The sequence below is a fragment of the Apium graveolens genome, chromosome 5 (genome assembly GCF_009905375.1).
Source record: "Apium graveolens cultivar Ventura chromosome 5, ASM990537v1, whole genome shotgun sequence".
Lineage (NCBI taxonomy): Eukaryota > Viridiplantae > Streptophyta > Magnoliopsida > Apiales > Apiaceae > Apium > Apium graveolens.
The window spans coordinates 50,077,053-50,149,141 of record NC_133651.1 but is presented as its reverse complement, the minus strand read 5'-3'; the positions used below and the strand labels follow the sequence as shown (position 1 = coordinate 50,149,141).

Below are 72,089 nucleotides of genomic sequence, written 5' to 3'. Positions count from 1 at the left end.
TTTGTATCATTAATTCTTTTATACTAGATATTCGATTTATTTTTGTGTATAAAATTTTAATATAAAACTCTTTAGTCAGAAAACAAATTCAAAAAATATTATAAAACTATACTTACCATGCATCTATATAATTGTCTAAAATAAAATGAACAACTATTAATATCTTGGTTGTCATCTCCCAATAAGGGGCCATCTTTCTTTCCGGAAATATTTATCCGAACAGGTCAATTATATTTTTATTTATTTTGATTAGAAAATTATGTAAAAAAATTTAAATACCGAAAAATTTCTAGTTTAAACATAGCTTATTCCATTGTCATAATATTGAATATAGTCCGAAAAAGTTGCCTAAAAGTAAAAAGTCTGTAGTAATGTTTCTTTTTTTTCAAAAATTTCGCTTTTAATTATTAGGTGAACAAAAGAAAGTCAAATCTATTTGGCCACTAAACAGTTTTCGTCAGTTTGAAGATGTTTGTGCTAAATTTTTGAGAATCTCTCCCACTTGGGAAACACACACCTTTCAAATTATTCATCATTTTAAAAGCATTTGGGCAACTTCGGATTCAAAATTTTAAAAATTACCCACATTTGATCACCACCTTTTAAAAGAATTTGAAGGTCTTTTCCTTTTCAAAATTCCAAACCCTCAGCTTCATTCTCTTTCTGAAGAGTTGACTCTTCAGCTTCTATTGTCACAGGTTCTGATGCAGGAACCTGGACTTGTTCATCCTCATCAGATTCATCTCTCAGAATCATACTTCTTCTTCTCCTTGGTGGAGATTTAGGCAAAAAGATAGTTGTTTTGGTTTTGGGACTAGAGGATGTGTCATATTTTACAACTGGCACCTTTTGAGAAGTACCAGAGGTTGGTTTGGTTTTGGATGTGAGAGGTGAGGTTCTAATAGTAGGTGCTGATGGTTGTGGTTGAGAGGATTGTGCTGGTTGATAGTAGATTATGATAGTAGGCTATAATTGAGTATTGGAAGGCTGGATTGATGGAGGTTGAGGAGTAGTAGCCTGTGTAGGTGCAACATCAGGATACATGGTTGTGAATGTTTGAGGATCATAATTTACTAAGAACTGTTTTACAAATTGAGGAATTTGAAGAGGTCTTAGTATGTCTTTCTTATTATCAGCAGATAACAAGTCTGTGAATGCCCTTTTATGAAGTTTAAAAGGTTGAATCAAGTCACTAAAGGCTTGGGGCTTATCAGAACAACAAAAACTATAAATAAGTTGACAGAACCTAACAAAGTAAACAGTATTTGGGTCCTCTTTCAACCTATCCCCAATAAAATCCAAAATAGTAGTAGCATAATCAAAATGAGTTTTATTAAGAAGTGCATACCCTATTTGCTGACTCAGAATTGGAATAATATCAAAATTGGAGCATTTATTGGCAAAGGCTCTAGTGATGCTAGATCCACTCCCTTCTGATGTATGGCCTCTCAGTTGTCCCAGCTTGGACATACTTTTCTCATAGCCAAGATTGGCTATCATACTCTGTAGAAGTGGATCCTCAATCTGAGCAATGAAAGTGCAAGTTTCTGGAAAATACAGAGCTTTTCGAACATTAGACAGGGTAACCAGGTGCTCATCTTCCCCAGTTATGAAAATGATGCTTGGAGACCCATCTTCAAAACTCCAGAATTTGTGTTCCTGAGAGTGCTTGTGGTTGGGTCAAAGCATACCCAATCTCACTGCGAGCCAGAAAATCTTGAATGAAGTGAAGATCTGAAGGAACATCGTCTTTGCTGAGAATAGCCATATAGTTGTTGGGGACGAACTTGGCTCCATTAAAGATAACATCCTTTGTTGCCATTTCTGTGAGAAATTAAGTGAAATAATGTGTGTTCGCAAGGTGTTTGATAAAATGCCTGTAAGAAAGTCCGTCAGAAAATAGAGAGAAAAAGATAGAGAGAGTAAAAGAAATTAGAGATTAAAGTAAGAGAGAAGGTAATAGATTTGTAGAATCTTTTATCTCTAATATATATACTCTTTCTACTCAACGGCTCTTTTTGAAAGTAAAACCGGCATAGTTACACCTGTCACGCAGTAAATAGTCAAGGCAATAATTAGTGGGCACGAGAAATGTGCAGTAATTATTGCACACATGCATATGCAAAAATCAACACGTAACCCATTAACAAAATGATTATCACTATTTTTATCTCACTTAATTATTTTCTGAAAATATGACCGTTACAGTAAATATCAAGAATAAGTCAAGTAAATAAATAATGCCACGCAAGCATCAGAGTTTGCATCAGAACTTGACTATTATCATAATTTAAAGGTCATCAGAACATGGCTTCTATACTTAAAAACTGAATGACTGTTTATGTGTTTCTTCACACAAATACTGTCTGTTTCTTCGGAGTTTAATCATCAGAATATAATCAGAACTTATCCTCAGAATTTATGCAAATAATACTAAACTTTTTATCAGAAACAACTTAATTACCACAGTAATTTTCATCATTCATATGGAGTGATAGTGTGTGTATGTGCAAATGATCAGATAAAGATTAAAGTCTGATAAACTTCAGTATATCTTAGAAATAACGCATAACTAAGAAAAATGCTTAAAATATGTCTTGAATTGTGAAGTCTACAATAGAATAAAGTTATGCAAGAATCCACCTCAACCGTTTGTGCTTATTTCATGCATCTTTTGAAATTCTTTTGACAATGGCTTCTCAGTGCAAATGAGTTACAACTGTCATCAGAATTTATGCTGTTATCAGAATATTTTTCCAATAATCAGAGAATGTGAATAGTCACCAAGAAAAATTAATTTGCTTTTATAATGCATATTGCTTAATACCAGCAATGCACTTGGATCTTCCCTTTCACATATTTACTCTAGATCTCAAATGAGTACCTGATTTCAATTTTTCTTTTCTTTTATTTTCTTCAGATAACTGAGGCTTATCAAGCATGTAGTTCATCCTTAAGATTTACTGAAATCAGAATTTGATAGATAAGAAGTAATAATCTAGTTTTTGACTTAGTAATAAGATACACAAAGTAAATTTGACTAAGATCAAAATCAGAATTTGCTTGTGTTATTTCCACATAAATAACTAATTCAAACATGGGATACATAGTTTGTTAAAGACTACTAAGTCAGTATCTACCAAGATAATCCTCATTGGATTGAATAGTCATAGAACATTTAAAACACTTTCAGAGTTTATAGAATCACATCAGATAATAAGCAGTGTTTAATATGTTACAAATTAAGCACAGATTACATTATGATAAGAAAATCTGTAAACACTGATCATAAAGTCTGATGTATGAGAACAAAAACTAAATAGATTTTGAGAAAGAACCTGAAACCATTCTAAGTTCATTTACCAGTCTTGTAAAAGTAGCTTCACATAATGGTTTTGTGAAGATATCTGCTAGTTGTTGATCTGTTGGAACAAAATGCAATTTCACTGTACCTTCCATCACATGTTCCCTTATAAAATGGTACCTAATGCTGATGTGCTTTGTCATTGATTGTTGAACTGAATTTCCTGTCATAGCAATAGCACTTTGATTATCACAGTAAATAGATATTTTAGAAAATTCTAACCAGTAGTCCAGTAACTGATTCTTCATCCAAAGAATATGTACACAACAGCTTCCTGCAACAATATATTCTACTTCTGCAGTTGATATGGAAATTGATTTATGTTTCTTGCTAAACCAAAAAACCAATCTGCCTCCAAGAAATTGGCAGCTTCCACTAGTTCATTTCCTGTCTATTTTGCATCCTGCAAAATTTTCATCTGAGTAACCTACTAGCTTAAAATCTGATTCCCTAGGATACCACAATCCTAGATCAGCTATACCCTTTAGATACTTGAAAATTCTTTTCACAGCTATTAGATGAGGTTCTCTTAGATCAGCCTAAAATCTTGCACAAAGACAGGTAGCATATATGATATCAGGTCTACTTGTAGTTAAATAGAGTAAAGAGCCAATCATACCTCTGTAGTTAGTAATATATACCTGATGCTCCAGTATCTTTATCAAACTTGGTGGCAGTGGCCATGGGAATTGATGCAGTAGAACTGTCTTGCATTCCAAATTTCTTGAGTAGATTTCTGGTGTACTTGGATTGACTGATAAAAGTACCTTCTTCATTTTATTTGACTTGAAGTCCCAGAGAATAACTCAACTCTCCCATCATACTCATTAAATATCTTGACTGCATGAACTTGGTAAATCTTTCACAAAGTTTTGAATTTGTAGAGCCAAAGATGATATCATCAACATATATCTGTACCAAAAGTAAGTCTTTTCCATGGTTGAGGTAGAATAAACTCTTGTCAATTGTGGCTCTCTGAAATCCACTTTCTAGAAGGAATTGAGTCAGAGTTTCATACCATGCTCTAGGAGCTTGTTTAAGGCCATAAAGTGCTTTATCAAGCCTGTAGACATGATTTGGAAATTTTGAATCTACAAATCCTGGAGGTTGTTCAACATATACCTCTTCTTCCAATTCTCCATTGAGAAAATCACTTTTCACATCCATTTGAAAGACTTTAAACTTCTTGTGAGCAACATAAGCCAAAAAGATTCTTTTGGCTTCCAATCTAGCAACTGGAGCAAATGTTTCATCATAGTCAATACCCTCCTGTTGAGAGTAACTTTTAGCAACCAGCCTTGCTTTGTTTCTTGTATTATACCATCACTGTCATTTTTTTTTTCTGAACACCCATTTTGTGCCAACAATGGATCTTTCCTTTGGTCTTGGCACTAGGGTCCAGACTTTATTTCTTTCAAATTTATTTAACTCTTCCTGCATTGCATGCACCCACTCAACATCTTGAAGAGCTTCTTCCACTTTCTTTGGTTTAGTCTGAGATAGAAAGAAATGATAGAGACATTCATTTGTTGTTGTTGTTCTAGTTCTAACACCTGCTTCAGGATCTCTAATTATTAAGTCAGGTGTGTGTGATTTAGTCCACTTCCTTGCAGATGGAAGTTGATCTCTAGAACTCGATCCTCCCACATGATCCATGCTATCTCCATCAGCATTTTCTGATGATCCCCCTAAAGTTATTCTCTCTGAGATTCCAGAATTTGAGTTGAATCCTTCAGGAATTGAAGAATTAGAGTTTCCAGAATTGTCAGAATTTGGCTCATCAAAACTTGATGAATCAGAACATGAAGAGCCAGTGACTGGTTCTGATGCTTCTTGAGAGCCTTGAGATGTGATATGATCATCAGCTTGCTCCCCCTGAACAAGTGTATTTTCCTTTAGAGCAGTTACCACAGTTTCAATGATAACAAAATTTAACCCGTCAAAACTTACCGGATCAGGATTTAGGTCATCAGAATTTACAGAATCAGAATTTACATCTTTATTTTCAAATCTCGGCTGATCATGCTCATTGAAATCTTCAAGTCCAGTAATCTTTTTATCATCAAAAGATACTTTGATAGATTCCATGACAACCCTTGTTCTTAAATTGGAGATTCTGAAGGCTTTTGTGGAAAGTGGATATCCAACAAAAATTCCTTCATCATATTTTAGATCAAATTTTAACAGCTGTTCAGGATGAGTCTTAAGAACAAAACACTTTCATCCAAATACATGAAAGTATTTTAGATTTGGCTTCTTTTTCTTCACCATTTTATATGGTATTTTTCCATTCTTGTTAATTAGTGTAGCATTCTGTGTAAAACAAGCAGTCTGCACAGCTTCAGCCGAAAAATAGGTTGGTATCTTTGCTTCATCAAGCATAGTTTGTGCAGCTTCAATAATAGTCCTGTTCTTTCTTTCTACAACTCCATTCTGCTGTAGAGTTTCAGGTGCAGAAAATTCCTGCTTAATTCCATGCTCTTTGCAGGACTTTTCCATAATTGAATTCTTGAACTCCGTGCCATTATCGGTTCTTATTATTGTAACAGAATCTTTGACTAACTTGCCCAGCTGTCTGACATGATCAGTTAGAGTAGATGCAGTTTCATTCTTCTTGTGCAAGAAATACACCTAAGTGTATCTTGTGAACTCATCCACTATAACCATAGCATATTTCTTATTTGCAATAGACATGACATTGACTGGACAAAATAGATCAATATGAAGCAAGTGATAAGGCTCAAGAATTGAGGATTCAGTTTTGCTCTTGGATGAAGATTTTCTTTATTTTGCCTTTTGACATGAGTCACAAAGACCATCAGGAGCAAATATTGAATTTGGCAGTCCTCTCACAAGATCTTTCTTTACTAGCTCATTTATGTTGTTGAAATTTAAATGAGAGAGTCTCTTGTGCTAATTCCAACTTTCTTCAATTGATGCTCTCCTTAACAGACAGATTGCAGAACCATCAGAATTTGTTGAAAGTCTGGCTTCATAAATGTTACCATGACTTTAACCTTTCAGAACCACTTTGCCTGTAGAATTACTTACAACTTCACATTGTTCTTCAAAGAAATCTACATCATAACCTATGTCACATATTTGACTCACACTTAGCAGATTGTGTTTAACTCCTGAGATAAGACTAACTGATTCAATTATGACATTCCTAAGATTGATATTCCCATATCCCAGAGTATTTCCCATGTTGCCATCTCCATAAGAAACTCATGGGCCAGCTTTCTCCACAAAGTCTGATAGCAGGGCTTTATTTCCAATCATATGTCCTAAACATCCACCGTCCAGAACTAGGATATTTTTCCTGTTGCCCTGCAATCATAAAAACCACTATTGATTAGTTTTAAGGACCCAGACTTGCTTGGATCCTTTGGCCTTGTTAAGTTTGTTAGCATTTGCAGCGGATTTAGTTTCAGAGTTTATGCTAACATGCTTTTTATCAGACTTTATATCAGACTTTGCATCAGAATTTACAGTAAAAGGAATTACACTAAATTTCTTTGAAGAATGTTTTATTTCATAATAATCATAGTACAAACTATGATAATCCTTACAAGTATAAATGGAATGCCATGAACTACCACAATTGAATACAAGGATTTTGTGGTTTAAAACTAACAGACTGACTCTTAACTCCTGACTTAGGAGGTAAGGAGTTAATGTTTTTATTTTTCCTGCAAAAAGAAGCAAGATGGTTAAAGTTTCCATAATTATAGCATTTCTTTCTAGGAGCATTAGAAACAAGCATATAATTATTACTTTTATTCACACCTTCCTTTCCATTCCCATTTTTCCTAGCTTCCTTTACCTTGTTCACATTTTTAATCTCTTTCAGCTTATACTTAAGTTGCTTCTTTGTCATTAGGCCTATATTTACTATAGCTGGTTTATCCTGTTTTAATTTGTCAGAAGTGGAGTTTTCTTTGAGTTATGTCTTAGAGTCTTTCACCTTTTCAGAATCAGACCCAACAGTTTTTCAAACAAATTTAACAGGATTTACCTTTGGCTTAATTGGCAAAGTCCCTTTCTCACTTTTGTCATCTTTATAACCTAACCCCTCTTTCCAGTTTCCACTAATTAGAATATTTTGAGTTGTTTTACCTGAGTTAGTCGAAGTCCTGATGATTTCTCTTTCTTTTTCAAATTCATATTTTAGATAATCATTCTATTTAAGCAATTCATTCTTAACATACACAAAATTATCTCTCTCTATCTGAATAGTGTTCTGGTGGACTAACTGTTCTTCAAGATAGCTATTTCTGTTTTTGTACTTTAGATTTTTAGATTTTAATCTTTCATTCCCTAAAGTCTGATCTCTATAGCTAATATAAATGTTTTTCAAAAATAATCTCAACTCAGTAATATCATCTGTATCAAAAGCAAGAGTTGATAGAGGTACCTCAAGTTTAGCAGCATCAGAACTGCTATTAGCATTTGCCATTAAGCCATAGTTTACCTCTTCTTCAGATTCTGAAGTGTCTGCCCAGTTTTTCTTCTTTGTGATAAGTGATTGTCCCTGAACACAAGAGAAAAAAACTAGGTCTGAAAACTGTTGATTGTATCTTTATGGGCTATATTGAAATAATTAAATCTATCAGATTTTTAGTATTAAAATCTAACATAGATGGTATTATGGTGAATACGATAGTTGAGTTTTGTGATGCAATTTATTTGAGGAAGTATTCCCTATGAAGACTGGTATACTTGTGGGTAATTCTGAGGATGATCCTACTCAAACATCAAATTCTATTCCTGATCATGTGGAAAAGATGATAAATGTGGGGGTGGATCCTGATAGTAGCTCTACTCCTAATGAAGTAGAGGAACCTAGAAGGAGTAAGCGAGCAAAGGTAGTAAAGGACTTTGGAAGTGACTTCATCACTTACAATATCGAGGATGAGCCTTTAACTTTCCGTCAAGCCATGGATTCTTCGGAGTCAAGGCATTGGAAAAGCATTATGAAGAGTGAAATTGACTCAATTATTTCTAACCAAACATGGGAGTTTGTTGATCTCCCTCCTAGGTGTTCTAATATTGGATAGAAACGGATCTTCAAGAGGAAGTTAAACCCTGATGGCTCAATAGATAAGTACAAGGCTAGGCTAGTTGCTATGTACTTTAAGCAAAGGGAAGACATTGACTATTTTGATACATACTCTCCTGTTGCTCGAATGATATCAATCAGAATGATTATTGCATTGGCTTCCATACATGGTCTTATCATCCATCAAATGGATGTAAAGATAATTTTTCTTCATGATGACCTTGGAGAAGAGATTTATATGGATCAGCCCGAGGGATTTGTTGCTTATGGTAATGAGAGGATTGGATGTAGACTAGTCAAGTCCATTTATGGCCTTAAATCACAGTTAGACTTCAAAAATTGAATTACAGCACTCTTTAATGTGTCCCAAACTCACAGGACCTCCCATATATAAGACAAAATTATGCATAAAAAAGTAAGTAGATTTACCATTTTTGCAAAGACTTTCTTGGTTTGAAAATTTGGGAAGTAATAACCTCCACCCTCCTTCTTCTTCACACGTGCTCTAAGCCAATCATAACTTCGTCCGCTACGATGACTCGATAAAATTGATTCATCGATGCATTTTGAATCATCCAAAGAACTGACGGGGTTATCCACACACCACTTAGCCCTATTGCATAATATCCACTAGGCCCCAGGAAATGAACATGCTCATCATGATTTTTACTGTCTTTTGCTTTCTCACTTATTTCCTGCTTACAAAAGAGGTAAAAAATAAAAATATAGACCAACATATAATACGTTGTTTACCCTACTGATTTTGAGGCTTTTGGTGATATGTTCTTCACAAGTAAATAAGTAATTAATCATAAATTACTGCTCATTTAAGATTATTATACTTCGACATAAGCATATATACAACGACTCATAAATTGTAGTAACTACCCGAACGCCACGCTTGATATCGAACCATTTATAGAAAGTGTACCCATTAATATCAAATCCTTGGTAAGATCTAACTGGCATGTCAGGCCTATACGCTAACCATTTTAGCGTACTAGAAACGGTGGTATGACTTTCTGAATATTAAGAAATTACTCGATCTTTAAACCAACAAAAGATTGATTGTGTTCATTTGTAACCCACTTGCCACTCTTAGAAGGATGCAGTTGTCGAATCTCAACTATGTGTTGTTGTAAGAAAGGGTGGACTTCTGTCATGTGTTGCAATACAAAAAGATGGGCTCTATTAAGCATTTCACCACTCGGACATATCATTTTATGTCCCAATGCACCCTGACCTTCAAGTCTTCCTTCATGCCGAGATCTTAGAATTCCGATTGGATCGGTAGATGCTAAATAATTGGTACAAAATTCAATAGTCTCTTCAACTGAATACCCCTCAACTATTCTACCTTCAGGCAGACGTCGATTTCTCACGTATGCTTTTAAGATACACAAGAATCTCTCGAAAGGATACATTTGCCGCAAATATAACGGACCACAAATTTTAATCTCTCTCACAAGATGAACCACTAAATGCACCATTATGTCAAAAAATTAGTGTAGATGTGGCGCCCTCAAAACCAGGGTCAAAAGTTTGGGGTCCACACACACACACACACCTTATTTATAACCGGTTTATAACAATAATAAAGATAATAATAATATATGCAGTGACCCTACGTACAAACGACCACGGACCGCACAAGTTAAAGTATGTACACAAGCCACACACACACACTTTATTTTACAAACGTCCAAATCCCAACTATTCAAACTCAAAACTGAGTATTAAACATTAATACAAACTTTTACAAACTTAAATTATCCCAAAAGATGCCTGCTAGCTTAACTCAATCAACCTGGACCCCTAGCTCTCGCACTGGATTGGGGATCCTCGCTACCAACTGGTTCCTTTTTAACTGGAAAAGAACATAAACAACATCGCACCAATGAGCTAACTAGCTCAGCAAGTCTGAATGACAAGACTGAGAATAATGATCATCATGTGAAAAGGGTTATGGTATCAAGTGAACAATGAATTATGATTTAGAATTGGATATTATATTTTTATTTTAAAAACCAAGGTTAGGCTGCTGATCAATCACGCACTAACCTTGAGCAAGGCACACATCACTGCTCTAACTACTGGATCCAAGGCACACATTGGCCTAACTTGACCATTAATCTGGTCTGACCATGAATCTGGTCCATAATTTTATAAAAACAATCCAATTCTAACATAATAACAGAATAAACAGTGTAAAGCAATAAACAGAATCATAAATAACATTGGATGTTCGATAATGAAATGGTTTCAATCTACATAAGGGATCAATATGGCAATTTCAAAGCTTAGCTCTTAGGTAATGAAAGAATTTGATAACAAAGGAATCAATGTTTTAAGGTTTCAAGGATTTGGTCTTTCAAAGCATAAGGTACAATGGTTTGAATAGGTAAGTAATTCAGTTCAGTATTTGGTATAGTTTGTATGTATTTGCGGAGTGGTATCGCATATTTATGGTTCATATTTGGGTATACAATAATCAATGATTTAGAAAGAATATGGTTTACAACTCAAGAGCAATAACTGGAATCAGTGTTTGGGGTTCAGTGCTTCAAAGCACTTGCAATATAAAACCAGGACTATCAATCAACTACAATATATCTCGAGAAAGTTTAGAACACTTGCCTGGTACTAGCTTGCTATATTGCACTAACTTCCAATCACAACCGTCTACTCCTCGACTATCTGTTTCCCTTTCTTATGCCTTGCCTCTTCTGCTCATATATCATAAGCATCTATCAATACTCAACTTATACGATTCTATTCGATACACACTTCTATCTACCCTTCATTTTACCCAAATCCGATAAACGGATTAAAAGTTACGCTATAAATAAGTAAACACCGAACATATAGACCGACAGTCAACCAACAAGTCACATATAGCACATAACACGTCAAACAATCAATGATATATCATTTATAAAGGAGTCTCGGGTTATAAACAGACTTTCGGGTATTTAAAAAGATTTTTAAAACATTTTTCAGAATTAAAACGGGTCGTTGGATCAATTTCAAAGTAATAAACAGGGTTCGGTTGGCCACATCTCGCTTTAAAACAATTTTATAATAATTATCGAGCCTTGAAAATAATTTGAAATAATATTTTAAAGCTCGAAACTATTTTTCAGAATTTTTAAATCATTTTTAAATAATTAATTCTATTTAAATAATTAATTAAAATGAATTTATAATTAATTAAATCAATTAATCAATTAATTTCCGAATTAATTGACCAATTAATCAATTAATTATTAACTAAAATTAATTAACTAATTAATTCAGATTTATTTTTGAATTAAAAATAATTTTTGGAATTAAAATATTGATTTTTGGAATTAAAATAATCATTTTCGGAATTTTTTGGAAATTAAAAACAATTTTGAAAATAATTTATAAAAAGAAATCCGAATTTTAAAAGAATTCAAAACAGGAATCCAGAATTTGTAAAGTTCTGGAAATTTCAGGTACTAACTTGTAAAAATGCCAAAAACAACCTGGGTTTAGGAGTAATTTGAATCAAAACCGGGTTTTTAATAAAAGAAACGGGTCAACAATCTGGTTGCCAAGAACAACCCAGACCCGCCGGAAATTTTGCAGAATCCGGCGAGGTCGGGAAGCTCCGGCGACCCCGATTAATGCATTCATTTAAAGCCTTCCCAGAAACACATGGTTCGATTGCAAATTTGATAAGGAACACATAGAACCCATCGAGATCGACTAAAAACCCCTAACAAAGATTTCCCCAAATCGAATTGAAAACATTCAAAGTAATATAAACCCTAATTCCTAAATTCCGAGAATCAAACTTAAAATTAAACATGTTATTGAACTCCAAATCAAGAGTATAATATACCAAAATGATCAACATCAAAAACTCTACAACATGCAAACATCAAAACATACAAACAATAGCTCGAACAAAAATTAATAATTTTAATTTCAAGAAATTCGAATATAGATAATTAAATCAGAAAATACCTTTGAAATCTGTAGTGAAACGGACGAAAGATTTGGATTCTAGATTTCAGTAACTTCGTTTTGAGTATATGTACGCCAAAATGAGATATCGATAACGCCTCCGAATTTGTGTTTGATTACGAAGAACAAAATATGATTATAGTATTTTCTCTGTAAAAACTCTGTAAATATTGTTTGCAAATGATTCCTGGGACAAAATAAAATACGGTAGAGACAATTTATAATTACGGAAAATTAGTATCCCGTTGGATCATTCCAGATACAAAATGGTACGTTTATTTATAAAAACTAATCCAAACGGTATCGGTTTTCAGGATAATTATCCAAATCAGTACAATTTGTACTGCGGTCTTGGTCTCAGCGCCTGGTTACACGTATTACGAGGTGATAATTATGATAGTTTAATAAAAAGATCACGTTTATCGAAAATACGAGTTCTATTGATTTACCGAAACGAATAATATATCGAAAATGTTGCGTCGGGACCCGCACAGGACAAACCGTACTCTGGATCGAAAAAGTCAAAACATGGAAAATGCTCGAAATATTGCAATTAGGTTAGGAAGGAGTCCTCGGAAAAGTTTCGGGTTATAAAGACGTAAAAACGGATGACATCGGTTGGTTCCCGATTGTATAAAATAGTTTTTAAATACTCGAAAAAAGATTTTATAAAATCCATATATTTCCTATAAAATCATAAATCAACATAAAATAAATAGGAAGATATGAGAATTACCTATATTTTTTTTGAACATATAAAAATTAAAATACTCAATTAATATTAGTTTTAAAAATCCAAACATATTTAACACTTAACAAATAATTCACAGAATAGATACTGAACATAAATAATAATTATTTATTAGCAAAATAATTACACGGTATATCCCAGATATTACATCCTTCCCCCCTTAAAAGGATTTTGTCCTCGGAATCTCCTAAGAAAACAAATGAGGGTACTTTTCTCTCATATCACTTTCTAACTCCCAGGTTGTCTCTTCAACCTTCGGGTTTCTCCATAATACTCTTACTAACTTTACCACTTTATTTCTACATATGACAAATCTGCCTGAAGCTCTATTGGGTCATATTCTATTACATGCCCGGAGTCTGGATTATACTTCTTAAGCATCGATACATGAAAAAAATTGTGAATGTGCTCCATGTGCGGAGGTAACGCCAATTCGTAAGCTACTTTGCCAACGCGATTTAAAATCTCAAAAGGTCCAACATATCTTGGGCTCAGTTTTCGTTTCTTTCCAAATCTCGTCAATCCCTTCCCCGGTGACACTTTCAATAATACCAAATTCCCTTATTCGAAATCCATATCTTTCCTTGATTGATCTGCATTCTTTCTTTGATGGTCTTGTGCTGCTATCAATCTCTTTTGGATAACTTCAACAACTTCTTTCGTCTGCTGCACTAATTCAGGTCCAAGTATTTTGCGTTCTCCTACTTCATCCCGATACACTAGAGATCTACATTTATGTCCATAAAGGGCTTCATAGGGTGGCATCCCAATACTGGCGTGATAACTATTGTTGTAAGCAAATTCTACCAAGGGTAAATGGTCATTCCAACTTCCTTTGAAATCAATAGCACAAACATGTAACATGTCTTCGATTGTCTGGATCGTTCTTTCACTCTGACCGTCCGTCTGTGGATGGTAAGCCGTACTCATATTCAGTCTCGTTCCCAAACATTCTTGAAAACTCTTCCAAAATCTTGAATTAAATCTTGGATCTTGATCCGATACGATAGACACAGGAACTCCATGACGAACTACAATTTCTTTCAGGTACATATGGACTAACTTGTCTAGTGAAAATCTTTCATTTATAGGTAAAAATTGAGCTGACTTGGTAAGTCTATCCACTATAACCCATATGGCATCATGATTAGCCTTTGTCCTTGGTAATCCAACTATGAAATCCATGGCAATATGCTCCCAATTCCACTCTAGAATCTCCAATGGCTGTAGCAATCCACTTGGTCTCTGATGCTCTACTTTAACTCTCTGACATGTATAACATCTGCTAACCCATTCCGCAATTTCCCTCTTCATATCTGGCCACCAATAATTTTCCTTTAAATTTATGTACATCTTGGTACTCCCTGGGTGGATGGAATACCTTGAACTATGATCTTCTTGTAAAATTTCATTCTTCAACTCCGTTACTGGTGGAATCCAAATTCTAGAAGAAAACCTAAGAATACCTTGATCGTCCTTTTGCGTGCACAATTCTTCTCCTACCAAATGATTTATGTCATGATCCATTACTTCTTTCTGACACTTCTTTATCTTCTCTAACAACTCCGGCTGGAAAGTCATACTATACACTTTTGTTTCATTAGGCTTGTAAATTCTAATTTCCAATTCCAATTTCTGAATTTTTTTAATATATTTTTCGGGTACTGATAACATATTTAACTTTTCTTTCTGACTTAACGCGTCCGCTACAACGTTTGCTTTACCGCGATGATAGTTAATCGTGCAGTCGTAATCCTTAATCAATTCTAACCATCTCCTCTGCCTCATATTAAGCTCCTTCTGTGTGAATATGTACTTCAAGCTTTTATGATTCGTGTAAATATCGTATTTTTCTCCATACAGATATTGTCTCCAAATCTTCAAAGCGAAAACTATGGCTACTAGCTCCAAATCATGAGTAGGATATTTCTGTTCGTGTGGTTTCAGTTGTCTTGACGCATACACAGTCACCTTATCGTGCTGCATCAGAACGCATCCGAGTCCTTTATGGGAAGCATCGCTATAGATTACCAAATTTCCTTGATCGTCTGGAAGTGACAAAACATGTGCCGTGATTAATTTCTGCTTCAATTCCTGAAAACTTTGAACGAATCGACGATAATATCCCGCTAATACCAAGAAACTTCTTACTTCTGTTTGTGTTCTTGGTCTTTCCCAATTTTTAATTGCCTCAATCTTTGCTGGGTCCACTTTGATCCTTTCAATACTGACTATGTGTTAAAGAACTAAACTTCCTGTAGCCAAAACTCACACTTCGAGAATTTAGCATATAACTTCTTTTTCCTTAAAATCTCCAAAGATGTTCTTAAATGTGCTGCATGATCCTCTTCTATCTTTGAATAAATCAAAATATCGTCTATAAAAACAATAACAAACTTGTCCAAGTATTCCTTGAAAATTTGGTTCATCAGGTCCATAAACGCTATCGGGGCATTGGTCAATCCAAAAGACATCACTAAAAATTCATAATGTCCATACCTTGTTCTGAAAGCTGTCTTCGATATATCTTCTGGCTTAATCTTTAGTTGATGATATCCTGATCTCAAATCGACCTTGGAGAAGTACTTGGCTCCTTTCAATTGGTCAAATAAATCATCAATTTTGGGTAACGGATACTTGTTCTTGATTTTAAGCTTGTTGAGCTCCCTCTAGTCGATGAACAGTCTCATGCTTCCATCCTTCTTCTTGACAAATAGTACCGGTGCACCCCACGGGGATACACTGGGTCTGATTACTCCTTTCTCTAACAACTCTTGCAATTGCTTTGCTAGTTCCTTCATCTCAACGAGCGCCATTATGTACGGGGCCTTGGATACTGGTTCCGTTCCAGGTGCTAAGTCGATTGCAAACTCAATTTCTCTATCTGGAGGAAGTCTTGGTAACTCATCGGGAAACATGTCTGGAAATTCATGAACTACAATATCTTCAAGTTTTGCTGGCTCTTCACTTCTATCAATCACATATGCAACGAAATGCTTGCATCCTTGTCGTAGTAACTTCTTCGCTTGAATCATCGTTCAGAATTTCTTTACCTGCTTCCAGCCCTTAAATGTTACTATCCTTTCATCTGGTGTCTTCACCATTACCTTTTTATTTTGACAATCTATATGGGCATCGTGCTTAGATAACCAATCCATTCTTAAGATAACGTCAAATTCTCCTAACTTAAATGGTATCAAATCTACACAAAACTTACTATTAGAAATCTCAATCTCATAATTTCCACAAACTTGATTAACAGATACACGTTATGGATTTGCTAATTCCATAGTCATTATTTCATTTAAATACTCAACTGGACAATTTAACTTACTAACAAAATCTTGTGAAACAAACGATCGAGTTGCACCCAAATCTATTAACACTTTGGCACATAAAGAATTCACAGTAAGCGTGCCTGCCACAACATCAGTATCCTGGATAGTGTCCTTCATAGACATATCAAAAACTCTAGCCCTTGGAGTCTCATTCACTGCTGGGGTAGATCCCATAATTCTCAATGCATTACTAACTAGGGCTGATGTCTTGCAATCCCTGGCTATATGTCCTGGCTTCCCACATTTAAAGCACATAAATCCAATAGCTGGAACCTTCACTGCTGGATTCCAAATAGGCTGATCCTTGTTTGCTAGCTCTCTCACTGGCTAATTTCGGCACTCCCTCGAATAGTGCCCTTTCTGATTACACTTGGAACAAACCACATTTACCTTATTACAAACTCCTCCATGTTTCTTCCCACATACCTGACAATCTGGAAAAGTTAACCTTAACTGATTCAGCTGATTCACATTGGTTGGACGGTTGCCTTGGCCTCCGTCGCCTGCATTTTGTCTCTTGAAATTAAAATTTCTCCCTGGCTGAAACTTGCCTTTCTTAAAATTTGGAAACTTCCCTGGTTGTGACTGACCTTCATTCCCTTCAAATTTCCTTTTCTTACTTTCCTTTTCCTTCTGTGATATCTCACTCTCTGTCTCTGCAATCATGGCCTTCTGTACAACTCCTCCATAGGTATCCAACTCAAAAATGGCTACATTCCCTCTGATCCATGGCTTCAGACCTTGCTGGAATCTTTTAGCCTTCTTCCTGTCAGTATCCATATATGACGACATATACCTTGACAACTCTTCAAATTTACTCTCATAATCCGCCACTGACATATTTCCTTGCTTTAACTCTAAAAGCTTCACCTTCATCTGGTCCCGAACAAACTGGGGAAAATACTTTTCTAAAAACAATTCCCTAAACCTCTCCCACGTAATAACATCTGTACCTTCCAATGTCTTCACAGTCTCCCACCAGTAGATGGCCTCATTCTTCAAGTAATAACTCGCAAACTCAACCTTCTGTTCTTCTTTCACCTTCACTAAGGCAAATGACTTCTCTATTTCCTTTAACCAAATATTTGCTTTAATCGGATCTAAGGAGCCCTTGAATTCTGGTGGGTTTACTTCCTGAAAAGTTTTGAAAGTTACCTGGGGATTGGTCTGTCTTTGTTGTTGTTGTGCCAGGTGAACTGTTTGTTGGGCCAAGATTTGAAGAATCTGGGCTATTGCTGGGTCTATGGGTCCGGGGTTCACATTCTGGTTTGTGTCATCTTGGTTGTTAATATTGTTGTTGTTGGTTTCTTCATTCTGGGTGTTGGTACGGGTATTTCTTCTGGGAGGCATTTTCTGTAAAGAATCAAACAACTTATTTAGCTTTTAAATCAAATCCTTTATATAAAAGAAAAGTTTTGTAAAACAAAAATATCTCTTTTTGAAAACAGTTGTTACAGTTGAACTAAATAAATTACATGCTTCTTTACAGAATATAAACAGTTTAGGGAACAGGATACATGGTATCACAGGGGTATAACTGGTGCAATAAATAAAGTAAAGTAGAACAGGTGCAGTAAAGTAAATGACAATACTGGAAAGGCAAAGGTACTGATATATATAGATCCAAAGTTTTAGGCTGTACAAGCGTAAAGATGCTTCAGAAGTAAAAGCAAAAGGGGTATAACAACCTAGACACTAGTTAGCATATCTAGTCTATAAATACAACTCAAAAGTCTATTGATACATACTACACACTACTGTACATACTACACAGCCATAAGAACTCTGATCAGCATCTCCATCTCTGGATCTCTGACTCATGGCAAGTCTGGCCCTCCAATCTCCTCAAGCTCCTCTAGAACCCACTTAGCCCACTATACTAGGAAATCAGGGGTGATGTCCTCATGAGTAGCTTCTGCAATCCTCACAGCAACTGCTCTATGAAACACCTGGAGCCTCTCTCTAAGTCATTTCTCACAACTCCCAACCTCTCTGGTACGCATGATATGCAATAACTCCTGAATCTGACCCTGTTGGAATCGCCGCTCCATAAGGCAAGCCTCGAACTGATGATGAAATGGGACAGGATAGGAAGAGAACTGGAAAGGTACTCCTGTAACTGAATGACCAGTAAAGTCTGAATCAGCAGGTGCGGGTCCTCTGATAGGTGGCCTCATGCCTGGGGGTGGAATAGCCTGCAATGGTACCGGCTGCAACACAGGTGGAGGAAGAATAGCCAACACTGGTGGAATAGGAGGATGTGGATCTGAAGATGGTACTCCAACTGAGGGCTCTAAGTGATCAGCTGATACGGGGATGAAAGAGTCGGCCATCGCTGCTATCTGAAATCATATCACAATATAAGAATCTCGAACCATGACGCGAATAATACTAATACCTATTATACCATAGCACTCAACCTCTCGACGTTCTATTTTTCTATTTCTTACTTCTAATCCTAAACCTCTACCCATTCCCGTCAACCTAGGCTTGTGTCAATGACTTATAACCTGTAGCTTAGATACCAAACATGTGGCGCCCTCCAAACCCGGGTCAGAAGTTTGGGGTCCACACACACACACCTTGTTTATAACCTATTTATAATAATAATAAAGATAATAATAATATATGCAGTGACCCTACTTAGCAACTACCACAGACCGCACAGGTTAAAGTATGTACACAAGCCACACACACACTTTATTTTACAAACGTCCAAATCCCAACTATTCAAACTCAAAACTGAGTATTACACATTAATATAAACTTTATAAACTTAAATTATCCCAAAAGAAGCCTGCTAGCTTAACTCGATCAACCTGGACCCCTAACTCTCGCACTGGATTGGGGATCCTCGCTACTAACTGGTTCCTTCTTAACTGGAAAAGAACATAAACAACATCACACCAATGAGCTAACTAGCTCAGCAAGTCTCAATGACAAGACTGAGAATAATGATCATCAAGTGAAAAGGTTTATGGTATCAAGTGAACAATGAATTATAATTTAGAATTGGATATTATATTTTTATTTTAAAAACCAAAGTTAGGCTGTTGATCAGTCACGCACTAACCCCAAGCAAAGCACACAACACTGCTCTAACTACTGGATCCAAGGCACACATTGGCCTAACTTGGCCATTAATCTGGTCTGACCACAAATCTGGTCCACAATTTTATAAAAACAATCCAATTCTAACATAATAACATAATAAACAGTGTAAAGCAATAAATAGAATCATAAACAACATTGGATGTTCGATAATGAAATGGTTTCAATCTTCATAAGGGATCAATATGGCAATTTCAAATCTTAGCTGTTAGGTAATGAAAGAATTGGATAACAAATGAATCAACGTTTCAAGGTTTCAAGGATTTGGTCTTTCAAAGGTACAATGGTTTGAATTGGTAAATAATTCGGTTCAGTGTTTGGTATTTAGTTTGTATGTATTTGCGGAGTAGTATCTTATATTTATGGTTCATATTTGGGTATACAACAATCAATGGTTTAGAAAGAATAATAACTGGAATCAGGGTTTAGGGTTCAGTGCTTCAAAGCACTTGTAATATAAAACAGGACTATCTATCAACTACAATATATCTTGAGAAAGTTCAGAACACTTGCCTGGTACTAGCTTGCTATACTGCACTAACTTCCAATCACAACCGTGTACTCCTCCACTATCTGTTTCCCTTTTCTACGCCTTGCCTCTTCTGCTCACATATCATAAGCATCTATCAATACTCAACTTATACGATTTTATTCGATACACACTTCTATCTACCCTTCGTTTTACCCAAATCCGATTAACGGATTGAAAGTTACGCTATAAACAAGTAAACACCGAACATATAGACCAACAGTCAACCAACAAGTCCCATATAGCACATAACACGTCAAACAATCATTGATATATCATTTATAAGGGGTCTTGGGTTATAAACAGGCATTCGGGTATTTAAAATGATTAAGAAAATATTTTTCGAAATTAAAACGGGTCATTGGATCAATTTCAAAGTAATAAACAAGGTTCGGTTGGCCGCATCTAGCTTCAAAATAATTTTATAATAATTATCGAGCCTTGAAAATAATTTAAAATAATATTTTAAAGCTCGAAACTTTTTTTCGGAATTTTTAAATTATTTTTAAATAATTAAATCTAATTAAATAATTAATTAAAATCAAATAATAATTAATTAAATCAATTAATCAATTAATTTCCGAATTAATTGACCTATTAATCAATTAATTATTAACTAAAATTAATTAACTAATTAATTCAGATTTATTTTTGAATTAAAAATAATTTTAGGAATTAAAATAATGATTTTTGGAATTAAAATAATTATTTTCGGAATTTTTTGGAAATTAAAAACAATTTTGAAAATAATTTATAAAAAGAAATCCAAATTTTAAAAGAATTCAAAACAGGAATCCAGAATTTGTAAAGTTTTGGAAATTTCAGGTACTAACTTGTAAAAATGCCAAAAACAACTTGGGTTTAGGAGTAATTTGAATAAAAACCGGGTTTTTAATAAAAGAAACGGGTCGGGTTAGTAATTTAAAACAATCGGGTTGCCAAGAACAAACCAGACCCGCCGGAAATTTGCAGAATCCGGCGAGGTCGGGAAGCTCCGGCGACCTCGATTATTGCTCAAATCGATACGTTCTGGTCTGGTTTTTGCTTGGAATTCATTTACAGCCTTCCCAGAAACACTAATCAAGTAACAATCATCACAAACCATGTCTGGAACACAACCTCCGGCCAAAATCGACATAACCTCTGGGGAAAACTTTAAAAGACAACTCCGTACTTATTAGGAATCGTTTGTGATATGTAAATACATGGTTCGATTGAAAATTTGATAAGGAACACAAAGAACCCATCAAGATCGACTGAAAACCCCTAACAAAGATTTCCCTAAATCGAATTGAAAATATTCAAAGTAATATAAACCTTAATTCCTCAATTCCGAGAATCAAACCCAAAATTAAACATGTTATTGAACTCCAAATCAAGAGTATAATATACCAAAATGATCAGCATCAAAAACTCTACAACATGCAAGCATCAAAACATACAAACAATAGCTCGAACAAAAATTCATAATTTTAATTTGAAGAAATTTGAATATAGATAATTAAATAAGAAAATACCTTTGAAATCTGTAGTAAAACGGATGAAATATTTGGATTCTAGATTTCAATAGCTTCGTTTTGAGTATATGTACGCCAAAATCGGATATCGATAACGCCTCCGAATTTGTGTTTGATTATGAAGAACAAAATATAATTATAGTATTTTCTCTGTAAAAACTCTGTAAATATTGTTTGCAAATGATTTCTGGTACAAAATAAAATACGGTAGAGGATATTTATAATTACGGAAAATTAGTATCCCGTTAGATCATTCCAGATACAAAATGGTACGTTTATTTATAAAAACTGATCCAAACGGTACCGGTTTTCGGGATAATTATCCAAATCAGTACAATTTGTACTGCGGTCTTGGTCTCAGCGCCTGGTTACATGTATTACGAGGTGATAATTGTGATAGTTTAATAAAAAGATTCCGTTTATCAAAAATACGAGTTTTATTGATTCACCTAAACGAATAATGTATCGAAAATGTTGCACCGGGACCCGCATAGCATAAACCGTACTCCGGATCGAAAAAGTCGAAACATGGAAAATGCTCAGAATATTGCAATTAGGTTAGGAAGGAGTTCTCGGAAAAGTTCGGGTTATAAAGACGTAAAAACGGATAACGTCGGTTGGTTCCCGATTGTATAAAATAGTTTTTAAATACTCGGTAAAAGATTTTATAAAATCCATATATTTCCTATAAAATCATAAATCAATATAAAAATAAATAGGAAGATATGACAATCATCTATATTTTATTTTGAATATATAAAAATTAAAATACTCAATTAATATTAGTTTTAAACATCAAAACACATTTAACACTTAACAAATAATTCACAGAATAGATGTTGCAAACCGGACATTAGCAAAATAATTATTTATTAGCAAAATAATTATACGGTATATCCCAGATATTACAGTAGAAAAGACATTTCAAACTCACAAAGTGTAACAACTATATCAGCTTGCAAAGTATCCAGTGTCATGGGATCAATCACCTTACTACATATAACATTGAGTAAGAAACACAGTTTCATGATAAGCAATCGCACATGCTTCGGTAATATGCCTCAAATTGCAACCGGTAATAGATGTTGCATTAACACGTGACAATCATGTGACTTCATTCCTACCAACTTCAAATCTTTCATTGAGACAATGTTTTTTGGGTTTGAGGAATATCCAGATGGAACTTTCACACTAGATAAACACTCACAAAAGCTGATTTTTTCTTTTCTAGACAGACTATAACAAGCCGGAGGTAGATATGTACGCTTGCCTGATTGTTGTGGTGCTAATTCTACTAGTATACCCATCTCTTGCATGTCTAATCTGGCTTTCATTCCATCCTTTGACTTACCGGGTATATTCAACAATGTCCCGACAAGGCTTTCACAGACATTTTTTTCAATATGCATGAAATCTAGAGAGTGTCTAACTTGCAAGTGTTCCCAGTATGGAAGATCCCAAAATATAGACTTCTTCTTCCAAATACTATTTGGAGTTGGCTTTTTATTCAACTTTCCAAGTACAACATCAATATCTTTAACACGTTCCAAAACCTCACTCCCATGGTAAACGAGCCACTCGAGTCTCGAAAGTCCCGTCCAAAGACTTTTTCCTCTTACGCTAAGGGTGATTAAGGGGAAGAAATGTACGATGACCCATATAAACATTCTTTTTACAATTGTTTAAACGAAGATCAATTGTAGCATCTTCACAAATCGGACACGCTTTAGCTCCTTTGATAGTGTATCCTGAAAGGTTTCCATAACATGTAAAATCACTTATGGTGCAAAAATTAATGGCACACAAAGTGAAATTTGTTTGGCTGAATGTATCATATACCCTCTCACCTTCATCCCACAATAACTTTAGATCTTCAATAAGTGGCTGAAGATAAATATCGATATTATTTCCGGGTTCTTTAGGACCAGGGATTAGCAATGTCAACATGATGTACTTGCACTTCATGCATAACCAATGAGGCAAGTTATAAATTGTCAGAGGACCGGCCAAGTGCTATGTTGAGAGCTTAAAGTGCGATACAGATTCATGTCATCCGCGCAAAGCCCAAGTCGTAAATTTCTAACTTCTCTGCCAAATTCTGAGAACTTTCCATCAATGGTTCTCCAATGTGGAGAGTCACCACAGTGTCTGAGCATCCCAACTGATTTTCTTCCTTCCTTATGCCACCTCATAAGCTTTGCGTCGGTGACATTTGCAAAAAGGCATTTGAATCGCTCCAGTACGGGTAAATATCGCAGCACCTTCGCAGGAGGCCTTTTTTTATCAACACTCGAAAAATAATTTCCCTCCCGCTTGTACCTAGATGCTACACACTTTGGACAAGTTTGTGGATGTTCATACTCATGGCGAAACAACACACAATCATTTGGACAAGCATGGATCTTCTTTACATTCATACCCATGGGACACAATATCTTCTGCGCCTCATAGGTGGAAATGGGAAGCTCGTTATTCGGAGGAAGTATGTCAGCGAGAAGTTTTAGCATTTTTGTGAAACTCTTGTCACTCCACCCGTTCTTCACTTTAAGCTAGCACAATTTCAAGGTTGTTAATAACCTAGTAAACTGATCATTGCACCCTGGATACAGGAGTTTTTTGGAACCATCAACCAAGCTCTCAAGAATTTTTGGTTGGTGCTTTAGAAAATCTTCAAGATCTTCGATAATCTCCTCGACCCTATCATTTTCCACATTATCTTCTTTATTTTCAGGCTTACCATCTCCAAAACTTTCATCATTCCTTATATATGTCTCCATTGTTCTAGAGTGTATTCCCTCTCCATGCCAAATCCACCTAGTGTAATCATCCATGAAGCCCCGTCGAAATAAATGGTCAAGCACTGTGTCAACAGTAGGAAACTTTTTTAAATTATAACAATCGTAACAAGGACACATGATCATGTCCCCTTTTGCATGTTTCTCCGCACATTCAATGAAGTGCTTGACGCCACTAATATACTAATGGGTCGCCCTTGATATTTTGTACATCCATGTACGACGATCCATTTTTTAATTCTATACAATATATGATAGACAAGTCAGTAAAGGCAAGTTGCAAAAATAAGGAACTAAAAACTACAAATCAAAGAAATAAATATATATATTACCAAGGACACATTGTAACTCAAAAAATATATTTGGTATATCTTTTAGTAATATTAACCTAAAAATAAATATTAAATTTAACTAACAATAAGTAGTTTACTAATCTTTATCTCAAATTCCACCTAAAATGAACAATGCCAATCCATATATCTACATATTTATTAATAATACACTTTACTTTTTTTTCTTTTTTTCCTATTTACACATGAACTAGGACTAAATAATATATTAATCATCATCTAACTATTTACTCATTAATTTTTATCCAATCTACACTATTTTTCAACTTGTAGGATGTTAATTCTCTACTTAAATAAATATGCAAAACAGAGGAGGTAGAAATCCATGTTTCCAGGTTGCGTCAAACTTATAGTACATCTTCAAATAAAGAACAAAATTGGAAAACAAAAAATGTTCACTACCTGTATTCATTTTTTCATCAACAATTTGTGCATAACTAACTATACTATATTGACTTTTAATTTCAACATGATACAATTATTAAAAGTAATCAAATAGAAGATACATAGTGAAGTAGTGATACAAACCAGAAGTAGAGATACAAACTGGTACACCAGAGAGGAAATCGGGAGTTAGGAGCGCAGACTACATACGACCCTAATCAAACCAACCGGACTACCGGAGTGGAGAAAAGTGAACCCAATTGCTTCAATTACAACAAAATAGACCAACTTGCTTCAATTTGTCCAAAGCAATCTGCAGTAAGAAAAACCAAATTCAACACTGGAATACTACCGTTGGTATCTTCGTTTAATCGCTAGTAGAAAAACGAAAGCGGAGGGGTGAATACCTGAGTAGAGAACTGGGGCACGTAAAGATGCGTATCTATCGGAGTGGAGCGGAGTGGAGTACTTCTCTTAGTTTGAAATTGAACAGACACAGGACATCCTCACTATTTCACCTACTTTTTTCCCTTTTCATAATTTTTATAACTTATTTTACTCTTCTTTTAATTATGTTTTTTGTTTGATTATTTTGAGATTAATCATTAATTTTTTTCTTCATAAATTTTTTTTAAGTTTGAGTTACATAAAATTCCGTATATTAAGAAAGTCAATGTTTATATGAAAGTAATACTTGTATCAATTTTAATTGTATTAAATACCCATAAAAAAAATGTAATAAAAAAATATATTTTGTGAAACAAAGTTGATATTAAAAATATAAATAATATAAATTGAAGATGTGTGACATAGAATAGATATTGGAAAATAAAACTAGAGATTAGTGTTTGAAAATTAATTGAAAAGTTGAAGTAGCCAACTAATTTGAAACAATTTTTTTTTCATAAAAGTGGACATTTATTTTTGAAACCGAGTAAACAAACTTCAATATTGTGTGAATATCAACAACTTAGAAATATTATTACTTTTATTTTATTTAACATTTAGATATAAAAATAAAAAAAATATTATTTTTGGAAGTCTTTTAACTTTAGCAAATATATCATAACTCAAATTAAAAAAGATTGTGAGATACATATGATAAATAGATAAATATGTGATTAAAAAATAATTATACAAAAATAAAAAATTTAAAAGAACACCTTTAGTGTCGTGACATCCCTGGTCCAATTAATTTTTTACTCGAATACTTTTAGCGTCGGTTAAATTAAATCCCGTAGCATAAAGCAGAAATCTATAGCGTCGGCCAACTAGAAACCCATAGCACAAAGCATACTTTTTAGCGTCGGTTGTAAATGGCGACGTCGTAAATACTTTTAAGCGACGATTACTTACAGAACCGACGCTATTAACACTTTTAGCGTCAGTTAAATTAATAACCGACACCAAATGTCGTGCACATATACCTATTGGCCTCGGTCAATCTTGTAACCGACGCAGGAAATACCTTTAGGCGTCGGTTCTTTAAAGAACCGACGCTAAAACTACGTTGCAGAAAGTACTTTTTGTACTAGTGCATGGTCATTGGTGAGGTTGTTGCCTCTGAAACTAATGATGGGTATGTTACTTACGACCCTGTACTACTTTCCACTTATCTGTCACATGAGTGATTGATTGAAATTGGAGCTAATGTGCATATTTATGTTGATATTAGTTTATTTGTATCTTATCAACAGAGTCATGGAGTGACAGTGACTATGGGGAATGCTAGTGCTGCACAAGTGCTTGGAATAAGAAACGTGTACCAAAAGTTTGCTTCTGGGATGATTCTATCTCTCACTAGAGTGAATCATGTTTCCTTTATTCGTAGCAATATAATAAGTGGAAGTTGTTTAGTTTAGAACGGCTTTGAAGTTTCTTTGAAATGTAATAAAGTAGTTATTACACATACTGATACATTTTTTGGCAAGGATTATTTGTCTGATGATTTGTTTTTAATAAATGTTGAACCCATTTTGAGTTGTTTTATTAATGTTAGTGTTGCACCTTCTGTTAATTATGTAGAATCATCTAACTTGTGGTGCTTACGACTTGGTCATTTAAATTTTGGTGCTCTAAATAATATGATGAATTTAGAATTGATTCCAAAATATGCCATTAGTAAGAAATCTAAGTGTCAAGTGTGTGTAACTACTAAACAAACAAGGAAAACTTTTCATAATATTGTTAGGGATTTAGAATTATTAGATTTAGTTCACTCGGACATATGTGAATTCGGTGGTGTGTTAACTGAGGATCACTATATATATTTTATTACAGTTGTAGATGATTGTAGTAGATATTGTTATGTTTATTTGCTTAAACATAAGGAAGAAACACTAGGTAAATTCATTATGTATAAAAATGAAGCTGAAACATAAACTGGCAAAGTACTTAAATATTTGAGGTCTGATAGAGGTGGTGAGTATACGAGTACCTTGTTTAATGAATTTTGCATAAACAGTGTTATATTTCATGAGGTTATTCTATAATGCACACCTGAGTCTAATGGGGGGTAGAGCGAAAGAGCATAACTTTTAAAGATATGATTAACAGTATGCTAATTAATTCTGGGTTGCCTAAGTACATGTGGGGGGGGGGAGGCTCTGAATATGGCTTGCCATATTCTGAATAGAGTCCCTCTGAAAGCGTAAGACAATTTTGAGTTATCTTTGTGTGTGGGGGTGCCTTTCTAAGGTGCTTGTCCCTAAACACAAGAGAAAAAACTAGGTCTAAAAACTGTTGATTATATCTTTATGGGCTATATTGAAACAATTAAATCTATGAGATTTTTAGTATTAAAATCTAACATGGATGGTATTATGGTGAATATGATAGTTGAGTTTTGTGATGCAACTTTCTTTGAGGAAGTATTCCCTATGAAGACTGGTATACATGTGGGTAATTCTGAGGATGATCCTACTCAAACATTGAGTTCTATTCCTGATAATGTGGAAAAGATGACAAATGTGGGGATGGATCTCGGTAGTAGCTCTACTCCTAATGAAGTAGTGGAACCTAGAAGGAGTAAGCGAGCAAAGGTAGTCAAGGACTTTGGAAGTGACTTCATCACTTACAATGTCGAGGATGAGCCTTTAACTTTCCGCCAAGCCATGTATTCTTCGGAGTCAAGGCATTGGAAAGGCGTTGTGAAGTGTAAAATTGACTCAATTGTTTCTAACGGAATATGGGAGTTAGTTGATCTCCCTCCTGGGTGTTTTACTATTGGATGGAAATGGATCTTCAAGAGGAAGCTAAACCCTGATGGCTCAATAGATAAGTACAAGGATAGGCTAGTTACTAAGGGCTTTAGGCAATGGGAAGGCATTGACTATTTTGATACATACTCTACTGTTGCTCGAATGACAACAATCAGAATGATTATTGCATTGGTTTCCGTACATGGTCTTATCATCCATCAAATGGATATAAAGACAATTTTTCTTCATGGTGACCTTGAGGAAGAGATTTATATGGAGCAGGCCGAGGGATTTGTTACTTCTGGTAATGAGAGGATAGTATATAGACTAGTCAAGTCAATTTATGGCCTTAAATAAGCACCTATAGACTGACATAAAAAGTTTGATGAAACTATTTTAGACTTGGAGTTTTTAGTTAATTAAGGTGATAAATGTGTCCACTATAAGGTTAGAGGTAATGATTGTGTGATTGTGTACTTGTATGTAGATGATATTATGTTGTTTGGAACCAATATTGATATTATTAACAAGACAAAGAGTTTCTTGAAGAGGTACTTTAAAATAAAGGATGCGGGTGATGCTAGTGCTATTCTTGGGATCAAGTTGACTCAGTCAACTGATGGACTAACATTATCACAGTCTCATTACATAGAGAAATCTATACTTGAGGAGTACGGTTATGCAAATTGTAAAATCTCTAGTACAACATATTTTTCAAAAGTTGCCATAGTCAAGTATAGTTCAGGAGTTCCTGTATCTCAGTTAAAGTATTCTCAGATTATTGGGTGTTTGCAATATCTTGCTAATATGACTAGACTTGATATTTCTTATTATGTGTCTAAGTTAGCTAGATATCTAAGTTGTCCGAACAAGACTCATTGGAGGAACTGGATAGAGTTTTTAGATATCTTAAGGGAACTATTTCTATTGGATTGTATTACCGGAGATTTTTAGGGGTACTCAAGGGGTACAGTGATGCAAGTTGGATAGCTAAGAAATCTGGTTCCAATGGAGTGACTGGATATGTGTTTACCCTTGCGGGTGGAGCAAGTCTTGGAAGTCTTCTGGATAGACTTTGATTACTCGGTCTACTTTTGAGGCTGAGTTCTGTGTACTTGATTCCATGGGTACGGAGGCTGAATGGTTACATGGACTTATGAGAATATTACCTTTAGTAAGAAAGCCGCTTTATTCCATTTATGTTCATTGTGATAGCCGTACAAATATCGACAAGATCAGAAACACTGAACGAATGTAAATGGGTAGTAGTTGTTGGAGAAGGATATGGAAGTCAAAGGATTTTAAACCATAGAACTTCATATTGATCATCGATACAAAATTTCTAATTTTTGAAGCATATCCGTATAGAAGTTTCATGTCGTACTATGATGACAACATTGTTTGTTTTTCTTTCTGGGAAAGAGTATAAGAAGAATGATTTAAGTATGTTCTTTTTTCAACTACTGCTGGAGCTAAATCAGCCCTTAGCCTCATGTCAACCAAATCAAGACGCGAGGTAAGGCTGTCTTTACTCTTGAATTTCATGTGCAGCAGTGTCCCAATTACATTATAACACACGTTCTTTTCGACGTGCATGACATCTAAACAATGTTGAGCATGGTGAAACTTCCAATACTTTAACTCAAAAAAATTTTATTGTTTTTTCGATGGAGACACCACCTGTTTTTACTTCCCCCATCCGAAAATTGAATCTAAGTTGTTGTTGTTTCCCCAAAACATCCTCTCCGCTAAGTGGTTGAGGTGCACAACCAAATTCTTGTTCTCCATTGAAAGTTGTATTTTGCCTCCTATACGGACGATAAAGATCTAAATACCCTTATTAATGCACCCTGACAAATTTCCATATCTCGGGAAGTTATCTATTGTCCACATCAAGATTGCCCTTAAACCGAAAAAGGGTTTCGTATGGGCATCGTACATGTTTGGTTCTCCTTCCTTCTATAATTTTTTTAAATCATCGATCAATGGCTGAAGATATACGACAATGTCATTACCTGGCTCTTGTGGTCCAGAAATTAATGTTGTTATGAATGAGGGAATTTTGAGTTTAAGTAATAATTATACATCAAGCAAAAATCATTTACTTGGCAACTTATAGCTCTCTCACACTCATTTCATATACAGGGATGCTTTCTCAGGATTTCATGCAGAAACTGTCTCCAAATATCCAGAAAAGAAAATCACTTCAATCAATACTCAATTTGATATAGAACTAAGGTTGGTCTGAAGAGTTGTCGACAACTCTAACATAATTATACAGGTAACTACTACAATATTTTTATCTTCTTATGTTCATTAGACTAATGATCCTTTATCTATAACTAATTATCCTTTCTTCATTAGGCTAATGTTAGGTTAAGAGATCCAGTTTATGGTTGCATGGGTGCAATCTCAGTTCTGCAGCAACAAATTTAGTCCTTGCAAGTTGAACTTGGCACCGTAAGGCATTGGCACAAGGATTGTTTGATGGATTGTCCGGAAGATGTTTGTTAAAATGTCTAGCTGATATGTTTTGTTCAGAGAAGTTGTTTAGTGGCGTTAGGGATGCAATGGATCAATAGTGGTTTAATTTTAATGTCAATTAGTAATTTACATTTGCAGTATTGTTATTAGCAGTATTTCTTATGGGGAAATCAATTGTCTAAATGTGATCTTTTGGTACTTGGAAATTGTCTAAATGATGTAGTTCATCAGTACTGGTAATATTGTATTGTGTTTCTGATGACTTTGATTGGGAAAAGAGTTCTATATAGAACTGGGCATTGATATATGCTGAAAGGATATTTCAAAATTAACCATTGTGTAAGTGTTGGAATAGGTATTAAAAATGTTACAATTATCTTTAAAAAAATGTTATAAAAGAGCATGAGAACGGCGAGGGCCCTGTCAGTGGGACCCACTCACTGGCCCCCACATGCCACGTGTCAAAATGCCACGTGTCAAAATGCCACGTGGCAAAATGCCACGTGTCACGCTTAGTGGCAGTCCACGTGACATTCCACCTGTCACGTGGGCCCATTTTTTTTGCAAATTCATAGTGTTTGGCAACATAATTCTTGGTGTTGCCCTAAATAAGAAAATGTTGTCTTTGAACCCTAAGGCAACATCAAAAATACTAACATCAGAAAAGTATTGTCTTAATTTTTTTAAGCTTTTGCAACATTTATTGGGCCTCTGGCAACTTATTTACAATTTTGTAGAAAGCCATATTTGGCGTAGTGGTAATAGTAGATGTTGGCATCTCAGTCTAGCTAGGGAATTTGAGGAGAATTTGCTTTTACAACTTTGTTTTATTGTGAAGAGGATGAGCAGGAGAGATTCTATTTATTATAAAAATGTTAGGATATGAATGTAACATATTTGACAACTGATCAAGAAAAACAAGAATGAGGATACAATTTTTTACATTGTATTTTTTTTATATTTCTATAGGTGGCCAGGTTATAACGGTTTTCATATAAAAATATTCTTCACATTTAATTTTTTTCAATTTGAATGTTTACACTTAATAAATATGTAATCATATATGCATCAAATCCGGTCAATATTTCTAATATCTTGAGACAAATGGTACATTCAAATTTTTTTTTTGTGTTGAGAATATTACATTCTATATATTTTCTTAAAAAAGATTAGTATGTACTCATTTTGTTTGTTAGAATTAGCATTGTGTAAGCATGTGGTCATGAGATTGAAAAAGTTTAATAGTTCGAAGTACATTTAAATTTAACTATAGTTATCCTATATATATATATATATGAAATAAATTTATTTACTCTCTTATTCATAATATTATTTTCATTTTACTTACCCTAACAAGGAAAGTTCCTAAACTTTATCCTTTGATTGTTGTTATGAATATAACAAAAACATGTGTTTGATAGAGTATATATCTGTATATATGTTTTTAAGATATTTTGTTCTCATACTTACATAAGTTTGTAACTAATTGGGTGTTTATTAATGAAAAATAAATAAATTTTTCTAAAAGTACGAGTATTTGGGATTTGGGAGTTTATGAAAATTCAGATTGGTTGGAAGACTTGCTCGGAGATCCATGCTGATTGATATTTGGGCCTTAACTCCAATTTTTTACATAGGATTTAGGTATTCTATACGAAAGAATTTAACCCATAATAGTCCAAGAAGGTAAATGAATTATATTTAACTTAAAAGGGTATATATTTTATTTGGACGAGATGAGCCTAAAAATGAAAGTTGGGCTAATAACACTAATTTTACAACAAATCTTGTTCTAAGATATCAATTGTATTTTGGAGGGGAGACCATTAAAATACCCCCCTTCTTACCAAAATTATATTTTATTCATTTTTAAATGAGAATTTTGTTAAATTAATGAAGAGGGAAAAAATATCATTTTTAAACATAGCTTACACATAGATATCGACCTATCACCATGTATTTATATATATTTTATGTGCACCTTATAGTTAGAAAAGGAAACTACAACAATTTAAAATCTCATTACAACAATTTACAAAAATAAAATCTCAAACTACAACAATTTACAAAAAAAAAAAACTCAAACAAAATTAAACAGAGTTAGAAAAGGAAACTAACCGACGATCGGAAAATCAAACATCCCTATTTTTGTGCAAAAACAAGTCAAAAATTACAAAAGTACAAACAAATAAAAACCGAATTAACAGAAATAAAAAAAACAAACAAAGTTACAAAGGTACACACAAAAACACCCAAATTACCTAAAGTTTTGTTTCTTTTTATCAAAATAGGTCCTGTATACAACAAATTAAAAAGTATTAGGAACTTCAAAAGATATTGAATTAATAAAAAAATTATGGTTTGGAATTGAAAATAAATCCAATTTATAAAATTAGGGTTTCAAATTCAAAAACCCTCAATTCGTAAAACTCGTCTTCATGCAGAAAAGACTAGTTCGATTCGAGTACATAGAATACTTATCGAAGTATAGAGCTTAATCGAGAGAAGCTTAAAAGAGAGATTGTGACCAGTTGAGAGAGATATGAGAGGAGTTGAGATGGTGAGATGGTGAGCGGAGTTCAGACAGATTGTGAGCGGAGAGAGAGAGGTTTGAGGGAGGGAGAGGTTTGAGAGAGGGGTTCGAGAGAGAATGTAGTTTTCAGTTTTCAGTTTTTAATTTTTAGTTTTTAGTTTTTAGTTTTTATTTTTTAAAGTGAGTAATGAGGGGAACAAAAAATTGGTCAAGGGTGTAAATTTTGGGGGGGGGGATTTCAGAACAAAAAGTGAACGAGATTTTGACTACGGGGGGAAAATAAAGGTGGGCGCGAAATATTTTTTTTGGTGAAGTTTAGACATCAGTTTAATAATAACCGATGTCTTGAAATAACAAAGACATCAAAAAATAACGGGGTGATCTCGTTAACACTCTTAACATCAATGCACCATCAACCGATGTCAAATGTATGATGTCTATTGATATTTTTCTTGTAGTGCAAGTCACCTTGACTTTATAAAACTTCCTTTCCTTGGATTACTGTCCTTCATTTCTTATAAATTTGCCTTTTCCATCTCTAGAGTACTTTTTGTTGAAACCACCTTTCCTTTGTGGTTTTGCAAGCCTTTCACCAGCATTGCTTCCATCTCAATAACTTGAGGATCATCAGATTTAATATCAGAATCTTCATCAGTATCTGTGTCAAGGTTGGATGATTCAGTGTCAGGATCTGGCTCTTCATTTACCTTCCTTCTTCTAGAGCTTTCTTTTCTAGAGCTACAACCTTTATTTTCTTACTTTCCTTATTTTTTCTTTGTTAGATCTCCAAGCACTACAAGAAACAAGACAAAAATGATTGTTAAAAATGGTCGGTAAAGAGGCAACACCGTCGGTTAAAATAGTCATAACAGACCACAGGGTATGGTCGGTTTTAGCCTGGTCGGTTATGACTTTTGGTCGGGTTTAACACTCATAACCGACCAACATAGTGGTCGGTTAAGTACCTGGGAATTTTATTCAAATGTGGGGTCACTGTGTACACATGGCAACACGTGTGCACACGTGTTGCCACGTCACTGAGTCATAACCAACCGTAGGTGGTCGGTTATGTCTATTTTTAAAAAGTTGACTGAAACTCATAACCGACCATGGTCAAAGTGTGCACATCGGTCGGTTTTATTTCAGAAGCTAACTTAAATGTCATAACCGACCGTCCTAAAGCCGACCACCCTCTAAAGGAGACGGTCGGTTTTATGAAGAAGGTGGATGGTTATGTCCCTTAACGGTTGGTTTTCTGGGTTTTGTAATGGTCAAAGTGGTCGGTTATGCCTATTGTCGGTTGGTTTTAAGGTCTGATTTTAAAAACAATTGCAGGTTTTTCTGCAGTCCCTGTATGCCAAACCAAATCAATACACAAACCAATTACAAATCCAATCCAATCACAACCAAACAACCAAACCAAAGAACAATGATAATCATTAAACTATACTACTCAAAATTATTTCCAAAAACTAGTAAATTTCACAATTAAACCATAGTAATTAAATCCAACGCAAACATTCACAAACTCCGATAACCGGAGGATTAAACTGTATCATTACATTATTATAAGCAATCCTAAATAACCGACAAAGTATAAAACCATCACAACGTATTATATTACATCCCATAACCATCAAATTACAATAGTCTTAAAACCGATCAATGTAAACTAATTCGACAAATCAACATCGGACGATACACCGCCATCACCGCCGCCATAACCGCCGCCATCATCAAAGTCCTCGTCATCGGAGGTCTCATCCTCGGACGTGTAATCCTTATCGACTTTCATAGCATGCCGATTGTTTTCCTAGATACATAAGTTTAATTAAACTAGTTAAAAAAGAAGAAATTTTTTTTACATGTGAATTAAAACAAATAAATAAACAAGAAGGTCAAAAATTATATCTCCGCAACACGAGCTTCCGTCTTTTGGACGATATCTTCAATCAAGGAGCCCACAATATGCACGATCTCACCACCGATAAGGTTATTCCATTGCAACCTTTGGCTAGGATCGGAGGATGGATCCGAGGCCTCGAGAGCGATACGTGCGAATGTAGCTATCTCCGTATCGAAAAGTTGGTGAGCAAATCGATTTGGTTTAGTACGGATCTCCGTAAACACATTCCTCATGATGGCAAGATATACATTGTCGGGGATGGTTTTATGTTGTCTCGGAGCGGATGAGGATGAGCTGGCTTCAATCGGTATGGAATCTCGGTACCGGGTAGCAAGTGTAGGCAAGAGATCGGTGGCCCGAGCATTGGGGAACTCCACCACATGATTCTTTTTCGGCCTTGTACCTTGGGGGACCTCCAAGGCTTCCATCCGCCAATCCCACGGCTCATCCCGATCACCCGTTTGTGTAACCTCCACGGGCATGCGCTCGAGAATGGCGGCATATCGTTCCTACAAATTCATTTAAAACAATTAACGATGCATTAAAAATCAAATAAAAATACATATAAAATCACATATAAAAATGCATTTAAAATCACATAATGCATTTAAAATCACATAATACATATAAATCACATATTAACGATGCATTTAAAATCACATAAAAATGCATATAAAATCACATGTAAAAATGCATTTAAAATCACATGAATACATATATAATCACATATTAACGATGCATTTAAAATCACATAAAAATACATATAAAGTCACATATTAACGATGCATTTAAAATGAAATAAAAATACATATAAAATCACATTTAAAAATGCATTTAAAATCACATAAATACATATAAAATCACATATTACCGATGCATTTAAAATCACATAAAAATGCATATAAAATCACATATAAAAATGCATTTAAAATCACATAAATACATATAAAATTACATATTAACGATGTATTTAAAATTACATAAAAATGCATATAAAATCTCATAAAAATGCATTTAAAATCATATTAAAATACATATAAAATACATATAAAATCACAAATTAAAGATGTATTTAAAATCACATAAAAATGCATATAAAATCACATAAAAATGCCTTTAAAATCACATGAAAATACATATAAAATACCTATAAAATCACATATTAAAGATGCATTTAAAATCATATAAAAATGAATTTAAATCACATAAAAATACATATAAATTCACTTATTAAAGATGCATTTAAAATCACATAAAATGGTCATAAAATCACATTAAAATTACCGCAATACGCATGGCGGCCGGTGTAGTGTATACGGGATTTTCCAGATCGGATCCAACTTTCCTATGATATTTATCCCACACCTCGAGTCTCCTCGTCTTTTTTTTGTTTTTGTTCGTCAAAACCTTTCAAAATATTAAGTAACTTATATTAGCACGTCCTAATAATTAGTTGATTCTATTAAATATGGCGAATGTGTATGTCTGTGTGTGATGGAATATAATAATATTACCTCCCGAACTTTATTGAATGACCTTGCACCGGCACTATGTAATCTTTCAACTTGTTGTCGGTTTGCGAATTTAACCGATGACCGGTGCAAGTGTCCTTCGTTCTTCTCCCAATACTCCAAAAGGTCCTTCCAAAAAGGAACGGACCAATAAGGCGGCTTCAAAGACAACTTGCTCACACCCTCCTCCCTTGCTTTTCACTCCACCCTCTTCTTAAGCTCATTCAAAGTCCTTTTTATCGTCACTTTAATGAGATCTTCCATAATTTTTTGGGCCTTTGAACGGCTTTTCCCCTTAAGATGCCTATAATATTTCTAAAATTGGAAAAAAATGAAAACAAAGATAAATGCATCATAAAATCAAGAAATAAATGACAATTACAAAAAAAAATTGAATTTTAACTTACTTGAAACTCCTCAACTCTTGCATTCAACCAACCCGGGTGACATTCTTCGATATCAGTATAAGTGTAACCCCGAAGAGGCCACTTCTCCCGCATCATAGCCAAAAGCATTTTCTTAGCCGTATCATCTTCAATACTATATTTAAACAAAGGAAAACAATGAGAATTAACAATTCACATAATAATATTGAACAATAAACTAAAATATAAACATATAGGGATAATGCAATTTAAAAACTTTTTAACTTACTATCCATCGAAGATATCAATGCGATATGGCTTCAATGGCGGTTTTTCTCCATATACAAAACTCGAATGTGATCAAGGTCGCCTTCCTTGCTATTCTCGCTCCTCCACATTTCTCATATGCCGAGTCGGATCATTCAGGTCTGAATCCGAATCCGTCGGCTCATCCCGCAAATGCACGCTAGCTTTGCCCTTACCCTTGGCCTTGGCCTTGCCCTTACCCTTTGTAGTACTAGTGGCTTTGGCCTCTATATTGGCCTTATTCCCCTTATCCTCCTCAACCTCCCTCCCCTTCCCTTTCCTCGCCATTGCCAAAGCAATGAGGCTAATCATCATCAATGTCAACAACCAAGCAAAAATATCCTAAAATAAACAATAAGAATATATTAGCCAATATATATTTAAAATCATATTATATCAAAATGTATTTAAAATCACATACAAAATCTCATATTAACTTATACATTTAAAATCACATAAAAAATGCATATAAAATCAAATAAATTACATAAAAATGCATATTAAATCACATTATATATGATTAACTTCGAATCACAAAAATGTATATTAAACGTATCCATTTCGAGTACGGAATGTGTTAACATCAAATTAAAGTTACCAACTAACATATATAGGAATATAAATGCATATATATACATCAAATTAAAGTTACAAACTAACATATAAGTGCAATTATCCATTTTGAGTACTTTTATGTGTTAACGAGAGCAAATCCCTAAAACTTGACCCTAAAAATACATTTATACTTCTAAGCAGAGTAAACAAACCGGCGAAACACCCAAAAATTATGACTTTAACCTATATTCAACAAATTGACATAACCGACGAATGTTTTACATGCAAAACTTTACTTAAAAAATGAAAATCAATGAAGTATAAACACATCAATTTAAGTGAGAATAATAATTTAACAAATAAAAAACATATAATTAACTTCGAATCATATATATAAACACAAAAAATACATACACATACACACATATATGCAATGGAGTAAAAAAGTGCTTATTGGTAAGAAAATCTTACATCGAGAGTGAAACCGGAGGTAATGAGAGATGATTTGGGGCTCCTTTGTGAATTAAACGCCATTGAATCGAAGCTTTTTAGTGAATTAAGTCGGTTTTGAGTGTAATAGAGAGATAGAGAGAATAGAGAGAATAGAGAGACACTACTGGAAATATGGGATCAGACATCGGTTCAGAATCGAAGTTAAAAAATAATTGAACCGATGTTTTCGCGTGTGATGTTAAATGTCATCAGCCTTTGACATCGGTTAACAACCGATGTCTATTACAGTGCTATACATCGGTTTTAAGATTAAATGTGATGTCTTTGCAACAAATTTCAGCTTATATTACATTATTTTTAGGTGAATATGAGTATATTATGAGATATTTATCCATTAAAACCATTTATTAAAATTCTTTCGAACAAACCGATGTGAAATGCTAGATCATACATCGGTTAGATTAGTTGCCCGATGTGAAATGTTTGATCAGACATCGGTTAAATTAGACGCCCCGATGTGAAATTATGGATAAGACATGGGTTTTCTTCACGGATCCGATGTTAAATATTTTTGTTTAACATCAGCCAATTTCTCTAACCGATGTTATTTGACTTAAAATACATTGAGTTTTTTTCAGAACCGATGTCAAATGACTATTTCACATCGGTTTTTTTAGTTCTTTTTCATTTAATATTATTTTGTATGATGTCTTTTGTACATTTTTATATCGATTTACATGTACTATTTTGATGTTAATGTTTTGTAAATTGCATGTCATCCTGATACTATTTATAGCCACAGGGAACCAAAACAATGCAACATCCCAACAAAAAACATCCAAACAGAAGTATAAAGCTACTCATCCATATTACAAGTCTAATATCAAAATGTTACTCATATACCATACTATACATACATTTCAAATAAAATACAAGCATTCCCATAGCCAATTCATACTATACTAATTTTTAAGTACTAAAAGCAAAAGCAACTTGCTCTGTGCTGCTGCTGGAAACTCACAGCCTCTGTCCTTTTCGACCACCCTTTCTGCGAGTGCTATCCGTGGGGATTGGAGTAACATCCTCTGAGAAAAGGCAAATAGAAAGTCAATTATCAACTCCTTACATGGCTATAGTCTACTCATTTCCAAGTTCATAAGCTAATCAGAAAAAAAGAATTACCTAAAATGTAGCACCATACCCAAAAATCTTATTATAATGCACATTATAATAAGAACACAAGAACTAGCACTTATCTTATTATAATGCACTGAAAATAAATGGCCAATTCATTCAGATTTAGCACATTACCTGGGCACACAGAGCAATTACATCTGCAAACCGGGATAGGGATTTAACTGGGTAGAGCCCATTTAGTGCTGGATCAACCATCTTAGCCAAAGCATCAATATCATAGAGCTAGAGTGTCGCACACCGAACAAGAGTGACCTTGGCCTTGACCTACATCAAAATCACAAGTTGCATCAGATTAAAGCAACTTAAACACTCGTCAACATTTACAAGAATCTTTAGCATAAACAAGAAACCTGCCAAATGATTTTCGTCCGCTAATAAGCTCCAATATGGACACTCCAAAACTGTATACATCATTTTTTATAATGTATTGGGCAGACATTGCAACCTCAGGTGTACTAGCATTATGGTTCTTAGCGGTAAAGACTCTGGCTATAACTTTGGTTCGGTAAAACGAGTCGGTATATTTATGATTACATCTCTTATTGACTAATGCCTACGTAAATAGAAAGCGACAAAGAGGATGAAGAAGAAGGTATGTTGATCACACACTAATCAGTTCATATAAAGATTCAGCTTATCAACTTTTGTATTTCACAACTCAACTATTCCTTCAAAAGAAGATTATACAATCAACAGTCAATACAACAAAGTAATAATATTTCAACCAGAAAGTTATACTAGTACTAGTAGTCTTATAAATCCTATCATGTAACTCATTTTAAGATTTTAGCAGACCATAACCACTAAAAACTAAAAAGTAGTAAATGAAAATAATTTTAAGAACACAGGGCAGAGTTTGATTTATTTCTTACTTCAAAACTTCTATTTTTTGTTATGCTATTGTGTTTAATTAACCTATTATCTATTGTTCGTGAAGCTTATGGAGACTGCCTTTACATATAATTTCAGTCCTGGGAGTTCTGATTGAAATAGCAGGACTTGTAACTAGTTAAATTATGTTTGAAAAGGAAGAAATGTCTACAGTCCAATAGTCAGAGCACATAGTTAAATGGCTGTTTGTTTTATTGACAATTTTAGCGACCTTGTTTGTTCCATAAGCCTATTACAAATTTATGAAGCACATATGTATATGTATATATTTCCAGCTTCAACCTCTTGGCCTTTCTTTTCAGATTAAATGGTTTATGTATATGTTGATTTGCCGATTGCAGGTGGATGAAGCGGCACAAGAATATGACAAGCTTGCTCCTTCTTTGGTGAAACAATTTCTCGGGCAAGCGAAATATGTGGTCATTAAACTATCAGATGTAGCTAAACAGTTGGGCGAGGTGGTGAAAGCTAAACAGTATGGCCAGAGAGATATACTCTAGGTATAAATTTGGATTCAATGATGCAGTTGTTGTTTATGGCGAGTAGAGGTGATGTGGAAGGTGTGTTAGTCGTAGGGAGGCTGCCTAAGAATGCACCAAAGGGTGTCCGAGGAGTCATTAGAGTTGATAAGCTACGCTGGCTTGGCTCTAAGTGGACTAATACCGATATTCTTGTATTTAATACAGGGCATTTGTGGAACCGGGACAAATTTGTAAAAATGTACCAACTCTTCTCTTTTTTTTTTCTATCTGTTAAATGAATGATATTTAAATAAACATAAAATTAGTATCATGTATGATCAAATGCAACTTAGATGATGATAATTCTCTGCTATAATGTGTCGTAGAATAGAAGAAGACTGTCGCACTTTGCTGATTTTTTTGTGGATTTTCAGGGGATTCTATTTTCAAGAGAACGAGAGTATTAACATAATGAATATCACAGAAGCATTTCAAAGGTCCCTGACAACATGGAAATCATGGGTTCTGCAAAATTTAGATCCTGAAAAGAACCATATCTTCTACAGGAGCTATTCCCCTATACATTACATGTCTATTCATGTGCTGATTATCTATCTTTTACATTTTCAAAAGACACCAGCAGCAAGGATATTAAGGTGTTGATGTTATATATAATACTAAAGCTTAAATTATACATTCACGCAAATTATAATTTCCTCCACCTCAACCAAAATGGGATGATTAGTATGCTTTTAGACATAGTAGTAGAACACCATTGTGCACTGTGGAATAGTACCAATTTTGCTGATGTAGGAACATATTGTGAACTGTTATCTCCTAACTGTAGGTTTTAATATGTTTTGCAATTATATAGTTCAGTTCCATCGATCATTATGCAAAATTTTATAAAAATCTGACTCATCTCCAAATTGCTTTGGGAACTGCACGTGCATTGGAGTAAGTTACACTGTTTATTAATCATTTTGTTATACATGATATAATAAGCACGTGATGTTTTATAAAACTGAAGTTTTTTTTTCTATTGTCCATCTAATATCATTCTTGAGTAATTAAGCACATGTCTAGGAATGATGTTATACCTATGCTAGAACCATAGCTCCTGTAGAAGATATGGTTCTTTTCAGGATCTAAATTTTGCAGAAACCATGATTTCCATGTTGTCAGGGACCTTTGAAATGCTTCTGTGATATTCATTGTCATGTTAATACTCTCGTTCTCTTGAAAATAGAATCCCCTGAAAATCCACACAAAAATCAGCAAAGTGCGACAGTCTTCTTCTATTCTACGACACATTATAGCAGAGAATTGTCATCATCTAAGTTGCATTTGATCATACATGATACTAATTTTATGTTTATTTAAATATCATTAATTTAACAGATAGAAAAAAAGAGAAGAGTTGGTACATTTTTACAAATTTGTCCCGGTTCCACAAATGCCCTGTATTAAATACAAGAATATCGGTATTAGTCCACTTAGAGCCAAGCCAGCGTAGCTTATCAACTCTAATGACTCCTCGGACACCCTTTGGTGCATTCTTAGGCAGCCTCCCTACGACTAACACACCTTCCACATCACCTCTACTCGCCATAAACAACAACTGCATCATTGAATCCAAATTTATACCTGGAGTATATCTCTCTGGCCATACTGTTTAGCTTTCACCACCTCGCCCAACTGTTTAGCTACATCTGATAGTTTAATGACCACATATTTCGCTTGCCCGAGAAATTGTTTCACCAAAGAAGGAGCAAGCTTGTCATATTCTTGTGCCGCTTCATCCACCTGCAATCGGCAAATCAACCTATACATAAACCATTTAATCTGAAAAGAAAGGCCAAGAGGTTGAAGCTGGAAATATATACATATACATATGTGCTTCATAAATTTGTAATAGGCTTATGGAACAAACAAGGTCGCTAAAATTGTCAAAACAACAAACAGCCATTTAACTATGTGCTCTGACTATTGGACTGTAGACATTTCTTCCTTTTCAAACATAATTTAACTAGTTACAAGTCCTGCTATTTCAATCAGAACTCCCAAGGACTGAAATTATATGTAAAGGCAGTCTCCATAAGCTGCACGAACAATAGATAATAGGTTAATTAAACACAATAGCATAACAAAAAAAAGAAGTTTTGAAGTAAGAAATAAATCAAACTCTGCCCTGTGTTCTTAAAATTATTTTCATTTACTACTTTTTAGTTTTTAGTGGTTATGGTCTGCTAAAATCTTAAAATGAGTTACATGATAGGATTTATAAGACTACTAGTACTAGTATAACTTTCTGGTTGAAATATTATTACTTTGTTGTATTGACTGTTGATTGTATAATCTTCTTTTGAAGGAATAGTTGAGTTGTGAAATACAAAAGTTGATAAGCTGAATCTTTATATGAACTGATTAGTGTGTGATCAACATACCTTCTTCTTCATCCTCTTTGTCGCTTTCTATTTACGTAGGCATTAGTCAATAAGAGATGTAATCATAAATATACCGACTCGTTTTACCGAACCAAAGTTATAGCCAGAATCTTTACTTACCAAAGCATGTTGCAGTCGCACATTCTCTTCTTTTAAAACCTGTAATTCTGCTTCCAGATCACATGTATGAGCCTAGCCAATCAGAAATTGTGAAAACTAACATTAGAAACAGACTTGGCTTAGCCCTTTTAAATATAGTGGTTTTAATCTAAATTATTTACAGTCATATTTTATTTTTTATGAATATTTTTTCTCACATAGAAATTAAAACATAAGTTAATTTTTCTGCAACCACTTAACCAAGTATTAAGTATTATTTTGCATCTTCAACATTTTTCAATAACGATATAATCATTTCACTTGAAACTGACCGTACCTGCCTCCTTGCCCTTGACCTGACTGCAGATTCTCTTATTTTATTATACAGCACTGCTTCCTTTCCGCAACCTTTTCCAACTGACCCCTGAGCATGTCTGCTGCATTACCATTCTTGTTAAATTTATAGGAAACTGGACTAGCAGGTGATCTCTTCCGACATCAACCTCCACCAGTAATATTCTGCACCTTCCCACCATACAGAATTTCCCGTGGTTAACCCCTTATCTGCCTCCACCTACGCCATCTTAGCAGACTGAGACCACACTGCCTTCTTTGTTGCCAACTCCACATTCACTTGCTCCATCTCTGCATCCCTCTGATTCTTATATATCTTCATTTCAGTCTTCACCCTTATCTCCCCCTTATTTCCTTCTCCTTGCCTCCTTGTTGACATAATCTTCGATTCTGCATCGATCTTTGCTGCATTCTGTAGTGTCAGTCCCTCTCGTTCCTTGGCTCCAATTGCACCCTTCATCTTGGCCTCCGAAACATCAATCTGAGCCTGATTAGCTGCCACCATGTGAGTCTTCTGGCCTAGATAAGAAAAGTACTCATATCCAGGAACATCAACAAGCTGTTTCATATTGGAATTATAAATATGAATACCAAACTGATCGAATTCAAGATGAACCTTAACAAAAACCTCTTGTTCAAACTGCTTAGTACTGCATCATTGCAGGCGACACCGCCGCTTCAGGTTCCTCTTTACCCAATATCAAAACCTAAATATCAGCAACATAAAGCATTATACCTTCAACTTCATGTAATTATTTCCAATAACCATATCACACCCCTATGCCTATTAGCCTAAATAAATAACAATTAAGCCTAAACAAATATAAATATACAGAAATAAAAAAACATAACACCTCATTTAGGACTCAATAAACTAACTAATCATTACCAATTGTCTATGAGAAGACACAGAGATTTTTAATTTCGATAAAATTAGCACCTCACAATCACCAAATTAGAGTAAAAAATATAAGCAGTAGGTAAGCCCTAAATATAAATAATAGAACTATACTAGCTAAGAATGTACTTTAACATAAATAAATAAACGAAAACACTAACAATAAAAGAGATCGGGAGAGAGACAGGGGAGAGAGAGAGGGGGAGAGAGGGGGGGGGGAGCGCGAGGGAAAGAGAGAGAGAGATGTACACAAGAACTCGACGATATTTTTGGAACGAAACCCATGGCCCTTTCCAAGCTCTAAAGCCACTATTTAGGTCAAACCTTACCAATTTGAAGCTCGATTTGGTTCCTAATCAGGTCCAATTTCAATGTCGATTATGTACTAGTTTCTAATTAGGGTTTACGAAAGGGAGTGGCAAGAAAAGATAGAAAGAAAAGAGAGATGAAGAAGAGTCTTGGTGTTTGAGATGAAGTTCAGGTTCGAGAGAGAGAGAGAGAGAGAGAGAGATTTGCCATCGATGTTTGAGAGAGAGAGAGAGTCTGGCCTGCAGGAAAAGAGGGAAAGAGGGGAGAGGGGAGATGGTTTTGGAAAGAGGGAAATGAAATGTGTAAAGGGGGAACAATTATTTTCTTAAAATTAAACGGGGGAAAAGTGTACTGGAAAGGGGGGAAGACAAGTAAATTTTTATTTTTTTGAAAAAAAGAGCATAGACAACGGTTAACAAAATTAACCGATGTCAAAGTTAAAAGCACATATTTGGCCTTTTTAATTTCTGAACATAGACAACGCCTACTATGTGAAACCGATGTCAGTATTCGTATTCAACATCGCTTTTTTCTAAACCGATATTAAACATGATTTTAACATCGTGTGCATTACATGCCGATGTCTAAGCACCGATGTCGTATCTACAATTTCTAGTACTGAGATAGAGAAAGAAGAAAGAATGAACGGGTTTTTTTATTTATAACAGACTTAAAATCGACCGCCTAGTCGGTCGGTTTTGTCCTTGGACCCTGTGCAACATGCAAAACGACGTCATTTTGTAAAAGGCGGGGTTTTTAAATTTTCACCAAAAAAACCCGCATTTTTGTAATAGACTTAAAATCGACCGCCTAGTTGGTCGGTTTTAACATAGAGTGGACGGTTTTATGCAATTAAATTTTTTAATTTTAGGTTTAGGGTTTTGGGTTTAGGGGTTAAAAATACCTAAATTTAAAAAAATCTTATAAAAACATGATTATTATTATTTAAATAACCTAATTTTTGGTACATTTGCTCGTTTTTACCACGTCGGTCCATCCGTTCGGTTCGATCATGTGTATTTCATAATTTTTTATTTTTTATTAATTATTTCAGTTTTTTAATCAAAATTGCTAATTTTCATATAAAAACATATTTATAATCCTTCAAATGTGCTAATTTTTTGTGCATTAACATATTTTGACATGAAGTTAACATCCGTACGGTTCGATCGTTAAAAATAAATTTTAAAATTATACTTATAGTATTGAATGGTAAGTTCAACTTATTCTGTCTACAGAATGCCGACATACTTACTGAAATAATTATATTCCATATAATTTTTATTATAATATTTTTTAAATAGCCTAATTTTTGGTATATTTGTTCATTTTCACGGCCTCAATCCATCCATACGGTTCGATCATGTGTATTTTATATTTTTCATTCTTTTAATTTTTAATTAAATTTGCTAATTTACTTATAAAAACGTAATGGTACTCGTTAAAATGTGCTAATTTTTTGTGCATAAGCATATTTTGACATGAATTTAACATCTGTACGGTTCGATCATTAAAAATACCTTTTAAAATTATACTTTTCACATAGAATTCATTTTTTTTTAATTTTTAATTAAATTTGTTAATTTACTTATAAAAATATAATTGTACTCGTTCAAAGGTGCTAATTTTTTGTGCATAAGCATTTTTTGACATGAAGTTAACATCCGTACGGTTCGATCGTTGAAAATAAGTATTAAAAATGTACTTTGAACAAGACTGCTAAAACCGACCGAGGTCAAATGTGCAAAGTAGTCAGTTTTATTTTAGTAGCCAATTCAATTCTTATAACCGACCACCTTAAAACCGACCACCCCTTTAAGGAGACAGTTGGTTTTATCAAGAAGGTGGTCGGTTTTAGGCAAGGAGACGGTCAGTTTTCTGGGAAATATTATGGTCAAACATTATGAATTTTTGGTCCTAACCGGACGTAAACACATAAAAATTTAGCATTACAACCAAAACTTCACAAACCCATTAAAAATTTACTATAACTTATAAATAAAGTATCCTAATCATTACAAAATTTACTAAAAATCATCTTTAAAATACAAATGACGTTATTTAAAATCGTCAAAACCATCATCATCATTCTCATTGTCACCTTCACTTATTTCTTCTTCTCCTTTATTTTCATCTTCGGCATCCTTCAAATCATCTTCTTCGTCTTCTTCCTCTTCTTCACGCCGAATAAACGGTATTTGTCCATATTGTGCAAAATCGACAAAGAGCGAAAACGAGGTCGATGCATTACACCTATCTTCCTGAAAAGCGTCCTCTATATCATTTTGTGCAACGATAAATTCATCAATTGGGCGACTTTTATATTTGACCACCGTATATATTTTCTCTTTTGGATCCAATACACTAGGAGCATAATATAATTGTGAGGCTTGACTAGATAAAATAAAAATCTTATTTGACATCAATCTTGAAGTCATATCAATTGTAATCACACGATTCTTATCAATCCTCACACCATTCCCAACACTATCAAACAATATACATTTGAACAAATATACATGATTGCATCCTTGATAAATAAGTCTAAAATTTTTTGTAGTTGACCATAATAATCAAGATTATTTCCGTGCAAATTTCCTTTAACAACAATACCCGAACAGGATGCAGATTTTGTTGAAAATTTATATCCATTAACTTGACAAGTCTCAAAAGTCATAACTTTTATTACCAGCCCTTCAAGTAAGTCCCTAAAACAAGGCCCTTCCACCTCATCTTTATCAACCTAAAAACAATTCAAATCGATGAGACGTTGTAATTATAAGAATTAAGAAAAAAAAATCATGCAAATTAAAAATAGATAAATACCTTTTGTTTAAACCAAGTTTTAAATCAACTTTTGACAATACGATCTAAATCTTGAGGTGTTGTTTCCGGGCGTTGTCGCATAACACGATCTTGGTACTTTCTAAAATATAAACAAAAATTAACAAAAATCATGCATGTGTCATTAACAAAAATTATTATGGATCATGTCAGAGGAAAAATAAAAGGAACAAATATTAAGAATCTCATCCTCCATATATCGTTTGGCAATTGATCCCTCAACCCTTGCTTTATTACCGACTTTTTGTTTTAATTTTCCCAACAAATGCTCAATCGGATACATCCAATGCCAATATGCAGGTCCAACAAGTCTAATTTCTTCGGCTAAATGTAAAACCAAGTGTTCCATCGAATCAAATCAACTTTGAGGAAAAGTCATTTCCAACAAACACAATGCTTTGATAACCGATTTTTCCATTATTTTCAAGTTGGTTTTTGTAACCATTGATGAACATTAATCTTGGAAAAAGTTAGAAATTACCATGATTGCATCGGCAATAGGGCCAGTAGAAGTTCACGAATTGCGAGAGGCAATAATTTTTGAAGAAAAATATGACAATCGTGCGATTTGAATCTATAAAATGTACACTCCTCAACATTACAACAACGTGATATATTTGAGGAATAACAATCCGGAAATTTTAGTGAACTAATCCATTCACACAAAAGTTTACGTTGTTTTCTAGTAAGGGAATAAAGTGCTTTATATGACTTTCCTTTCTCATCGATCCATAGGTAATACCTCAAAATGCTTGCAATCCGCTCTTGCTTTTTATGATCTTTTGACTTTGCCGCATTGACAATAGTAAAAATAATATTTTCAAACACATTTTTTTCCGTATGCATGATGTCAATTAAATATCGTAAACTATGTGATGACCAATAAGGGACTTCGTAAAAGATTGGGACATGAGTCCAATGATGGTCTTCCCCGTATCCGACACTCCTTGCCTTCGAATTAGTCTTTCCGGGTGGTGGAAAAACTAAACCATCAAGCAATTTCTTAACACCCTCACCGGACAAATGACCACAAAATAATCTTCTTTCTTCGTTATCAAACAAATTACTTTTTTGACGGAGTGGATCATTTGATTTAAGGAATATTCAGTTCGTGCCATAGAAACTATATTTTCCACAATATTTTAATTGAAACCCTTGCACGCTTCCAAGACACACTTGACATCCCATCTTTCCTTTGCCCGACCACCCACTTATCATACTCATAGCGGGATAATCACTAATTATCCACATAATAGCCGCTCTCATTGTAAAATTTGGTTTGAAAGATTGGTCGTATGTCTTCACCCCGATATTCCACAATATCTTCAATTCATTGATGAGAGGCCTTAGACAAACATTAATATCTTTTCCAATACTATTTGGACCCAGAACTATATCGGTTATGAACTTATAAGGCTTTTTCATACACATCGATGGTGGAAGATTGTAGAAAACTATCACCATAGGTCACACACTATATGTTTTTTCCCTATAGGGCCAAAAGGGTTGAAACCATCGGTCGCAAGACCGAGCCTTATGTTACGAATCTCTTGAGCAAATGAAGGATATCGACGGTCAAAACTTTTCCACTCTTCTCCATCTGTGGGATGACTTATTTCTCCATCTTTCATATCTCTTTTTTTTACCATCTCATGTGATCGGATGTATGTGCCGACATATATAAGCGTTGTAATCGAGGGATCAAAGGAAAGTATCTTAAGTTTTTTTTTGCTATTTTTTACCATCTTTCTTAGAAACATCCCGATAATGATCTTCACCACATATATCACGCCGCACAACTTTATCTTTGTCATCTCCATAAAATAACATACAATCATTCTCACATAATTCAAGTTTTTCATATTCAACCCTCAAATCCTTCATAATTTTTTTCATTGCATAATAACTTTCGGGTAATGTATGTTTTTTGATAACACATCTGTGAGAAGTTTAAGCAAACTATCAAAAGCTTTATTACTATAATGCGAGTTATTTAATAATTTGGTTGTAAAGCTTAATCTTGTGTACTTTGTATTACCGGGATAAATAGGTGCTCCATTTTCAACAATAACCTCGTACAATTTTTAGCACTATCATTTGGAGCTTCTTCTAAATTCATAGTTCCCGTATCCGTAGTTTCATAAAATTGATATTTTTCACCGGCTAAATCATGTAACATCGCATTCAAATCTATCGTTTCTTCTACTCTCGAAGGTTCCCGAACACAATAACGGTGATGTGATGTTCGACTATGTTTTCTTCCTGTATTTTCACCGTGCGCCGTCCACACGGTATAACCCTCAAGCATCCCTTTAGCGAGCAAGTGAAATCTAATATCTTCAATCTTTAACGAATTCAAATTTTTACAATGTTTACACATACACTTCATTGTTCCATCTTCCATTCCATTTTCGCTAGTAAATTTTAAAAAAAAATTCTACACCAATTCTATATTCCGGGGTCAATGAAATTTTATCGCTTTGCAATTGATTACCAATCCAACTCCGATCAATGGTTTCCATCTACAATAATATTTTTTTAAATTAAAAAAACATATTTAACAAATAATTTATCATTAATCCCATAATTATTCATGTATTTCATAAAACACACACACACACACTATAATTACAATAAATGAAACTAAGTTACAAATTATCTACTACCAAACTTCAATTCTCACAACAAACATTATATAAAAATATAAAAACATTAAATACATACAACAACATTTAATACATATACCAACATAAACACACACACACACACTAATTACAAAATATGGAAAGAACTTAGAATTTTCTAAAACTCCTCCAATTCAATCCTCAATCACTTGTGTCCTTTTAATTTTTCCCAAAATCAAGAAATGAGGGATATAACAAAAAGTTTAAAAAAATAGGTTAAAACCAACCATTAGCGGTCGGTTTTAGGCAGAAGAATAAAACGACACCATTTTTTATGTAACGGGTACTTTTTTTATACAAAACAGTTTTATTATTCTACGAAACCGACCCCCAGATTTGGTCGGTTTTAACATGCAAAATTTATGGATATAACCGACCACATGTAGGTGGTCGGTTTTAAAAGTGACACATCAGCAAAATGGTGTCATTTTGTTTCTGTAAAATCGACCACAAGTGGATGGTCAGTTTTATGTATGCCACGTCATCGATACGGTGTCGTTTAGTTGACATATACCTGACCACTGACGTCGGTCGGTATTAAGGTGACCAAATCGACGTCGGCCGGTTATGTCCGGTCGGTTTTACCCTATTTTCTTGTAGTGAAGTCATGGAGTTTTAGCATTCTATAAACCTCATCCAGTGTCAGTAAATCTAGGTAATACTGATGTCTGATTATAGAGGCTTGAGTATCCCAATCTTCAGGAAGAGCTCTCTGAAACTTGGTGTTTGAGTCTTCTCTACCATAATCTTTTACAACCAATGATAGATCATTCAGCAGTGTATGGAATCTATCATAGATGTTAGTAATTCACTCATCAGCCTTGGCATTAAATTTCTCATATTCTTGCACAAAAACAATTCTTCTGTTTTTCTTGATTGCCATTGTAGCTTGGCACTAAGTCTCCAAGGCATCCCATATCTCTTTTGCAGTCCTGCAGGAAATCATCTTGTACATCATATTATCCAAATTATTATGCAGAATATTTCTGACTTTTGCATTCCTAAGCATTGAAGCCTTCTTACAGTACACCATATATGCCCTCTAGCAACACCCAAAAAAAAGTGTAAAAATGGCCAAAAAATGTTACCTAAAGCAAAAAATTGGGCTATGGTTACACTTTTTGAAAATCTCGGGGTGTTGGATTTGCTCGTGCTACAATAGGGGTATATGGTAACATATTTTGAACCTTTGGTAACATAGCTAAAAATGTAACAATAGACCTCCTATGGTTACACTTTCAGTATCTATGGTTACAAAAGGCATGTGTAACCATAGTTCTATTGTAACACCCATAAAAATCTAGTAACATCAAAAAATATGTTACAATAAACTCTTTTGCAACATCATATATGCTTTTGTAACACCGGACGATAAAACAGTTCAATCTTTTGATAACATCTTTATATCTTATTGTAACATTTTTTTTAACACTTACGTATTTATTGTAATATTTTTTCATGTTTTTACCAACATAAAAATATCTACTAATTACACTTGTAACACTTAAAACTTAAATACATATTTAACTTAAAAACTCAAATCTAAAGTTAAAATACAACACAACAATACAAAATTTTAAGTCAACTAAAATAAACAAAGTTTGTAAATTCATCCAAAAGCCACCACATTTGGCCATATTTCTAATTAAACAAAAATAATCTACAGTTCTAACATGAAATTTATCTTCCAACAAGTTTCTGCCTTGCCACAAATAATTCATGTGCTTCCACTTGTGCTTTTTACAGCTCAACTGTGTGGGACTCAACTGATTTGAGGTCAGATTCCATTCTTGTAATTCTGTCCTTAAGACTCCTAGCTTGATGTTCTATTCTAGTATTGTGAAGTTGGTGTGCTTGTTCATATTTACTGGTAGGGAGCAATGAAATTAATAAGTTATGGCCACCAAATCTAAAAGTATTAGATAGCGCTACCATAGTCATTATCGCCTCATATAATACACCTAAGAATTTTAGTACCATTGTAAAATGTACTTTGGTATGTACTTTGGTCTGCAGTCTGATCTATCTCACAAACAATGATTCCCAGGAGATCAAATGTCCCAGTCTGCAATAGAAAGAAAATAAAGTTAGCGCTTTGACTAAAAAAAGTTGCTGGTGTCATTTAGAAATAAGCAAGAAGATAAAAGTCTGACTCTGGTACAACAATGCCCGGGGGTAATCTTTCTGCACCTCGTGGATTTGATGGGACCCATATCTGTATTTATTCATGTATGCAACAAAAGTCTCAATAAAAACTGAATAAGCAAAGAGTAAGAACAATAACAATAATGCAAAACAGATATTAATCTTTTTATCATAAAAAACATTAAACAGAACATGTTTGAAGATTGAATATATCATCTACCCAAATTTTGATAAGTTAATCTATAGCCAGAAAATAGACAGCCACGTAATACAGTTATTATGGAATGTTCAAAAATAATGTAAATAATCTGTCAGTTTTAAGGAGGATATATGAGCTAGTCCATTCTTCATAAAACTATTAGACACTGAAAAGGCTAGACAACAAAACATATCCACATAGTCGCAAATGGCAGGATAATCAATAGCAAATGGCAAAAGAAATAAGTTATGATCTGTAAGAACAAATAAATGTATAAAAATATCATGCAACATTTAATGAATTTCTGATTATCATACTTTGTATCAGAAATGTAAAGCATACCTTCGACGTATCATCTGTTTGAACTTCGGCTTGGGTTGGGATACTGGGATCAATAACTTGAATATATTCAGAAAGGGAAAGATAGCCCGTAGAAAGACTCACCTGCCACATTAGCAAAAGCTAGTTTATGAACCGAGATAATTGACAGAAAACAGCATTAAAAAATAGTAGTAAAAATTTCTAGTGGTAGGAAGAGAATTTAGACAGAAGAAGAATTTAATGAATTTATGGGTTTTGTACCCATAAAACCCTCAAAAGCTACCTCCAAAATCAAGCTACCTCCTTATACAGCTCTAGTTTCATTCTAAGCTATGGAGGTTAGGATACAAATACTTCTATTCAAATAAAAAAAGTCATACACTCAATTCAAGATATATATTCATTGTTAACCAAATAGACATGTGCTTTTTTCCATAGGTCAATTCTACTCTTCCAACCGAAAGATTTATATAACACCAAATTCAAATTATGAAATCATAAACTCTACCAATTTCTCCTCTTTTATATTGAACTAACATTTACCAATACATAAGGATATAGGTAAATGTACACACACACACACACACAACACTAGACTAAAATAATTAAATCTTCATGATCCTTAGACTAAGACAGCTCGACATGCTCTCATGCAAAGATACAAAAAATATAACTTAAAGTTAAACCATAACATATATAACTTAAATACACAATTAAAGTTGACACCATAATCAACCGCATAACCTGTTATTAAACCCTTAGCTAGCTCCATTTGTTGCATCCGAAATGACAGCTACCCCTACACGATCATTGCCGAGAGTGGCATTCACTAACAGTTTATGGCTGTATGGAACTAATGTAATAATGTGCAAATCACTTAATTCATGTCGAATCAAGTCATGCAAGTAACGTTCTACGGGTGGGGCCTAATATAAAAACAGAGTAAAAATTACATAAAGTAAGAGGAAAGAATAAAAGTAAAAAATGACACAAAGTCGATACTAATTCTAACCCGACACAACTCTAACATAGTGATATGCCCATTTAAAGTCAGGAACTTGTCTACAGCAGGTCAACGAGCCCCGAAAAATGCAGGGCCAAGCTTCCGGTCCTTCTGTATTTGGCGAAATGTTGCATCTATAGCCTCATTACTAATATCAAGTGGTTTGTAAGCTTCCCTGATAGTCGATAAAGAGAGTACTATACTATCTTCTTATTTAACGATAAAGATCTGAATTATCTAAATTGTTTGGTGAAATCCTATAAATCCTCATGGTTAATATATTCAGAATTCAAAATTAGAAAATGGCTTCACAGGCTAATGACATAAAATGAGTAAAATATTGTATACAAGTTTATTATGTACCTGCAGTTCTTTATGTTTAGGTGGAGAGCATTCAGCCACAGATTGATCTAACACAGACAACTCTTTATCTAATTGTATGGCACCGTTGCTTTTAGAAGGAGATTGATGATGTGCAGAAAACAACTTCTCATATGTTTTTGTAGAAAGAGTCAAAATGGTGTGTAATTCTTAACTATTAATTAGCAAAAAGAAAAAACAACGATCCATTAATCATGAGAACAATTATAACAGTAGTTTTGAAATTGAGAATACTAACAATATTAATTTGGCGTTTAAACTAAATCCATAAGCAAAGAAATAGAAAAATATGTTAACAAAAAAGAATCACGGCCTTCCAACAATCAAGCAACTACAAGCTACATTGATAAAAACCTTCCATCTATCAGGTTGCAATGAACTCGGCTTCCCAAGCTCAGCCTGCAAAATCAAACATAACAATAATTACAAAACCAACCCAACAAACCACAATAATCCAATTATCATTAAGTAACAAACGTTATACCGTAACACTAGATATAAACCCGGCTGAGAAAATAAGGGCATACCTGACTAAATGTTGAATATAACAGCAATAAACCCGGCTGAGAAAAGCTCGATTGAAAAGAAATCCCAATTACTCAAACCCTAAACTTGACTGAGAAAAGCCCCAATTTTCGAACCCTAATTCACTTCAAGCCCAACTCAAACCTAACAACTATAACCCAACTGAGAAGACTTTGAACCCTAATTCATCTTCAGCAGTACTTATGAACACAACTGTTTGTATGTGTTTTGATGTGTGAAAGAGTGATGAGAGTGTTTGTGTGTGTTTTTGAGATGTGTTTTTGATACTAAGGACAAAACAAATGAGCGGACGGGCTATTAGTTAGTTTTGGGCGGCCCAAAATTTTGATCCCAAAAAGAACCGCCTAATGTTGTCCAAATGGAAAAAATGAACCGCCTAAAATTTCAGTTCTATGATAACACATATTTTGATATCAATTCTAACATTTTTTTATGTTAAAATAGCACTTTGCTCCTGTCTATGGTAACATTTTCTAATCTCTACTTCAAAGTTAAAAAAATATGTTAGCTTAGATCAGTTTTGGGGGATGTAAGGTAACATTTTTGCTTGTAACACCAAAGAAAGTGTTGAGAGAGGCTATATATGGTGTAGTGTTAGGTTCTGACCATTCTGATTTTTCTTTCCTGATATAGTGTTCAGGAACATCTGGTGTCATGGGCATATACTTCACAAGATAAGGAGGTCCTATTTTGATATAGTGTTGAGGAACATCTGGTGTCATGGGCATATACATCAATATCTTTACTCACCATGTACAGTAATCGGCTTTCTTCACGAAAGGAACTTTCACGCTTTCATACTTACTTCCAAAAATATTTGATCTATGCAAATTAAGAGTTAATAAGACCGCTTTGCTACCACTTGTTGCCCAGTACAGTAATTGTTTAAGGGGGGTTGGATATAATTACCCAAATAAATCGATATATTACACAAGTAAAGTAAAAATAATAAAGCACAGATGAATTAAATAACAATTTAGATTGATCTGTAATTAACTGTTACAAAACTCTCTCAAGAACAATATTCTTAAGAGCTTGTAGGTTATAGGATACTCGAGTTGTGTGCTTTTTCAAGTGATAAGCTAATCTATTTTTATAAATCACACATCTACAATCAATCTCCATCAATTATAAGATATGTTACAATATAATTTATCTACTTTCTAAACATATCTAAATCAACAACTACAATCCTATGTTAGCAGATTGCGATTTGTCCCACAACTTTGACTTATCGAATCATATCTTGACAGTCTTCACATCATCATGGTTTGACAAACCCTGAGTGTTAGACTGATCATGATTGGGTACACATCCAGATACCTCTATCGGATCCTGACTCCTTGGCAGATCTTGATCCTTGGCATAGACAATTTCCAACACTCTTCTCTTTTGTGATATAAGTAACGTAAAACCTTTTTTTTACAAATCCTCACTCTTTTTCATTTCTATTTTTTAGCCTTCACTCTTTTTTTTATCAAAATCCTTACTATATTTTAACTAATACTTTTAAAACAAAACCCTGATTATAAAAAAAATAAACTTACACAAACTAATTTAATTATAACGCATTGATATCATCATTAAATAATTAATGTCAAATTATATAAAATAATATATTATAAAAATTATTAAAATATTACAACTACCCTTGATATCTTAATAGATTAATCACTGTGGTTTTAATAAATATATCAATGTCGTCGTGGTAATTGAAGGTATTATATAATTTAAATGATAATAAACACAAATTAAGGCATTAGATTAATGGAGTTTTTTTAAATCATACATATCCAAGATGTGAATTATATTAACAGTAAAAACCTAAGGGTTGTGTTCTTTAAATGAAATAATTTAACCAACGGTTATTTCTGAATTTATAATCTGAACCTAAACCAACCCAGACTAGGAACTAAGAAAGCACGTTTTAAGCTCGTTTAATGTGATGGTTTTTAATTATGATTACCATAATAACGTGGATTATGGATTGGATGGGATTTCCGTGTGACGATTGTCTATGCTTTCAACAGGTCTCATCAAAGAACCCCTTTGTGGTAGTAGGAGCTTTGTGACATTAGTCCTTCCATGTTTATTCCTGGCAGGTAAATTTAAATGTGTCACTAGTTGAGATGAAATTATTGGTGGTAGTGAGCATTGGACCACTAATATATATACTAATATATATGCCTAACTTCAAAGATTGTTTCTAAACTTATTATGAAGAGCATATCTCCATTACATATGAAATATATTTTATCCCCGAGTCCATTAAAAAATCTCCTAGGGTGATCCTCTTATCATAATTGTAATTTATTTATTTTTATATGCGAATTATGTTAAAAATTAAGGATGAATGAAAAAAGTCATAGATAAAATATAGCTTATTACAATATTACATTGTTCAAATTTGGTCCGAAATTTCTTTTCAAAAGTAAAAAATTTAGAGTTGTATTTATGTTATTTTATAGAAATTCAATATACATTTTAAATATTTATCTTTCGTTGTAATGCGCTAACGATATAAATATATAAATTTTTTGGCAAAGTCTATTTTTGTATATTAAATTTTAATATTAAAACATATAGCTAGAAAATAAATTCAAAAAATATTATAAAACTATACTTACCATCCATCTAAACATATGTGTCCAAAATTAAAACGAACAACTATTCTTATCTTGGTTTTCATCTCCCAATATATTGGGCCGACTTTCTTCCCAAAAATATTTATCGTGACCATTCAATTGTATTTTATTTATTTTGATTAGAGAATTATGTAAAACAAATAAAATAATAATAAAATTTATAGTTTAATCCTAGTTTATTTTAATAGCATTATATTTAATTTGGTACGAATAAATTGCATAAAAGTAAATAACAATGTAGTAGTGTTTTTTTTGTTTAAAAAAATTAGCTTATGATACTTTGTTTTAAAAAGAGTAATTCGATTTTGCCTCTAAACATTTTTTTGTGATTAAATATAATTTAATTTTGTGTTTTATGGTTTTAGTGCTTAATTTCTATCAATTCAAGTGTTTAGTCCTAATTTTGAATTTAACTTTGTGCACTTCTCCCTGTTTCTACATACTTTCAAATTAGTTATGTTTAGTTGTATCATATTAAAAGTATCTAGGCCGCTTGCTTCAAAATTTACTAAAATAAACACCTTTGGTCAGGAGTGAGTCTCGTTTATGGACTGTTTTACCCACTTTAAGAGCTTGATAAAGTCATCCCTTCAACCCCCACCCTTGAAGAATTTTTGGTGACTATTTTAATGTGTTTTATACTTAGATCCTAGATAGGCGTATCCATATAATTACAAATAATTTTGAGGTGCTTGAGCTTTGCATGGTCAAGGGTGGTAAAATAGTTATTTTTCTTAAATATTTTTTTTTAATTTTTTATTGTTATTTCTTATTGCTAGATCTATCCAATTGTATCCTTATATGTAAGTTTTCCTACTTCTCCCTCAAAAATACACTTATTCTTGCTTTTCTTTGTGTAGTATATATTGAGATATTTCCACTTATTTTCTTCATGAAGATATTTGAATATCCCAGCTCACTTGTGATTATGACTTATTAAGACTAGTAACTGAAGACCAGTGAATCTATATTTTAGTTAAAAACCAAAAGGCGACATCTTAGTTTTAGCTTAAATGGTTTAAACTTGATATTAAAGAATAAAAAGAAGTTTATTTGGTTTTGGTTGAGCTAATTTTACACTTATTTTTGAGTTTTTTTTGAAAGGACTAAAAGAAATTAGACTACTCAAACTCATAATAAAATAAGTTAGAGCCAAAATCAACCTAGGCAAGCTATATTATGCTAAGAATAAAGCTACTTCAACTAGTTAGCTACCGATTTTTTTTTATCTCAATTACTAAATGCACTTTGTCTGTTTTAGTTTTGTGGAACCTAGTCCTTTACTTCCAAATTAGAATCACATAGAGAAAGAAGACTATTTGAACACATGTTAAAAACAACTTAGTAGATGTATTCAACCATTTTTTTTTCTAATATACTACTAGTTACATTCTTTAACTTACTTGTTGTAATGTCAGAAAATATAGTAGAATGGGGTAGAGTACAATACTCATTTAATCAATATCTTTTGCTAATTATAAGTTTGTACAACTACAAATAAATCTAAATTAAATAAAACAAATATTCGAGGAATATATCATTTTAATAATATAATCCTTGATGATACTACACTTTAATACAAAGGTTAGCTATGAAAAAATTTCTAAAACCAAATAATAACAAAATTGAGCAAAAACAACATGACTTTAGTGGAGCTCTAATTTGTTTTAATGAAGCTCACACATGTTTATGTTTTTGTAGTGAAAAAGTTAAACAAATACAAGTTATCTATTTTTCCTGTATATTAAGGTTTTTCATAGATAAACTACAGTTTTAATTGTAATTTTTGTAAAACAATTCTTGTCTCTGATGAGACAGCTTGGAATATATGCCCTTTTAGAGTGATCACACATTGAGTCAAGTGCACATCAGTAGGGAGTACCTTGGATGGGCATACATGGATTCATGTTTAATCTTTTTTCCATTTATGTTCTCTATTTGCTCATGTAGGCTATCCCATAAATAAAAGTCTATTTGGCTCTGAGAATTATATTAATAATAAATAAAGAATGAAAAAAATTATGTTTAAACACATCCAATTACAATAGTTTTTAACATATCAAAAAGTACAAGGTTTGTCATAATGTTTCTTTTGTTTTAAAATTTGAATTTTGTTTGATTGATCACAAAAAGTTTTATTAGATTTGGAATCTTGATTTAACAAATCACTAATGAACCATCTTTACTGATATTTTTTACTTTTTAAGATTTTTAAATTTAATTTTTGTGCAATTTCGATGTTTAGGCCAATTTTCTAGGTAAATTTTGTGTATTCACAAGATATTTTGAAGCTATTATTTCCTTCAACGCATTTTAGTCTCATTAATAGTTTAAAATAGTCCTCCCTTCAATCCCTCTTTTTGGAGGTTTGGTGAGTGTTTTAGTTATTTTGCCAAAATATTGTATATTTTCTAATGTTATTTTTAGATATATCCAAAGAAACACTAATATTTAAGTTTACTTTTGTCTCAGACATACTCCTTCTTAATTTATTTGTTTAGGGTATATTGAGATATTGCAAGTTATATTCTAGATGAAGTTATTTAAATATCCTCATTTTAAGTCATTCAACTAAAAGTTGTGATTGTGAGTTATTCAGACCAGTGAATCTATATTTTGATTAAACACAAAAAGATGAGATCATGTTTTAACTTGAGATGTTTAATCTTTATAGAAGAGATTAAAAAGAAGTTAATCCTACACTTATATTTGTTTTTATTTAATTTGAGAAAGTACTTAAAGAAATTGAACTACTTGAACACTTACAAAAATAAGTTAAAATTATACTCCACCTACTCTAGCTGTGTTCGTGTTTGTTTCTTTAGTTAGTTCTTAATTTTTTTTAAAAAATTATTTTTTAAATCAACTTTGTCTCTTTCAGTCTTCTCTGACCTAGTCCTTTACTTATTTTGAGCTTAACTGCTACATAAGAATTTAATAAACAAGAATGGTGCATTGCTTTTTAAGTAAGTTTAGGTTCATATTCTAGGGCTATAGGTCAATGAACATAAATATGGGAAAAACCTAGTCCTTTACTTTTTTTAAGCTTTTAGAAACTTAAAAAAACAAGACTTTTGGTTTTAACTAGGTGTAGGGTATATATTTGGTGTTTACATATATTTTATGAAAACAAATAGGAGGAAGTATAAGGGTGGCCTTTATATATACCAATACATCATATGAAAGAAATTTTATTTCCTTTAAACAATAAAGCTATTATACAAAAATATTCAAAACTAAATCACTCGTAATCAAAGACTGTTATCCAAAAGATTTGGCGAAGTACTAAATATTTATAAAAATATATTTAATTTAAGTATCAAAAGATAATTGTAAAACTCAACTTTGCATTGATATTTAGTTTTCTTAAAAAACTCTCCCACCGAAATATTATTCTGCCCAAAATTTTAAAAATGACCAACCTCAATTCGTCAGTTTAAAAAATTATAAGTGATAAGTATTTGGTCATTAAAGATTCCTATGTATAATAAATGTGCAAGTTGTGTATTATTAGCATCCATTTATGTGGTCGGTTATAAGTTGGTCGCTAATTTGCGGTCGATTTTAACGACCTACCTCATTATGACATAATCATTACATATTATAACCACAAATGTTTGTGAGATATACCTCTTTGCATTCTAATTGAATTTAGTCTTTTACCAAAAAGGGAGCCCAAAAAGTCATTTCTACTAAGTAGTCGATTTTAATCAAGATAAACCTTACCAACTATTTGGTCGATAAAATCGGTGGCTTATGTCAATATTTCACAAATCAATTTTAGTTACATTTGGTCGGTCGAGAATGACATGTTTTCTTGTAGTGAGTACTACCAATTTTTGAATTACCTATTTATCATGCCCTATTTCACACACATTTTTTTTATAATCTAGCTATTTTTTTAACAAATATAATGTTGATGGTTTGTGCCGTCTCATTCACAAACTATTAGCCATGAATTAAATCTTCACATCTTCTTTCTTCCCGCTTAAAAATTATATTGTGAAAAGAAATTTAAAATATGATTTGTAAAACTATGTTTATGATGGAGATAAACATATAGCTGTTCAAAATTAAAAATTAAAGCTGGCAACTTTTATTATCTTATTTTTCATCCCATAAAGGGCTAGCCAATTTTCTTCCCAAATCCTTTAGCAAACCGTCTTTCCTTCAACTATATAAATTCTGATAACAACTAATAAAGAATGAATAAATTATAATCTAAACATAGATTATCATAATAGTATTATCATATATCCAAAAATAAGAACTTTGTTATATTAATTTTTTTGTACTAGATATTCGATTATTTTTGTGTATAAAATTTTAATATAAAACTCTTTAGTCAGAAAACAAATTCAAAAAATATTATAAAACTATACTTACCATGCATCTGTATAATTATCTAAAATAAAATGAACTATTAATATCTTCGTTGTCATCTCCCAAAAACGGGCCATCTTTCTTTCCAAAAATATCTATCCTAAAAGGTTAATTATATTATATTTATTTTGATTAGAAAATTATGTAAAAAGATTTAAATAGTGAAAAATTTCTAGTTTAAACATAGCTTATTCCACTATCATAATATTGAATATAGTGGGAAAAAGTTGCCTAAAAGTAAAAAGTTCTCTAGTAGTGTTTCTTTTATTTCAAAATTTTCACTTTTAATTATTAGGTGAACAAAAGAAAGTCAAATCTATTTGGTCTCTAAATATTTTTTTGTGAGTTTAAAGATTTGTGTGCTTAATTTTCGAGAATCTCTCCACTTGGGAAACACACACCTTTCAAATTATTCATCATTTTAAAAGCATTTGGGCAACTTGGGTTTCAAAATTTTAAAAAAATAGCCACATTTGATCACCATCTTTTAAAAGGCTTGTACAGGCCTAGTTTATGAAGTGTTTTACTCCTTGAACCCCTTCCTAGTAGATACTAGTATCCGTGCAATTAGCTATCTTTTTTAGTGCTTTGTAAAGTCAAGGGTCATAAATTACTTATTTTGCTTAAACATTGTATATTTTATTTTGTTATTTGTTATTTTTAGAATTATCCAGTTAAACACTTATATGTAAATTTACTTTTATCTAAAAGATACACCTGTTCTCGATTTATCTATCTAGTGTATATTGAGATATTACAAGTTATTTTTTTGATGAAGATACTTGTATATCCTTATTTTAAGTCCTTGAACTACAACTGTACCACTGGAAGTCTAAGCAAATAAAACAGAACAAATATTGGACAATTAAATTCTTTTATTAATATAATCCTTCACCATACTACACTTTAAAACAAATGTAATTTCTTATGCCAAATAACTATATAAATGAGCAATAACCATTTTCCTTTAATGAAGCTCTCATGTGTTGGGGTTTTTGTAGTGGAGAAGATAAATCAATAGAGGTGATCTATTTGGCTTTTAAGTTGAGGCCTTTGATAGATTAATTAGGTGGCTAATTGTGAGTGTTGTAAATTAATTCTTGTCTCTCATGGCACAACTTGGGTTGCGTGCACTTTTAGAGTGATCATATATTAAGTAAATTGCACCTCTAACTAATATAATGTATTAAAATTACTTAATATAAATTCTTAATTTTGCTTACCACTAATAGGCACAATTCCTAGTTAACCACACAACACATAACTCAATAAATTTAATAAATTCTTACTTGGTACCCTAAATTAATAAGAAATCAAACTTGTATATTGCTTGGAGAAAATAAAAAATTGAAATATAAATTTTATATTCCCTTTATCATCTTATTATTGTTTATGTACTAGCACTATTTCTTCTAAGATGCTCCACGTGTTCAATGGCTTTTAGAGCCAATTCTCTGGCATCAATGGCCTCTTTGGCCCTAGCCTCCATCTCCATTTTGCCAGTCACAGCCGTCTTGTTCATGCTACCTGCTGAAATTTTGCAAGCAGCAAGGAAAATTTTGGCAGCATTCTTATCTACTGTCTTTCCTCCATTGGAATCACCAAGAACTAGGAGAGGCGAATTGGGGTGTGAACCAATACAATTTACGTGAGAAGATGAGTAGCATCTCACGCAAGACACCACAACATTTGAAGTGATAAGCTTCTCTGGATTTTCATGAACGGTAAAACAAACTGGACACAAGGAAGGAGCATGGAGATAGATAACGCAATCTGTGCAAACGGTTTTGTTGGTTCCCAAGTGCAGGATGTGGTGCTTGAACCACTTTAATCTGTTGCCACAAAACTGGCAAGTCAGTGGTAATAGTAGATGTAGGCATTTCAGTCTAGCTAGGGAATTTGAGGAGAATTTGCTTTTACAACTTTGTTTTGATGTGAAAAGGGTGAGCATGAGATATTATATTTAACATGAAAATGTTAACATATGAACATAACATATTTGAGTACTGATCAAGAAAAACAAGAACAAGAATATATTTTTTTATATTGTATTTTTTAAAATTTGTATAGGTGACCAAATTATAACGTTTTCATATAAAAAATATTCTTCCCATTTAATTTTTTCCAATTTGAATGTTCATACTCAATAAATATGTAATCCTATATGCAACATTTCTAATATCTTGAGAAAAATGGTACATTCAATTTTTTTTTATTGAGAATATTACATTCTATATATTTTCTTAAAAAAGATTACTTTGTACTCTTTTTGTTTGTTAGAATCAGCATGGTGTAAGCATGTGGTCATGAGATTGAAAAAGTTTAATAGTTTGAAATATATTTAAATTTAACTATTTTTATCATATATATATATATATATGAAATAAATTTATTTACTCTCTTATTCATGATGCAATTTTCATTTTACTTACCCTAATAACCAAAGTTCCTAAACTTTATCCTTTGATTGTTGTTATGAATATAACAAAAAAGTGTGTTTTATACAGTATATATGTGTGTATATATATATATATATTTTTTTTAAGAAATGTTATTCTCATATTTACATAACTATGTAAATAATTGGGTACTTATTAATATTATTTTAATCTTTAATAAAAAAATAAATTATTCCCAAAGTAGGAGTAATAGGTATTTGGGATTTTATGAAAATTGGATTGGCTGGAAGACTTGCCCAGAGATCCATGATTGATATTTCAGCTATACCAAAGAATTTAGCCTTTAATAGTCCAAGAAGGTAAATGAATTATATTTAACTTAAAAGGGTATATATTTTATTTGGAGGGGATCATCCTAAAAATGAAAGTTGGGCAAATAATACTAATTTTACAACCAAAATTCAACTTGTTCTAAGATATCAATTGTATTTTGCACCGGAGACCAATTAAAATACTTCCCTTCTTACCAAAATTGTATTTTACTCATTTTTGTAACTGCTTAGTTTTGATTATCACAACAAAGCAAGCCATCATGTTGTTATTTGAGAATGTTTGCAGGATATAACACCTTAATGCCATTGCTATTTAAGTATCATGACAACAAGCTATCATAAGACAGTAATCTATTTCAGCAAGCTATGATCACGATTTTCAGAATAACAGCAAGCCAAGATGCACAGTCCAGATTCAACAAGGAAGTCAAATTTCATGGAGATTTTATAGGATCTTCATATATATCAGTTGTAAGGACTTCTCTAATATAATATACGTGCATGATATATAGAGAGCTCAATTATAAATCGTTTTTAATAATTCAAATTGATTTCCTAAAGAATAGGAGTTTGTTTCTCTTTCAAACTCTTTCTCCTATCTTCATTAAAACGTTTTATCCTCTACTAAATAGAAGAGATATTTTCTGTACGTTGGACATCTTTCTTTCTCTTCTATCTAACGTATACATGAACGTTGGAAAACCATCCCAACGATCTTACACGGTAGAATTGGATTCTAGCCGTTGTAATTTGTTGAGGTTGTTTTCAAACGTTAATGTATGGTTATATATATATGTGATTTCTTGCAGTTTTATGATACACGAATTTTGCAAGTAAGAACACATACAACTCCTGATCTTTATTGATTTCAAAATACTCTCGAGCTCTAAATATATACACGTGTTTTATCTTAGAGAGAGTTTATAGTTTGAGTTGTAAACTTTATCACTGATTTGTATTGTTCAATTGTATTGATTAGTTGCTGGATAAGTTGGCTAGGGAAACAAGGGTTTAGTGGTACTTGCTAGAGGAGTTTGTACTACGGGGTAGTATAGTACTTAGAGAGCAGGTTCCTAAACAGGGTTTCAGCAAGCCATTATCAACAGCTGGGATAAAGGGAGATATATTATTGTATCTTGTAGTTGTAACCTTCATTGATCAATAATATATTCTCTTACCAAGTTGGTAAGGGACCAGGACGTAGACCATAGGGGCTTAGGGGTCGAACCTGGCTAAAATTCTTGTGTGTTCTATTTACTTTCCTGCACATTATTTTCAGCATTGCATTTAGTCATCTCAGCTTACTATCATTGTCAGATTATAGCTCAGTTGATAAAATCTCAGTAAGCTATTATCGGGTAAAATTTAAAAGTAATCCTAGTTAGCCATTATCACCTATTCACCCCCCCCCCTCTAGGTGTAATTTCAGTTGGTATCAGAGCTTTGGTATACTAATCTTTCTGTAACAGGAATAGTATTCGATCGAAATGGCTGACAAATATCCCGAAGGAACCTCAGATTACCGAGCACCTCTCTTGCTTGGTACAGAAAACTATAACTGGTGGAAAGGTCGCATGGAAGTGTATCTATCCAGGGAGCCACTAGCTTTGAGAGTTGTTCAGAAGGGTCCTTTTGAGTTCAACGACAAAGAAGGCAAAGTGAAAGACGTTGATGATCTCACAGAGGCTGAACTAATCAAATACAGCTTCAATGGAAAGGCTAGGAATTCTCTCATGAATGGGTTATGTCCTAGTGAATGTGATAAAGTCTCTTCATGCAAATCAGCTAAATAGATATGGGATACTCTGGAATTGTATCACGAAGGATCCAAGAGTTTAAGAAAGGTGAAATTGAGTAAACTAATGAATGAGTTTGGAAATTTCAAGCTTCAAGATGGAGAAACTATTCGAGAAAGTCAAGCTAGATTCCAGATAAATCTGAATGCCTTAAAGCAGCTTGGCAAACATATCCCACAAGAGGAAATCAACATGAAGATACTTAGTGCTGTGCCATTTATCTATGAACCAAAGGTAACAGCTCTAGAATCCTCTCCAACTATAGATATTATGGATCAATTGGCTGTTTTTGCAGAATTGGAACAATTTGAAAGCAAAATCAAGGAAAGCCAATCAAGTTCTATGCAAGCTCCAGTTGCTCAAATGAAGCAATTAGCTCTTCACACTAATGATAGCTTACTGGAATCTGAAGATGAGTCAGACGAAGAACTAGCTTTAATATCCAGGAAGATCAGAAAGATGATCGAGAAGAAGAACAAGCTGAAAAGAGATAAAGGCAGATTTTCCAATAACAAGAAGCCCAACAAGGATTCTAAAGATCAGACATGCTTTTAATGTGGAAAGCCAGGCCATTATAAGCGGGACTGCTACAAATTGAAGTCAAAACAGCAAACTGTCTTCAAGGATAAGAAGAAAGCTAAAGCTCTAATGACTTGGAGTGATAATGACTCGGTTTCCAGTGATGATTCAAGTGGAGACATGGTCAATCTTGCCCTAGTTGGACTTGATGATGATTCTGTTCGAGGAAATTCAGAAAGTGGATACCTAGAAAGTGATTCAGAAGAATATCAGAGTGAGGTAAACTCTTGTAAATATAATTTATCTTCTGAAAATATTGTTTTGGAACCACTAACCATGCAGGAATGTAAGAATGTATCTATGGGTGAATATTATTCTCTTAAAGCTGAAAATAGCAAGCTAAAAGAGAAGAATAATTATCTTAAGACTATGGTTCAAGATTTAATGAGCAAAGTAGATACTTGGATTGACAAGAAGGTACCTACACAAGCTGACAAAGAGGCTGAAATCAAGGATTTTCAAGCTAAAGTTAGTCATGTGGAAAACTTCAACAAAATTCTCCTTAAAAGAAATAAGACTCAGTTAATGGAGATCACAGAGTTAAAGAAGGAGATTGAAGCAAGGGATGAATGTTTGGAGCTGTTCAAAATTAGAGAATCAATAGATGCAACACCTTCAAATCAAGCAGAAGAACCATCTCAGCAAGCTGAAATCATAAGTCAGCAAGCTGAAAAGATTGATCTGCTCACAAAGGAAGTTGAGGATCTGAAAAAGGGCATGGGATCGTTTGTTCAAGGAGAAGAAAGTCTCAAATCTATGATGAACAACACAAATATTCCATTGGTCAGAGAAGGAATTGGAATGAATGCAAACAAGAAGGACAAAGCTCTAAGATATGAAGGAAAACATGGCATACCCTATGATTATGCTATGCCTTGGAAGATATGCAACATATGTGGAAAGAAAGGGCATCTTGAAAAGCATTGCAAAGTTCAGAATGGACAAAAATTATACCATGGAGGAAATAAACAGAAAACAGCTTACTATGATCAGAATGGCAGAACAAAGACAGCTTACCATCATCAGGCTGGCAGAGTTAAATCACCTAGATTTATCCAAAAATGGATAAAGAAATCTGATTTACATGTTTTATATGTTTTATCTGATAACCATGTCGGACCCAACAAACTTTGGGTACCAAAAGGTTGAGTTGTTTTATTTGTTTTGTAGATGTGTCTTGCCGCTCGAGTCAAATCAACTCAATGGATTTTAGATAGCGGATGTACTAGACATATGAGTGGAGACAAAGCACAATTCTTGAGTCTTCAGATGAAAAAAGGGTGGAAGAGTGACTATTGGTGATAGTAAAACTCTTCAAATTCTTGGAAAAGCTAAAATAGGTAATAAACACATTTCAATTGATAAAGTTCAATATGTTAAAGGCCTTAAATATAATCTACTTAGCATAAGTCAGTTATATGATGATGGTCATACTGTTAACTTTGGTATTGATAAGTGTATTATTACTATTGGTACTAACAAAGTCGCCCTAGTTGCTAGAAGGGAAGGAAATATATATATTTTGGACTTTGAGTTGCAGAAAACAGCTTGCTGTCTTGCTGCAATAGACACTGATCCTTATGTTTGGCATAGAAGATTGGGTCATGCTCACATGGATTTACTTAACAAGCTTTCAAAGAAGAAGCTAGTCAGAGGTTTACCCAAAATCAAGTATGTCAAGACTGAGGTGTGTTCGGCATGCCAATTAGGCAAGCAAATTAGAAGTACTCACAAAGCAAAGAAAATGGTATCTACTTCTAAACCCTTAGAACTTTTACATTTAGACTTATTTGGTCCAGAAGCTTATAAAAGTAAAGGAGGTACGCAATATGGTTTTGTAATTGTTGATGATTATTCTCGTTTTACATGGATATTGTTTCTTAGAACTAAAGATACTACTTTTAATGAGTTTGATAAACTAATTAAATTACTTGAGAATAAGCTCAATTCAAAGCTTGTAGGAATAAGGAGTGATCGAGGTGGTGAATTTCAAAAAGACTTTGTTACTTATTGTGAAGAAAGAGGAATATCACATGAATTCTCGGCTCCAAGGACTCCATAACAAAATGGTGTGGTGGAACGCAAGAATAGGTCACTGCAAGAGACAGCAAGGACTTTGTTGCAAGAAAGCAAGTTACCTAGAAGTTTTTGGGCAGAAGCAGTCAACACAGCATGCTATGTTCTGAATAGAGTATTGATAAGACCTATTTTGGACAAGACTCCATATGAATTGCTCAAGAAAAAGAGGCCCAACATCGGTTACTTCAGAATCTTTGGCTCAAAGTGTTTTGTGCTCAAGACAATTGGTAATGATGCTAAATTTGATGCTAAATCTTATGAAGCTATTTTTCTTGGTTATTCTATGAATAGTAAAACCTATAGAGTTTATAATTTGTCTAAGCATATTGTTGAGGAATCTATAGATGTTACTTTTCAAGAACCTAATAATGATCTTCCAAGAGACGAGGAAGATGATGCAGGTGAAGCTGGACAACAACAAGCTGAAACAGAGAAGGCTACTCCAAAACAACAAGCTGAAACAGAGACTGATTCTGGAAAACAACAAGCTGAAATTGAAACTGCCTCAGGAAATCACCAAGCAGAACCTTCTACTCCAGTTGATGATGCAATTGTAAAGATGGCAAAGATGACACTTGATGGTCCTAGAGGAAATAGAGCAAAGGATAAAATGCCAATCTATGATGGTGAAGACTTAGCTCCTCCATCTAAGATGAGGAAGACTTCACATGAAGATATTGCAAAACATACATTGCCAAAAGCTACACGGACAGTGAAGAATCACCCTCCAGAACAGATTATTGGTGATATTTCTGCTGGTCTCAAGACAAGAAAAGGCACTGCAAACTTTTGTGCTTATGCTGCATTTTTAGCTCAAGAGGAACCCAAGAATGTCAAAGAAGCACTTGAAGATGAAAATTGGATCACGGCTATGCAAGAAGAACTCAATCAATTCGAACGATGTGATGTTTGGGAACTGGTCAAGCCACCAAAGGATGCTTCAATCATTGGTACAAAATGGATTTTCAAGAATAAAGTGGATGAATTTGGTACTGTTGCTCGAAATAAAGCAAGGCTCGTAGCATAAGGGTACAACCAACAAGAAGGCATTGACTTTGATCAAACTTATGCTCCAGTAGCTAGATTGGAATCAATTAGGATGCTTCTTGCTTATGCATGCTTCAAGAAGATCAAGCTACATAAAATGGACGTCAAAAGTGCTTTTCTTAATGGATTTCTGGAAGAGGAAGTTTATGTTAAGCAACCCCCTGGTTTTGAACATGAACAACATCCGGACTATGTTTACAAGCTCAAGAAGGCATTATATGGCTTAAAGCAAGCACCAAGGGCTTGGTACAAGAGGCTTAGTAAGTTTTTGATCAAAAATGGCTTCATTCGAGGTAAAATTGATCCTACTTTATTTACTAAGCAAAATGGTAATGATATTTTGATTGTCCAGATATATGTAGATGATATAATCTTTGGATCCACTAATGATTCTATGTGTGAGTGGTTTTCTAAGTGTATTAGCAGTGAATTTGACATGAGCATGATGGGTGAGCTCAATTATTTCTTGGGGCTCCAAATTAAATAATCTAAAGTTGGAATTTATGTGCATCAATCAAAATATGTCAAGAATTTGCTGACCAGATTTGGTTTTGACAATGTCAAGCCGAAATCTACTACAATGAATCAAAATAGCAAGCTGACATCGGATGAAAAAGGTAAAGATGTTGATATCAAGAAGTATAGAGGTATGATTGGTAGTCTTTTATATCTTACTGCTTCTCGGCCAGATATTATGTATAGTGTATGTGTTTGTGCTCGTTTTCAAGCTAAACCTAAGGAATCACACTTAAATGCAGTTAAAAGAATATTTAGATATTTAAGTGGAACTATTAATCTTGGGTTATTTTATCCTATTACAAGCACATTTGATCTTGTGGGGTATAGTGATGCTGACTATGCAGGTTGTCAAACTGATAGAAAGAGCACAAGTGGTGTTTGTACATATTTAGGACAAAGTCTCGTATCTTGGCAAAGTAAGAAACAAACTTCAGTTGCATTATCCACAACAGAAGGTGAGTATTTGGCAGCTGGTAGCTGTTGCTCTCAAATTTTGTGGATGATTCAGACTCTACGAGATTTTGGAATCAAGTGTGGCAAAGTTCCAATCTATTGTGAAAACACTAGCACCATTAACATATCAAAGAATCCAGTTAATCACCCAAGAACAAAGCATATTGATGTTCGTCACCATTTCTTGAGAGATAATGCTGCCAAAGATAAGATTGAATTAGTTTTTGTACCTACTGAATATCAATTGGCAGATATCTTTACAAAACCCCTTGGCGAAGCAAGATTTTCTACCATTCGAAGGGAACTTGGCATGTGCAGTGTATAATGGCAAGCTATCTTTGGAAATTTGGTAATGTTAGCTTACTATCATTTTTCATGTTAGCTTACTATGATTGGTTATTTAAATGACATTTTTTGTGTTATGTTATTTTTGTTAATTATGATATGTCATTCTCTGTTTAATTATGTTTAAATATTTGCATGATTTGCTGATTTAATTGTTAAATGATTATAGTACTAATTGTGGTGTTTTAGATATATTTAAGATGTTATTTTGATAAGTGTTAGAATT

At 33.5% G+C, this 72,089-nt stretch overlaps 1 protein-coding gene across 1 annotated transcript; it reads right to left on the bottom strand.

The window, feature by feature from the left end:
* Positions 1 to 63,704: 63,704 nt before the first annotated feature.
* On the bottom strand, positions 63,705 to 64,194 carry LOC141660054 (uncharacterized). Its single transcript, XM_074467014.1, has 2 exons — positions 64,098 to 64,194; positions 63,705 to 64,048 (listed from the first exon to the last, which is right to left on the bottom strand). Exons 1-2 carry the CDS (start codon positions 64,192 to 64,194, stop codon positions 63,705 to 63,707), a joined length of 441 nt encoding a protein of 146 aa, XP_074323115.1.
* Positions 64,195 to 72,089: the final 7,895 nt, after the last annotated feature.

What these genes read in the sequence shown, in the direction of transcription:
- LOC141660054 (XM_074467014.1), bottom strand. Translation starts at nt 64,194, where the DNA reads ATGCCTACATCTACTATTACCACTGACTTGCCAGTTTTGTGGCAACAG. An exon ending in ACTTGGGAACCAACAAAACC is followed by an intron (nt 64,049 to 64,097) that starts GTTTGCACAGAT and finishes CCTTGTGTCCAG; the next exon opens with TTTGTTTTACCGTTCATGAA.